General features: G+C 47.5%; 3 protein-coding genes across 7 annotated transcripts; 2 read left to right on the top strand and 1 right to left on the bottom strand.

The window, feature by feature from the left end:
- The first annotated feature begins 19,555 nt into the window (after positions 1–19,555).
- FAM210B (family with sequence similarity 210 member B) lies at positions 19,556–29,128 on the top strand. 2 transcript variants are annotated; one of them, XM_019458103.2, is made up of 3 exons: positions 19,556–19,809; positions 26,074–26,330; positions 26,787–29,128. In XM_019458103.2, exons 1-3 carry the CDS (start codon positions 19,624–19,626, stop codon positions 27,001–27,003), a joined length of 660 nt encoding a protein of 219 aa, XP_019313648.2. In that variant the 5' UTR covers positions 19,556–19,623; the 3' UTR covers positions 27,004–29,128. The 2 variants fall into 2 exon arrangements, with proteins under 2 accessions (XP_019313648.2, XP_019313649.1); XM_019458104.2 differs by having other exon boundaries at positions 19,560–19,809; positions 26,155–26,330.
- A 1,794-nt stretch (positions 29,129–30,922) lies between these two features.
- On the bottom strand, positions 30,923–51,702 carry AURKA (aurora kinase A). 3 transcript variants are annotated; one of them, XM_019458101.2, is made up of 9 exons: positions 51,484–51,702; positions 47,491–47,537; positions 44,198–44,477; positions 42,615–42,669; positions 41,136–41,327; positions 39,866–40,004; positions 35,327–35,475; positions 31,978–32,152; positions 30,923–31,845 (listed from the first exon to the last, which is right to left on the bottom strand). In XM_019458101.2, exons 2-9 carry the CDS (start codon positions 47,530–47,532, stop codon positions 31,660–31,662), a joined length of 1,218 nt encoding a protein of 405 aa, XP_019313646.1. In that variant the 5' UTR covers positions 47,533–47,537; positions 51,484–51,702; the 3' UTR covers positions 30,923–31,659. The 3 variants fall into 3 exon arrangements, with proteins under 3 accessions (XP_019313646.1, XP_019313645.1, XP_053746091.1); XM_019458100.2 differs by having other exon boundaries at positions 51,575–51,702; XM_053890116.1 differs by having other exon boundaries at positions 41,136–41,324; positions 51,575–51,702.
- A 154-nt stretch (positions 51,703–51,856) lies between these two features.
- On the top strand, positions 51,857–64,934 carry CSTF1 (cleavage stimulation factor subunit 1). Of its 2 annotated transcripts, none has more exons than XM_019458099.2 (6): positions 51,857–51,962; positions 55,355–55,555; positions 57,489–57,766; positions 57,918–58,115; positions 59,173–59,563; positions 62,741–64,934. In XM_019458099.2, exons 2-6 carry the CDS (start codon positions 55,387–55,389, stop codon positions 62,998–63,000), a joined length of 1,296 nt encoding a protein of 431 aa, XP_019313644.1. In that variant the 5' UTR covers positions 51,857–51,962; positions 55,355–55,386; the 3' UTR covers positions 63,001–64,934. The 2 variants fall into 2 exon arrangements, with proteins under 2 accessions (XP_019313644.1, XP_019313643.1); XM_019458098.2 differs by lacking the exon at positions 51,857–51,962 and adding an exon at positions 52,037–52,137.
- The last annotated feature ends 4,999 nt before the right edge of the window (positions 64,935–69,933 follow it).

Below are 69,933 nucleotides of genomic sequence, written 5' to 3'. Positions count from 1 at the left end.
TAGCACAGGAACCTAGGTACCACTTGGGGTGTAGGAACAAAGTGGCCTGGGTCCCCCATTTGAGATGATGCCAGTCACTTCTTTAAGTAGGCACAACACATCACGGTGCTTTAGAGCTTAGCTGCACTGGGCAGAAGGGTGTTCTCTGCAGAAGGAAGCTAAGAGGTCAGGGTAATTGAAGTTATCACAGGTGTGCTCACTCCATCACCAGCACCTTTGGAGAAATCATGAACAGAAACCTTGGCAACTCAGAAAAATGAAGCACGCTGACCAAAAAGGATCAAAGTAGAAAAGGCAAGAAAGAGTACTTCTTTCATTAAATGGACGTAATTTACATACCATAAAATCCTACCCTTTTATAAAGTGTACAGTTCAGTAGGTTCTAGAGTAGTCACCAAGCTGTGCAAGCATCAGCACTAGTTCCAGAACATTCTCAACACCCCAAAAGGAAACGCCATGCCCATTAGCAGTCACTCCTCACTGTCACTGTCCCCCAGCTCCCGGTGACCACTAATCAACCTACTTTCTGTCTCTGCAGAGTTGCACATTCTGGACATTTCATAAAAATGGAATCATACAATGTTTGGCCTTTTGAGTCTGGCTACTTTTCACCTACCACAGTGTTTTCAAGACCCATCTAAGTTGTAACATGTGTCAATACTTAATTTCTTTTTTTGGCTGAATAACTGTACGTATATAGTGGGGTGTTTTTTTTTAAGATTTTATTTTTAAGTAATCTGCACACCCAACATGCGGCTCGAACCCACAACTCCCAGATCAAGAGTCACATGCTCTATCCACATGCTGTACTGACTGACCCTGCCAGGCACCTCTGTATAGCACATTTTTTATCCAGTCATTAGCAGATGGACATTTGGCTCATTTCCATCACTTACTATGATGAGTAATGCTGGCAGAAGCATTCATGTACAAGGTATCGTGTGGATGTATTTTTTCAATTCTCTTGGGCGTATACCTAGGTGTGGAATTGCCCGATCATAGGATAATGCCATGTTGAACTTTTTGAGAAAGGGCCAAACTCTTTTCCACAGGGACTGTACCATTTGACCTTCCCCCCAACAATGCACGGGGGTTCCAATTTCTCTACAACCTTGCCAACTCTAGTTACTGTTCATCTTTCTTATTGTAGCTACCTGAGCGGATGTGAAGTGGTAACGAGTTGTCATTTGGATTTGCATTCTCCTGAAGACTCATGGTGTTAAGCATCTTTTTGTGTGCTTCCTGGCCATGAGTACATCTTCTTTGGATCCGTCTAATTCAAATCTTTGCCTGTTTTCAAAATTAGGCTGTCTTCTTGTTGTTGGGTACTTTACACAGTCTGGACACAAGTCCTGTATCAGAGGATTTGTAGATATTTTCTCCCATTTTTGTGGATTACCTTATTTTCTTGATGGTGTCCTTTGGAACACAGGGGGTTTTAATTTTGATAATAAAGTCTACTGAAGAACTGTAGAATGTGCCTCAGAATTTTCCTCCTGAAAGAGAATGAAGTCGGGCTGCTCCTGGGCCATGACATTCCTGGCACTCGTAGGCCACACTGGCGCCCCCTCCTGGGACTCTGTAGAAAGACCCACAGCAGCAAAGCAGAGACAGGCTTAGCAAGCCTTCTAGGGCAGGGAACTGTCCACCAGTGCGGTGCTGAAGCCAGCTGGACCCAGAGGTGGTGGGGCACCATAAAGCATTTCCAGAGGAGGACCTCAGACCTCTGCCATTAAGCATGCCCAGAGGAGGGCCTCAAGCAAGTCTTAAAAATAAGGAAAGAACTTACCAAGTGGACAAAGGAGAAAGAGCATTCCCGACACTGCAAACAGCATCTGCAAAAACGTAGCAGCAGAACACAAAATAGCGCATCTGACGCACTGCAATTAGCTGAACTGAGAAGAAAAGTGGTGGTGGCTTGTATTAAAGTGGTAGTAGCACTGATGGAAAGAAGTGAACACTCACTTTGAGGATGTCTGGAGAGAACAGTCAGCAAGACTTGAAAAAGGATTGGATGTTAGGGGTGAGGAGAAGGGAGGTGTCAAAGGAACCTCAAAGTCTGACTTGAGAAACCAGGTAGTTGAAGGTGGCATTTCAAGAGATGGAGAATGGGGCACCTGGGTGGCTCAGTCAGTTAAGCATCTCACTTCAGCTCAGGTCATGATCTCACGGTTTGTGGGTTCGAGCCCCACGTCGGGCTCTGTGCTGACAGCTCAGAGCCTGGAGCCGGCTTCAGATTCTGTGTCTCCCTCTCTCTCTGCCCCTCCCCTGCTCAGGTTCTGTCTCTTTCTGTCTAAAATGAATAAACGTTAAAAAATGTTCTTTTAAAGAGATGGAGAAAAGTACAGGAAAGCTGGTTTAAAACTTTAATGTAAAACAGGTCTGTAACAAAAATCAAGGATGAGAAGAGGGATAGCAAAACACAGTGGTTGTTTTAGAAGCTTGTTTTCTTATTTGCTGACCAGTGTTGCTTCTGATCATTTTGAATCTCCTCCCCCTGTGATGTGTAATAAACACCTTCACTCGTTATCAGTAAGTTACTTTTTATCGGGGCAGGGGGGAGGATAATGGTTAAGGTCATTGCCTCCAAGACTAGATGACTTGGATTTGAACCCAAATTCCAGCTCCTATGAACCCCAAGCTCAGTTCCTCCTCGGGGAGAGATGGGTAATTACAGTCTCTAACTTAGAGAGCTGCAATGAATCTTAAATGAGTAGATATTTTGCACATCTGGGGAACGACTGTTAACAGGTATGAGGTTTCTTTTCAGGGTGATGAAAATGTTCTGAAAGTAGATAGCCATGATGGTTGCACAATTTCCTGATATACTAAAACCACTCAATTGTGGGCTTTAAAAGGGTGAATTTTATGTGGCATATGACTTGTATCTCAAAAACATATTTTGAACAGCACTTAAAACCGTATTTGGCTAAGTGCTAAGGAAGTGTTCAGCAAATAAACTAAAATAAATTGAAAAAACATTAAGTTATTATTTCAGATTTAAAAGTCTTTGTTCTTCCATTCCTCCAGTCTCCCACCGCAGGGGATTGTTCAGAGTCTGCTTCACTCCTGCAGAGCCTTCATCTATACCCGTCCCCTCCCAGGTGGCTCCCTTCCAACTCCAAATGTCCCTCTTTGTGTCGCATAAATACCGCTCCCCTGAGGCCCTGTGCCCCAATTCAGCACCACACTCATTTTTGTGTATCCGGATCAAGAAACAAAATGCCTTCTATTTAACAAGATTCCACCCTAATTAAAAAGCAATTGTGGTTGGGACTCCTGGGTGGCTCAGTTGGTTAAGCATCAGTCCCTTGATTTCAGCTCAGGTCATGATCTCACAGTTCATGGGGTCGGGCTCTGCACTGACAGTGTGAAGCCTGCTTGGGATTCTCTCTTCCTCTCCCTCTCTCTCTCTGTCCCTCCCCTGCTGGTTCTCTCTCTCTCAAAATAAAAATAAATGAAAATCGTTTTTAAAAAAGCAATTGTGGTTTATGTTTTCCTTTTACTTACAAAAGTTATTGTGATAGAAATTATATATTTTTTAATTTCTTAACGTTTATTTATTTTTAAGAGACAGAGAGAGACAGAGCATGAGCAGGGGAGGGGAAGAGCAACAGGCAGACACAGAATCCGAAGCAGGCTCCAGATTCTGAGCTGTCCGCACAGAGCCCAACGCGGGGCTCGAACTCACCAACCGCGAGATCATGACCTGAGCTGAAGTCAGATGCTTAACCGACTGAGCCACCCAGGCGCCCCAGAAATTATACAATTTTAATGGAAAGAACTCAGAAGATAAAGTGGAAAGGAAAAACTGGATTGATTAGCTAAAGATTGAGAAAGCACAGATGGCTCTGAAAACCAGGATCTTTTACCTTCTCATCCACCTTTATAAAAAAAAAAAAACAACATAATTTTGGCCCCAGACCTTTGTATTTACTGTTCTCTCGACACAGAATGCTTTTCCAACAAGTTGCCACATGGCTCACTCCCACACTCCACTCAGGTCTCTGGTCAAATGTCACCAATCCACAGCAGCTCAGGATTCCCGGACTACCCACGCTCCCTCGTGCTGTCTTTCCTCTCTACAGCTAGTCTTCCGATCGTGTATCCCACATACTGTAGTATCTACTTATTTACTGTCCCACTTCTTCCCACTAGAACATCAGCTCCCTCAGAGCAGTATTTTGTCTTCTGTCACTCTCTGTGGTGGCCCTAGCACCAAGAACGGTGCTTGATACATACAAGACACCCAGTAAATATTCACTAGACGAATGAATGAACAAATAAATGGATGATGCAAGAAGCCAACATCCAACATGTATTCCAGACAAGGGGTAATATTTTGCAGAGATGCTGTCACTGTACAATGGGTGGCACTTGGGCTCATCTGTATCATTTCCCCGGGTACCATGGAGACTTCTAAGAAGCCATTGTTCTGGAATAAAATTACAGGGGGAAATTAGTCAATTCAAAAGTATTCATGCTTCCATATATCAACAGAAAAGGGGGGGAGATACCAGTCCCACAGTTGGCATTCTTCTAAGTCTTAAAAAAAACAACTGTATGTTGTCTCTGCTTCTCTTGCCATTTTCTTCATCAGGTTGAGAGCTCCCCAGGGGAAGAGGCTAGGGTGGCAGGGGGATTTAAGACATGACCATGTCTGGGACAGGGTGGTTGTGTTTCCCAAAGTTCTATGAGCTGTCTAGCAAATTACTGAACCCAAGGCAGGGGGGTAATGAGAACCCCAATGTATAGCCAGCTGGTTAGAGCACAGGTGGCAACCTTTTACTTGTGACTGGCATCTGAAGAGGGTGAGTCTTGTGGAAATGAGCCCTGAACCTGTGGGGTCTGACATTAACTCCAAGCTGATGGTGTCAGAACTCAACTGAATTGTAGGACATCCAGCAGGCGTCAGGAGAATTGGTCCATATGAGAAAAAAACCCACCCATCTGGTCACAGAAGCGCTCTGTGTCAGTGGCAGAGAAACATGAGTTTTTTCTCTTACACAACCCCAGGAAAGCTGAAGCAGAAACCCTGGGCATGGGGCCCAGCAGTCTGTGTGCTAACGATCAACAGGTGACACTGGTGGAAATTCAAGTCTGAGACCGTCGCTTGCTCCCCCTGGGAAGTCCCGGAAATGTCTCCCCCTCCTCCACACCTTCCCCTCGGCAGAATCCTTCCATCTGGGCACACGGCACCAATTTCCAACTAACACACCTCACTGCTCACCTCTATAGCTCTAAATAGTATGCTTATGCCATTGTTTTATGTTTCGAAACAGTTCTGATTTTCAATTCCTGCTGACCTCTGAACACAAAAGCTAAGTCTTTCATGCTTGGCCTGGGAATCAATTCGAAATGTTGAAAACCAATAAATAGCATGCATACTATTACAGGACTGTGTGTAAAGAGCACGTACAATGTTTAGCACACAGGAAGCCCTCCACCAATAGCAGTTGTCACTTTTATGACAAGGTGAATGCTGTTCATGTGGCAGCCAGCCTCCAGTGTGGTCCCCAGTGATCCTCACCTCCCAGTATTCACATTTTTTTTAAGTTATTTATTTTGAGAGAGAGTGTGTGTGATGGTGCACAAGTGGGGGAGGGGCAGAGAAAGAAAGAAAGAAAGAGAGAGAGAGAGAGAGAGAGAGAGAGACCGACCCAAGCAGGCTCCTTACTGTTCAGCACAAAGCTCAACATGGGGCTCGATCCCACAAACTGTGGGATCATGACCTGAGCTGGAATCAAGAGTCGGACGCTCAAGTGACTGAGCCACCTGGGCGCCCATGGTATTCACGTCTGTGTGACTCCAAAATGTATCACAGTGAACAGGGTTGACCTATTAGACCAATAGAATATCACAGAAATTACACTGTATGATTACCAAAGCTAGGTTATAAAGAACATTGTGACTTCTGCCTTGTTCTCTTGGGATTACTTGACCTAGGGAAAGCCATCCCCAACTGGCCCACCATGTTAGGGAGCCACTTTGGAAGCGGATCCTCCAGCCCCAATCAAGCCTTCAGATGACAGTGGTCCTGGCCCACATGTTAACTGCAACCTCATGAAAAATCGCGAGCCAGAACCACGCAGCCAAGTTGGTGCTAAATTCCTGACCCACAGAAACTGTAAGCAATAATAAATGTCAATTGTTGTCTAATCCACTGAGTGTCAGGGTAACGTATCTTGCAGCAGTAGATAACTCCTGTAGCTTATCGCAGAGTCAGCCATCCTGTTGAAGAACCATATTTCACAGTACTAGGCTAGCTCTGAATGGCAGTATTTCAGGCAACATAAAGACACGCAACCAGAGGCTGAGACTTTTAGCCTGAGCAAAAACATGGTGTAAATTTTCTGCAAAACTGTCTCCTGATCCTAGCGGCAAACCCAAAGCCAACTCCCCGCGCATTCTAGGCTCCACGTCGGCAGCTCACTGAGACCTTTAAGCGTAGACATTTTAACAAAGAGACAAAAGGGAAGGCTTTCCAGAGCTCACCCTTTACCACGCTGCTGCTCCCCCTCCCCACGTCTTCTGCACTGCAAAAAATTACCTGAATGGTTTGTTAAAACTACAGGTCCCAGGTCCCCATCCACAGGGATTCTGAATCAGTGGCTTTAGTCGAGACTCAAGAATCTGCTTTTTAAAGGAGCCATCCTCCAGGAGATAGCAAATGTTGGTGAGGATGTGGAGAAAAGGGAACACTTCTACACTACTGGTGGGAATGTCAATTGGTACAGCCATTATGGAAAGCAGTATGTCAGTTCCTCAAGAAATTAAAAAAATGAACTACCACGTGATCCAGCAATCCCACTGGTGGGCACAAAGGAACTGAAATCAGTGTCCCAAAGAGATATCTGCATATCAGGTAATGTTCACTGTAGATCTTGGTTGCACAGCCAAGATGTGCAAACCACTTAAGCATCCATAAATGGATGAATCAATAAAGAAGATGTGGCCTTACACAGTGGAATACCATTCAGCCATGAGAAAGAAGGAAAGCTGCCATCTGTGGCATGAATGGATTGTTGGAGGCATTATGCTAAGTGAGGTAAATCAGACAGAGAAAGATGAATACTGTAGGACATCATTTATATGTGAAATCTAAAAAAAATGAGCTTGCAAAAACAGGAATAGAATGGTGGTCACCAGGGGCTGGGGCAGGGCGGGGGAGGGGAGCAGGTATGGGAATTGGCAAGATGTTCTTTAAGGGGACAAGCGTACAACTAGCAGATAAATAAGGTCTGGAGATCTAACGCACAACACAGTGATTACAGTCAACAATACTGTATTATAAACTTCAAGGTTGCTGACAAACTAAATCTTGGGGCACCTGGGTGTCTCAGTCAGTTAAGCAACTGACTTCAGCTCAGGTCATGATCTCAAGGTTCATGAGTTCAAGCCCCGTGTCAGGCTCTGTGCTGATGGCTCAGAGCCTGAAGCCTGCTTTGGATTCTCTCTCTCTCTCTCTCTCTCTCTCTCTCTCTCTGTGTCCCTCCCTTGCTCTCACTCTCTCTCAAAAATAAGCACTTAAAAAAAATTTTTTTTAAAAGAACTTAGACAACACTTTAAAAAGTTGCTGACAAGCTAAATCTTCACCACTCTCAACACACACACACACACACACACTGATAAATATGTAACATGATCAAGGTGTTACCTACCACTACTATAGTCATCATACTGCAGTACATGAGCCCGTCAAACCAACGCATCACAGACTTATACAATGTTGTATGTCAATTACATCACAATTGTTTTTTAAGCCATCTCCTTACCCCCACTCAGGTGATCCTGATGCGGACAGTCCCTCTCCACACTCAGAGAAAAGATGCTCTATGGAACGGTGTCTCTCCTCCCCCCCTCCCCCATCCATTAGCTGACCTGAACGCGGCTCGTGAAATGGGAGTAAATCAAAAGTATTTGAGCACAAATGAGCCAGGCCTTCTCCAAGTCTGAAGGCAGAGGACAGCAAGCTGAGCTCCATTATGTAAACTACGTACAATCACAATCCTTTCTCAGCCTCATAAAAGATCCACCAGTGAATATAACTCGGAGATAAATTCCCCTGAAAGAATCAGAGGCTACTCCTACCCCTTGGGTTTTTTTCTTTTCTTTCCCAGTTCTGCAAATCGGAGGGAATTACATCTGTCTCATTATATCAGTTGTTTAGGACCAAGACTGTTTTTAATGGCTCTTGAATGTCTCCCAGACAATGCGGGGACAACAACTTGGAAACCTTGGAAATCTTAAGTGTGAAACAAGAGTCTGGTTTCTTCCCGCTTCCTCGCCTGGTTCTGCTCAGGGACGCCGATTCAAAATACTCATTTCCTCAGCCAAGTCAATACCCTTGATTATTTACCACAGAAGTTATTAAAGCAGATTGATGTGCAGAAGCTTAAACTCTGCTGGTGTCCAGGCTCACTGCGGTAGGTAACGAGATCAGGACTTTGTACCTCACTGAAGCATAAAGATTCTATTTTTAAACGAGACCAAGAGATCACCTCAAACAAAGAAACCCATAGATACAAAAGTTGAAACTCCATATCCCAAGAGGAGAGCCCACCCTGATGAGTGCCCTTTTGAGGGGCAGCACAATAAATCATTTTCCACACTAACATTCGGTTAGTATTTATAAATTCACTACAATTTACATGTGCAAGATTGCTGGAAGCAGGAAACCAAGATCTGTTTCTATTCCATAGGCTTTATGGCAGTGTTTGCCAACTGGTGATTCCTGGGGCCCCATCCAGAACTCAGAAATATTTGGTTCAACCTCTAAAGACTTGAGAGGACTGGTCTCCTTGTTTGTTTCTAAGTCATTGCCAACATTTAAAAATCAGATTTTTACATCCTTTTTTTTTTTTCCCCAAATGTTTATTTATTTTGGGAGAGAGAGCAAGCATGAGCAGGGGAGAGGCAGAGAGAGAGAGAGAGAGAGAGAGAGAGAGAGAGGAGAGAGAATCCCAAGAGAATCTGGGCTCCACACAGTCAGCACAGAGCCCGATTCAAGGCTCGATCCCATGAAACATGAGATCACAACGAGAGCCAAAACCAAGATTCGGACACTTAACCAACTGAGGCCACCCAGGCACCCCATGAGATTTTACATTCTTTAAATGCAGACAGCAGGCTTGGGTCAGTCAGCATTTTCTGTGCAGCATTCTGTGCAGGGTCTTGTGACCCTGGGGTTCAGGAATTCTGACCGGGCTCGGCCAGATGGCTCTGCTGGTCTGGGCTGGCTTGGCTGTCTTGCTGGGCTTGTTCAGGTGTTTGCAGTCCTCTGGAGCTCAGATGGGGGCGGGACGTCTACGACAGCTTCAGCTGGGATGACTCACTCTGTTCTCCCTGGTCTCCTCTTCCAGAAAGGCCAGCCGGGTTTGTTCCCACGGTGACCATTTTTAGGAGCAACAGTAGAGTGTACAAGACCCTTTGAGGCTCCGGCTCAAAATGCACACACACACCACCACCCCTGCTGCATTGCACTGGCCAAAGCAAGTCACGGGCCAGCCAGAATCAAGGGGTGGAAAACAGACCTCACCACGGAACGAGAGGGGGAGAATCTGCAACCACCTTTGCAATTTGCCACGCAGCTTATCTTAAGAATTCAGGAGACAGGACCACCTGGGGCACACGATGTGCCAGAACCAGAGGCAGCTGCCCCCTTAGATGGGTATGGTGGTTTACACAGGGTCTGTCCCTGTGGGGGAGGTAGGGTTTGCTATTCCTGATCCCAGGATGACCTCCCACCCCATATACCCCAAAGACCCGTCCCCAGCCACGAACACAGCTGCTGTGCAGTACCCCAGAGTCACTTTTCACTCCTCAGAAAACATCCCCTTTCTCTTTATCCTGTTTCTTCCAACACCCCCTCATTGCTGCCAATAAAGATCCCATTTTCTGCCGGGAGACTCAGTAGGGGGAGGGGGGGGACATGGAAAGTGGGAAGGAGGATAATTACCCAATAGCTGGGAGACTTAGGGAAAAAACGACCTTGGAGCCAGACCACTCGGGGTCCCCTCCTGGCTCTACCTCTCCGTTCACTTTGTCTGTCTGAGACTCAGGTCCTCTTCTGGAAAATCATACCTGCTGCGTTCACATACTTCTCCCTGAAGACATTATGTCAATTGATCTATTCATCTTGCCTAAGCGTGGACCCATGCTGGTGTAACAAAAAATTTAAACACAAAAGGACAACGACCCAAAAAAGCACTCAGAGGAATGAGTGGTAAGGTTATTTCCACGTTGAGCCCTGAATTTAAGACGGGCTTCCTACAAAAGGGAATTCGCGACTCGTCTGCTTTAGGGAATGCTGAACGGGCCAGAGATTCCATTGCCCAGGGAACTGAATTCAGCAGCCGCATCTGCAAACGGTAAGAAACTCGCCCCAAACCGAAGTCCTGGCAGGGGCCTCGCCTCTCCGCGCTCGGAGCCTCGGGAGGGCCTGCAGCGCCACCTGCTGGGCAAGGACGCTCAGAACAGGGTTAGGCGTGCGCCGGGCCACACTATAGAGGGTGAAAAAACTCGAGGGTCCCTCACTGGGAACCACCTGCACGTACCACTTGGCTGCAAAACAGCGGGACTCAGGTGCCCTGACGCCCGTCCTGAGGCCGAGCCACCTTCGAGTGCAGACTGCCCTCGTGCACGAGCACGCAGTCAGCCCCGGAGCGTGCCCCAGATGCTGCGGGTTAAGGCTTCAATGAACTTGCATAGCTTGGGAAGAAAGGAAGCCCCCCCCCCCGACCCCCAACGTCAGGGAGGGCCCTGCAGCCCCAGATATCCTTCCCCTAACCTCCCTAAGCCTTAACTGCCTCGTCTGCAAAATGGAAATGATGAGAATACCCACCCCAGGGGTTGCATTGAGGCGTAAACGTGACGATCCATAAAAAGCACCCAGAGCCTGGCAGCTATCAACGTCAGGCCGGAATCTCCTCTACGGAATAGTAATATAATAACAAGAATGAGGAGTAGTGGTCCTCCCATCCTCCGTCCTCCCGGAGTACAAGAGCAAATACCATGGATTTACTATGTGCTAGGCTCTCTTCCAAGAACCTTACCTCCACCGAACCTCAAGCATTCCCATAAAGTCGATAATATTATTATCTCCATTTCACAGAGAAGGAAATAAACTCGGAGAGGTTAAGTAACTTGGCCAAGGCCAGCTAACAAGGCACTAGCAGTACTAAAAGTCAAACGCCAGCAGCCCGCATCTGGAAGCGATAAAAACCGTCATTCCTGGAGACGTATTGGCAGGTCAAATGCCTCCCCACCTGCCACCCTTTTTCTTGGAAATCTATTAACAAAGGGGAAACTAAGCAAATCAAATGGCTTTGCCCCCCACCCACCCAAGACCCCTCCAGGATGCTTTCCGTGCCTGCTGAGTTCCTCGTTGGCGTGGTGGTCCTGGGTACTTGTCACCATCTTACAAAGAGAACATGGTGAGGATGTACCAGGCTAAAGGACTTCAAATCACTTGCTTGTCACTCCCACAAACCAGTCGGTGGCTAGAGCCCAGTGTTCTAGGACACACTGACCCAGGTCAAAACCGGACGGCGGAACGGTGCCCAAAGCTCGAGGCCAACCGCGGAAGGCTAACGAGCAACACTTCCAAATTGCTAGGAGACAAATGAGCGATTGGTGCGCGCGCACGCATTTCCGGGTCATCCAAGTACCAACATCACTTTAAAATGTCCCTGCGTGTGGAAGCCTGAGAACTGGCCCAGCGTGGCTGGCTTCCCGGACGAATGGGACTCCGTTCCCACTGATGTCTCTCGCAAACCCTGGAATATAACCTTTCCAAAGGGAGAATCTTGACTTACCCCACCAGGCGGCTCTTCTTTCGTCTTCCCCACTCAGTTGATGGCCCGCCGCCCCTCCGGAGCTGGGGGTGAAGTCCTGAGCCCTGCAGGTGCCAACGCCCGGGTCCCCCTGGCATCCGAAACCGGCCAGCGCACGGAGCGCACGCAGCACAGAGAGACACGGGAGACGGAGGCAGGCCACCCCAGGGGCAGTTTTAAGCAGCCAGGGAACCTGGGGAGGGGCACCTCTCCGCCCCCACCGCCAGAAGCTTGCAGTTTATACAGAGGCCTCAACCGAGCTCAGTCAGCGTCCGGACGGGCTCAACACCACCTGCCGCCCTCCAGGCCGCAACGGTGAAAATGGCTCCCTCCCCAGATCGGTGGGCGGGGCCAACTCCAGGGTCAGGGGCGGGGCCAGGGCTCTCCAATTGCCGGGTCGATCCGGGGTCACGAGCTATCGGCGACCTCGCGTCCTCGCCCCACCCCAAGTCTTCCCTCGTGCATCTGGTGTCCTCCCACGTGGCCCCCACGTCACCACCAGAGCCCAAGGCACGTTCTCTCTCTCTCTCTCTCTCTCTCTCTCTCTCTCTCTCTCTCTCCCCCCCTTAGGCCTGCAAAATCCTCCTCCGGGGGCTCTCTGCTTCAGTCTCCCCCAGCCCATCTGCACACCAGAAACATAGAGGGACCTGATTAACACGCTCGTAGGATTGTGGCGCTCGTGGGCTGAAAGCACTGCATCGAGAAGGAAATCGACTGCTCTGGCCCCTGGCAACTTTTTCTGGCCCGGTCATGCCCCTCACTCCTTGTTCCGGCCACTCAGGCTCCTCTGAGTTCCCTGCTCCTCCCCCCACCCCCCCTTCCCAGCACGCCAAGCTCACCTCTTTGGACAGGCCACCCTGCCACCTCCTGTGCTTGGCAGCCTCTTCCCACTGATCTTTGCACCCTTCAGATGGCCAATGCCTCTTCCTCAGGGAGGCCTTTCCGACCACCCAATGCCCACAATTCATGACGCTATCCTCGCTTGGCTATTGGTTTACCGTCCATCAACCCCACCCAAAATGGGAGCTCCGGACGAGCAAGGGCCGCGCCGAGCCCTCCATCCGGTAACAGGCGCAATACGGGGCAGATCACAGATGCTCAAGAAATATTTGAGGGAGGAGAGAAGGGAGGAGGGGAAGGAGGGAATGAGAAAACAGTTATAACCCAACAAGAGAACAACCATTAGTTATTGATATAATTTATAATAGCTAACAGCCACTCTTGAGCTACACAGTATTCTGAGCACTTTCCATGTGTTAATATGAATCCTCACAATTCTCCCATCATGTACCTGCTATCACTGTCCGCGTCACCTAGATGCAGAAACAGAGGCACAGGGTAAGGACCTGCCTCCTGCTTTACAGGAAGAAGGTGACGTAGCTTCAGCTTGAACCCCGGCTTCGCTCCAGAACTTGACTCTCACCGCCCCTGGGAAGGTCCTAAATGTCCATCGAATAGGAAAAGGGGTAAACCCCCTTCTGGCACGGCCACCACAGAGAATGCAATGCAGCCATTTAAAGAAAGATCAAGTCAGAGCACCTGGGTGGCTCAGTCGGTTAAGCATCTCACTTCAGCTCAGGTCGTGACCTCATGGTTTGTGGGTTTGAGCCCCACGTCGGGCTCTGTGTCAGCCTAGAGCCTGGAGCCTGCTTCGGATTCTGTGTCTCCCTCTGTCTGCCCCTCCACCGCTCATGCCGTCTCTGTCTCTCAAAAATGAATAAATGTTAAAAAAAAAAAAAAAAAAAGAACGATTAGGCTGCTCTGTATTTACCCACACGGACAGATGTCCTTGATAGGATAGTGGGTAAAAAAGCAAACGAAGGACACATTATAATCCCATTTTTGGAAGAAAAAAAAAAGACAAAACTAGATGGGACTATTCACATGTAGAAAGCTTCCTGGAAGGACACAAAGGCCCTAACCCTGTTGGCTCCTGGGAGGACCCTCCCTGGTTCTCTTGCTGCAGGCTCAGGGCACAAGAAACTTTTCCATGACATCTACCAGACCAGCCGATCTAAAATCACCCCGCCCACTACTCCCCAATCCCTTACCTCTCTTCCACATGGCACTTACTGCTGCCCGACATCAGAGTATACTTACTTAATGCCTGTCTAGATAAGGGTGAGATCAAGTTGGAAAAAAAGGATTTGGAATAACTGGGTGGCTCCGTTAAGCGACCGGCTTCAGCCCAGGTCATTTCACGGTTCATGAGTTCAATCCCAGCATCAGGCTCTCTGCTGTCAGCACAGAGTCCACTTCAGACCCTCTACCCACCACCACCCCCCCTTCTGCTCCTTCCCTGCTCACTTTCTCAAAACTAATTCTTAAAAAATGTTAATGAATTTTCCATGGTGCAAAAGGAGACCCCTCCTTTTCTTAGAGCATTTCCTTTAGAAAAGTTGAAAACTCCTTTTCTGCCCCTGCGAGATGCACGCAAAGCTTTTTAAAGGTGAGATCATCTCTTGCCAGTTTTACAACCCAGAAATGTGTTTCTTCAGAGTCTGAGAGCCATCTCTTTGACATGTGGACCTACTGAAAGATAGCAGTGGAGGGGAGGGGCTCACTTAGCTGACTAGCTCCCTGTTAGAATCTCAGGCTTGTCATAGAGACACGAGAAGTTTTTCTATCGCTTTGGAGAGAGACAATTAGCAATCACAGTGGCCGTCCCAATTACCGGTGGATTTGAGATGAACTGTGTGTGACACACGGTGCTTTCAAACCCTCTTCCTTGAGAGCGAGTTATCGTTTATCCTGAGAAGACGGGCGTAATGGGCTGCAAATGCTCAGTGGCACAAAAGGGTGAGATTTCTTTCAGTCTTGGGTGAATTGCCTGTGATACGTATCCCATCCTGGCTTAATGTTTATTCAATACTAAAACTGTTTTATTTCTCTTTCCCTTCTGTGAAAAGGTTTTCTGAATTGTCAGGAGCTTTTGTTTTAAATTATAGGTCCCCAACATCTCTTCCCCAGTAGAGCACAAGCTCCGCGGGACGTTGTGTCTTCCTAGGTCACGCGTGTGCCCCCAGCACCTGGAATGGTGCCCCGCACTGAGGTCAGGTGTTCAAAACGTGTTTGTTGAAGGAATAAACAAAGTTACCCGCCACCTCACTTGAATTTTATTTCTTACAGTGAGCAAGTATTATTTATTAGGGGCAAAACAAAAAAATCAATCGAGCTTTTAACATCACCACAATTGCCAACAGAACAGGTAGGCGCTGGTTTGCTTTATGGATATTGATTTTGTGTCCTGTTAGACCCCATGCTTTTCAGATGTGAGTCAGTAGTCACAGTGGTCAGTAAAGCCAGTAGTCAGTAAATCGTTACTAGGAACTACTTCAGACGTTCTCATTAGCAACCATTTCAGACATCACACACGAAAAAGAAAGAAATCTTCAGAGATCAGAGTCCCGATTAATCCAGATCCTTCCTAAGCACTAAACAGCGATCTGTTTCTGTCTCCAAAACAATCGCGGGGAGAGTCTCAGGTGCATCTCAGCACCTCCAGCCTCCAACAAGCTACCCTTTTTCTCAGGGGTGGTTTTATGAGTAGTGTCTCTCCCTGAGTGGCTTCACTGAACTGGACAGCTCAGGTCCCACGCCCCGAGCCCCCCACCTCCAAGCCTTTATTTGTGTCTCCCCCACATCAATCACCCTCTCCTCAGAATGAATGAATGGATGGATGGATGGAAGGATGGATGGATGGATGGATGAAGTACACACCATGTGCACTATGACTAGCTTTCTGGAGGGCATTGTGTGCTCCAGACCCCATTCCAAGTACCCTGTGTGCATAGTTCCTCGTAATGTTCACAGCAACCCTGTCAGGTGGGTATAGTCATCGTTCCCATTTCACAAAGAACTGAGGTTCAGAGACGTTGAGTGACTTCTTTAGTCACATAGTGCACAGTAAAGCAGGGGCACGCCCCCAGGAAATCTGACCCCAGAGCCCCAAGATCTTGGCCCCAAACGCCAAAGTGTCGTCAGTCCCCAGTCTTCTACTTACTAGTGGAAAAAAGAAGAGAGAACCCAACAAGGCAGGAAGTGGGGCGGGAGGGTTCAGAATCTCCTCACCACGCACGTTTTCTGAGCTCCCGCCACAGGCCAGGCAGTAGGCGAAGCACTTGAACGCTGGTGTCCAACTCAAGCCTCGCACCAGCACTGAGGTGCTTACCGTCATTGTCCACATTTCAGAGACAAGGACCCCCAAGGCATCGAGATGGGAATGATTTGCCAGGGTGCCACAGGTAGTAAGTGGCAGACTCAGAATCACACCCAGGTGCGTCTGCCCCCACGGCCCACGTTCTCAGCCCGGATTCTTCCCCAGAGAGATGGAGAAAAGCAGAGAACACGACCCAAAGTGAGTCCAAGTTCAAACAGGGGCAGGGCTCCCACGGGGTGAGCCAGAAGGAGAAAGGGGTCACTCTGAAGTGAGACGCTGCCGCTACCGCTGGTGACCCTTGTCAACACCGGCCTAAGGGGTGCGGGGGGAGCCCCACATCCTAGGAATGAAGGAGTCGAGGGCTGTCTCCGTGTGTGTCGCCTCAATGACTAGAACCGGACCTGTACTTCTCCACCTCCTTCATGCCTGGCACAACACTTAGCAGCACATGGATGCTGAATGCGTAGATGCTGAACAAATGAGCGAATGCACATCTCCCTCCGCACAGGGACAAGAATCAGTAAGTGCTGCCTGACGGAAGCAAAGCCCACACACATCATCAGTACCCCGTAAGGACACGCCAAACACGCCAGTACATGAAGGGATGAGATTATTCCACGGAGAGGGTTACTAATACCATCTGTTGCTGCAAGACATCACACATAATCGGTATTGAAAAAAGGGCTGGGAGACTTGGTCATTAAGTCCACGTTATAAGAGCAAAAAGAAAAAAAAAAAAAGGAAATCGCCTATATATATCCATTATAATCTGTATGAGTCCACTTGGGCTCCCTTAACAAAATACCACAGACTGGGGACTTGAACACCTGAAGCTTCTGCCTCACAGTGCTGCAGGCTGGAAGTCTGAGATCAGGGTGCCACAGCCTGGTCCGGGGCCGGTGACAGCCATCTTCCTGGCTTGCTGGCCGCCTTCTCGCTGTGGCCTTACATGGCAGCCAGAGAGAGGGTGCAGGGTCTCTTCCACGCCTTATAAGGGCACTGATCTCATCACAAGAGCCCACGCTATGACCTAAGCTCACCCTATTTACCTCCTAAATTCCTCGTCTCCCAATACTATCATACCAAAAGTTAGTGCTTCGACATAGGAACTTGTGGGATGAGGGGACACAAACATTCAGTCCATAACATCCATTACTAGGAGACTGGATTAAGTAAATCATGGTGCACCAACACCATAGAATGCTCTGCAGCTTTTAACATGTTCTCATGTACACTTTTCACAGCACCCTTTGAGATGGATGCTATGACTCCCACCTCCTACAAGGAAAGAAGCAAAGACTTATTTGGAGCCCCGGCTCAGGGCTGAGCCAGGTTCTAAGCCAGGCCTGTACCACAGCACAGCCATGAATCTAACCACCAGATCTTGAAACAACAAGGCCTTCCTTTCACACAGCACGGTACCTGGCCCACAGCAAGTGTTCAGAATAATAAATGCTGATTGGAAAGGAACAGACGGGATGCAAGAAGTGATGGATGGGTGGGGGCACTTGGGTTTGCCTTGGGAAAAGGGGCAGAAACAGAAGGAGGTGGGGAATGGCCTGGAGGGATACAGGGAGGTGGCCGGGGCAATGAGTCAAGACTCAAGCTTCCCCTCTGGGCAGAAAACATTTGCGACAGTCACTGCATAATCTAACAAAGAAAGAGAAGGAGAAGAAAAATGCTCTTGTCCACAGGAAGACTCAGGTATGGCCAGAGAATATGCACTGGGAAAAAACGCAGCAGTTGGTCCCCAACACTGCCCACTTTCCATCCTAACACAGTCCCTCTGCCTGTGTGGGGGCATATGGAGCCCCCACATTCCTATAGACACAAGTCACGGTGAGTAATCACAGGCCCTGGACCCCAGAGCGGATTAATAACGTGTTCCCTTGGAAACTGGGAAAAGGGGCTTCTCTGCTGGAAGGGAGGAATCTTTGTCCTTCAGCACCTCACCCCCTTCCATCTCAACCCTTCACACGCGTGCGCGCGCGCACACACACACACACAGTCAACGTCTGCCGCTTCCCACTTGCACACATTCTCACGTTACCCACTCCCTCCCACACGTGCACACAGTCCTGTGGCATCATCTGTGAGTTACCCCCCACCCCCCACCCTCCACCACCTCTTTGCCAACAGAACCTCAACTGTATTCGGGGAGACAACGTGCCTGCAACAAAGCCAGCTCGGCTTGTGGTTGCCAGATCCTCAGGTTCCAGACTCCCTTGCAGCTAAGAGCGATCATGTGACACAGTTCTAGCCAATGGGACAGAAGGGGCTTTTCATGGTGGGTGGAAGCGTGAGGGTTCCGGGAAGAGTTTTCATTCGCTGCCCAACTGAATCTAGGCACATCCATTCCCAGCTCCTTCCAGAACCTTCCAGGCAGAAAGGCTAAGGTTTCCAAGACTCCTTTGCAGTTGAGTTTCTGGATGTGAATTTGTCTCTGCCAATTGGTTGCACTCACAATATTCTGAAGGCGGACACGGGGCAAAGGCGTCGTCCTGCGGCTTGGGCTCTTTGGTGCTGGGAAACAAGTTTGCGGAGACGCGGAGGCCTTCTGCAGCAGAATTCAGGTGTCCGGTCGCCAGGCCGTGGGTATGGGCGGGTATTTGTGGCAGAGACACAACTCCCCCTTTCCAGAGTCCAGTAACCTGTTTTGCGGGAGCTGGAAAGCAGGTGCGGTGGCAGCAGTTTCCTGACCCCCCGGATCACAGCTCTGGCAGTGCGTTCTAGAATTCATTCATTCCACCGGCCAACTCCTGACGCCCACCTTCCCAGTTGTGGCTGAGAGGGCTGCTTCTCTGGCCGGCCGCTCAATAGTGTGTCCAGAGAGTCTCCTGGGGGCTCAGCCTGCTGCCCACTTCTCTAGCTTTTCTGATGAGTTTCCAAGCACTAATTCCCCGTGCTAAACTCTTTTTTGCCTAAATTAGCAAAGATTTAGAAACATTTAGAATCCTCTAATTTCAACCAAAAAATTCTAAAGATGTCAAGCCTGAGAAGTGTACGAAGTAAGAGGCCTCAGGGAAGGCTCTATTTCTTTGAGCCTCAGTTTCTTCTTCTGTAGGATGGAGATCAAAGATGATTATTATCACTATCATCAATTAATAGTTATTAAAAACTGTGGCCGACTGTATTTCTCAAAGATGGTCACAACAATATTTCCCATCCCATAAGCCTTCCTCACGTGACCTCGCCACTTTCCATCACGTCGGAGGAGTCTAACCCCCTTACTCTCGAATCTGGGCTGCCCCCCTGACTCTTGTAACCTACAGAACACGGCAGAAATCCACGCCGCATAAACTCCAAAAGTGGGGAACACGCGCGAATCTCCCGCCCCGCGAACTCCGCCGGGGCCTCCGGGGCCGGCCCCGCCCACTCCGCGTTCGGCTCCCGCCCCTCCCACCCCGCGTGCCGCTCGAGTTCCGGAGGGGCGGGTCTGGTGGGCGGGGCCTGGAGGGATCGGGCGGCTCGGGAGCCGGAGGGGCCGGGCGGGTGGGCGGGGCCTGGAAGGGTTCGCGCGGCTCCGGTCCCGCCCACGTCGCTCTGGGCTCTGGCCCCGGCGGGCCCCGCCCACCGGCGCTCGTTCCCACTCGGGTCCGCTGCGCCCGCCGCAGCGCTTCGCCGCGCGCCATGGCCGGGCTGCTGGCGCTGCTGGGCCCAGCGGGCCGGGTGGGCGCCCGGGTCCGGCCTCGCGCTACCTGGTTCCTGGGTGCCGCTGCCCCCTGCGCGCCGCCGCCCCTGTTGCTGCCGCTGCTCCGGCCCGGGCCCGAAGCCCCGCTGCTGCGTGCGGCCCGTGGGCACAGCCAAGGCCACCAGGTAAGCCTCCCCACCCCCACCCTGCTCCTGGGGCGCCCGGATCCCGGCCGACCTCCGCGCAAGGACAGCTTGGCTCGCCCAGCTGTGCGAGGCCGAGCCCCTCCAGGGTTCCCAAGGCCCCAATCCCTACGAGCCGAGGGAGCGAGGCTCCCAGTTGACAGGCGGAGAAACTGAGGCTCAGGGAGGTCTGGTGATCTGCCCAAGGTCACACGGTCTCTGGCAGAGCCCCAGGTTCCCAGAGCGTCGACCGGCACAGTGGTGGTAGCCCAGAGTATTATAGCTGGGGCTTGAACTTGGTATTAAGGCCTTCACTTGGCTGTCAGAGTTGTTCCCTCTGCAAGTGGCTCTGGAACGTCCTCCGCACTGGGCGGGGGAGAACGGCTCCGGGAGTGCTGCCGGGGTGCTGCCGCCCTGAACACCTCCCAGCACTTGCAGCTGCTCCTTTTTATCTAACCAAAAGACCAGGCCTCCCTGCCAGACTTCAGGCAAGACTCGGGCAAGAAACACACTGTTTTTCATCCTGACTCATTTCAGTTGCCTTCTATGGGTGGTAAGTGAAAACTCTTTCCCTTCGAGTGGTAATACGGGACTTCCTTTAAAAAAAAAAAAGTTACAGTTTTTTTGTTTTTTGTTTTTTTTTTTAAGTTCATCTTCTTAAAGAAAAACAGTAGTAAAGTAGGGCGGTCTGGAGACACAGGACCTAACAAGCTGGGACTTGAAGAACCCGGCCTCCTGCAGAGGAGTGCCTCAGGCCTTGCCTGCTTCCGTCCCTTCACCGGGGGATGGGATTCAGCCCCTCCACTCCCCAGCTGTGTGAGCGACCTCACCCCAAGGAAGCTGAAGGCTCTGAGCCTGCTTGCTGACCTTTCAAAGGGCTAAAAGTCGGACCTTCCCCAGAAGAGCTGGGAAGCAGGCCTGAGCACAGTGCCAGTGGAGCTTCCTGAATGATGGTTCCCTGGGGACTCACACCCTGACTCTGCCTCCTGTTCCACCGCCTGGTAGCCAGTAGATCCTGTCTCTAAGTCTTGAGCCCTCTACACATATCTGGCTGCCTCCTAGTGATTCTTTGTGGATCAGCCCACCTGTCCCTTCCTCCAGGAAGCCTTCCCTGACCACCAGTGATACCTTGGGTACCTCCACTGCCCTCCCCCTGCCCCCATCGGTCCTGCACTTACCACCTGGAATGGTCTCCTGACTTGCTTGTGTGTCCCGTCAGCCAGCATTAGCTTTGTCCCCAGCCCAGGCCCAGGCACTGGCAGGTTTGTGTATGTGAGCACGTGCGAACGTGTGTATGTATGTGCATGATGTGTATATACAGTGGTGACGAGTGTGGTCGCAGAGTCCCTGCATTCCTGTCTCTACTCACTAGTTCTGTGGCCTTGATCAGATTCCTTCACTTCTCTATTTCTCAGTTTCTTCGCCCGTGAAATGGGATGTTAATAATTCACATTTCATGGAGCTTGAGTGTGAAACAAGGTAATGTGCGTACCTGGCATCGGGTACGTTCTAAATTAACGTTAGCTATTGTTGTCATTGTCACGGTAAATGTGTAAATCACAGGGCCCCATGAGCTACTGGTAGATGGGCAGGATCCAAGTGGGATCGAACCTAACAGGATGCTAGGACAGAACATACTCATCACTCAAAGTGTCACCTCCCTGAGAAGACACTTCCCCGGGGGGGCCTGAGAGCAGGTGGAGGGGTGCCCCTGTCAACTGCCCCTGGTTACTCACAGGCACCTTGGCTTTGGCCGCTGGGAGTAGGGAGTGCGGCTGGGGTCTCCAAATGTGCCAGGAATTTAAGTACCTGAGAGTCGCACCCGCGTCTGCCTTCAGCGGGGAGTCTCCACTGTAACTGGGAGAATCCTGCCCTTTTCACTTAACCCAATTCCGTGGCCTGCGTGTCACCTAACAGCTGCCTAGCCTGCCTGCACTCACACTACGGGAGGGAAATCTCGGGCAGATGACTGGCTCGCTTTGAGCCCCAGTGTCTTCATTTCTGTCGGTTCTGCTCACGTGCCATCTTTTCAGGGAGCCCCTTCCTGATGACCTTATTTAAACCGGCAGCGTCCCTGCCCACAGCCCGACCCGTCTGCCTCCCCTCCTTGGTGTTTCTCCACAGCACGTGGCACATCTGGCTGCCCTGATGCTTTGCTTCTGTTTATTGCCCCTACCCTCCCACTAGACCCTAGGCCCCCTGAGGGTAGAGTTTTGTCTACCTCGTTCGTTGCTGTCCCCTACATTTGCAGCAGTGCCTCGCGTAGAGCTGTTATCCGGGCGTAAGTGAGGCGCAGAGCCTAGTTATTAAGAGCGGAAGCCTCGGAACCAGACTGGGCAGGTTCAGATTCCAGCTCTGACAGATAATTCCTGCGTGACCTTCTGGAAGTTAACTCAACCTCTCCGGGCTTCCCGGATCCTCTTCCGTTAGGTGAGGATGACAGTAGGGCCTGTGTCACGGGGTCGTTGTGAGCATGATCTGCATCGATATTTCCAGGGTACTCGGAGCCATGCTTGGTACAAAGTAAATACAACGTAGTGGTTGGTATTATCGTTACCTAGCGACCCGGTGAAAACAGGTGTCACTCCAAACAATGTGAGCAACTCTTGAACAAAATCTTTGGCTCATTCCTCAAACCCTCCTGCCCCTTCTCAAATAGCCTTTTGTATTTTAATAACTATTAGGATTGAGGGGAGGAGGGAGTCTCTCTCTCTCTCTCTCTCTCTCTCTCTCTCTCTCTCTCTCACACACACACACACACACACACACACACACACACACACACTCACACACAAGGATGTAAAAGCACTTTGGCTAAGCACAGATGCTAGGGGATGTATACTGATGTATGCACCCTGGGCAGTGCCTAACACATCATATCACAGGTACCTGAAGCGTTATTTCACAAAGAAATGAATGCCTGAGAAACTCCCACTCTTACAAGTCACCCCCCCCCCCAAATTCCTTTATTTTAGCCTCTTAATCTCCCTCAGGGTTAGGAAGAAAACCGAATGGCTCACAGTGCTTAAAGATACTTCCCTTTACCACGATGAAAGGAAGAAAACCGTCCAAGATTCAAACTCTAGAAAGTTAGCACTGAACCTTGCTGCTGCCTAACAGGAGATTGTCCATCGTGTCTGAATAGTTTATCCCTCCCGTTGTTTTGCAGTAGATGTTGCTTATTCTGTAGCTGGAAGTTTGGCTGCCTCTGTATTTTTCTTTTTTGGCCAAAAGGCATTTTGCCAAAATAGAGGTTGCAAAGAAAAGAGCCCTCAACAGAGACAGCTCCGCTCAGTTCTGGTGAATGGACTGACAGGGCATGATTAAGTTCGGTCGGGCCAAGTGTCAAGGGTGGAAAATGAAAGGGGCTTTCTCCCTCCTCAGCCTCAGAACGTTGTCTGGCACTTGGTCGGTAGATTGTAGATTACTGTCCTATCAGCGCCTGCCATCTGGCAGCTCCCGTCCCAGGGCTTCCTCAGCAGCTACAAGGCGGGTGGGGCCTTGTTTATCGGAAAGAACTTGAGCTCTGAGCAGCTTTCCTGGCCGGTGGGTGGCAGAGCCAGACAGAAGCTCGGAGGGAAGGGACAATCACACGTGCTGGCCAGCCCGAAGGCACTGACTGGTTTCCCTTCTCCCCACCAAAGCCTTGAAGTCCTGGAAAAGTGTTCCAGAACTTTAGCAATGTTCAGCCTTTAAAGGACAAGAAGGCGAGTCTGACTGCAGAAGTCATGTGGCCTCATGGTGGCCCGTGCAGTGACCCAGCCAGGCACCCACAGCCAGTTTGCCGCTTCCCCAGAACCTCAGTCTCCCCATCTGTCTAAGTGGGAGCCACAGAGGTGCCTACTCATGCATGGGTTTACTATGAGGGGTTTTATGAAATGACACCTTTAAAGTGCTAAGCCTGGGGCCTGGCTCAGTAGAAGGGGCCTATCCTGAGGACACAGATGGTTTTCCTAAAACCTCTCATAAGTGACGCATTACTGCCCATCAGAATGCACTCTCGGGGGCGGGGGGGGGGGGGGGCTGCGGTGCCTGGCTGGCTCGGTCGGCGGAGTGCCACTCTTGATCTCAGGGTTGCCAGTTCGAGCCCCACGTTGGGTGTAGAGGTTACTTAATTAATTAAAAAAAAAAAAATGCACCCTCTGAGACCCATGACCCAGTACTGGATCTCAACCGCCCCTCCCCTTTGGTTAAGTCTTTGTTTTCGTAACTCTGCAAGTGGCCTGCACATTTGATTCCCAGGAATGCGAACATTTAATGAAATTGAGATTAATTCCAAGAGCGAGGCTTATGGGTAGGAGCCCCCAGTGAGCTGCATAGCAGGTGCATCTGAGGACAAGGGAAGACCCTCCTGGAGAACATGCTGAGGGCAGGAAAGAGCAGAGAGAGGTGAAGCAGGATTGGGAAGCAGGGGCTTTACCTGGCAACCCCGGGCAACTGATAACTAATCCCAATGCCCAGGCCTCACCCCAAAGCACAGAATCAGACGCTGCACCCCTGGACAGAGGTACAAACGGACCAGCAGCATCTGGGTCACCTGGGAACTCATACGAAGGCTCCCGCCCTGCTTGCTGAGTCAGAGCTTAAGCCCGCAGGGCTGGGACTCCTGCAGCAGGGTAGGAGCGGGCTGGGAGGTCCCCTGCGGCCCAGAGGAACCTTGTAGGGTTTGGAGGTGCTGCTCTGGGTCCCTGTGTTGTTTTATTTTCCCTCAGGGAGTCCTGTTCCTACCTCCTGGGGACTCGGGGTTGTCACCCTCCTCCCTCTTGCCTTTGAAGTGTGGCTCATATGCTGCACACTCTAAAAATACGAGGCAAAAGCCATCCTGCTACAAGCCAAGAACTGGAGCTAACTGACCCAGATACTTTCTCCCAGGAAGAGCTGTGAGACAGGTCATTAGGATTCAAGAAATCCTTTCATAAACAAGGCACTCTCCATGTTGAGAAGGAGCTTTTTACATTTTTTTTTTTTTAATGTTTATTTACTTAGAGCATAAGCTGGGGAGGGGCAGAGAGAGAGGGAGACACAGAATCAGGGTCCAGGCTCTGAGCTGTCAGCACAGAGCCTGACGCGGGGCTCGAACCCGTAAACCGTAAGATCATGACCTGAGCAGAAGTCAGACGCTTAACTGACTGAGCCACCGGGAGCCCTGGAGGTTTCTTTTTTTAAAGAAATCCAGTGTTCCTGGGTTGTTTCTCCGAAACAATCCAGGCCCTGTAGGTGCTCAATAAATGTTAATAGACGCGTCCTTTCTATGCAAACCCCAGGCAGGGCATTTATGGCCCAGGAATCATCCCTCCCTCTGTCCAGAGCTCAGGGGTAAACCTCGATTCTGGTGGTAAATACACCATAGCTTCCGCTCTATGTGAGCAGTGTGTGCCGCTCAAAGGCACACACCGCCCTTGTTTTGTGGAGTCGAGGATGGGTGTCATGTGCTCCGGCTGTGGACCCAGATTACCTGGCTTCTAGTTTTGGTGACTTGGGGCCAATTCTTTGGCCTCTGGAAACCCGTGTTGCTCCTGTGTGATTTAGGAAGAAAGTCAGGATCTACCTAGAAGGCGGTTGTGAGGACGAAAGTCTACAGCAGGTGGAGAGAAGCATCTGAGCCTTGCCTGGCTCAGAGAAGGTGCTTAATAAAGCATCATCCCCGTCCCCAAGTGTGTGAACCCAAGGTTTTAGTTACTGTTGATGCTCTAACAGCTCACCAGAAATCCAGGGACTTAAAACGACACACATTTATTACCTCACAGGTGTGGAGGCCAGAAGTCCAAAATGGGTCTCAGCTGGGCTAAAGTCAAGGCGTTAGCAGAGCTGGTTCCTTCTGGAGGCTCTGAGGGGGAATCCACTTCCTGACCTCTCCAGTTTCTACAGGCCACATGCACTCACTGGCCTGGGGCCCCTTCCTCCGGCTTCCAAAGCCGCAGGGCCGCCCCTGCGCTTATGACTCTGTTTCTGTCTTCACACCTTCCCTGACCCTCCTGCCTCCCTCTCTTCACTTATAAGGACCCTTGTGATTCCATTGGTCCCACTCGGGAAATCAGTGATGATCTACCCATCTCAAGACCCTTAACGTAGTCACATCTGCAAAATCTTACCTTTTACCACGTAAGGTAACATTCACAGGTTCCGGAGACCAGGACCTGGACATCTTGGGGGCCCATCATTCTGTTGATCATACCCGATACCCAGCCTTTCGGCACGCTTAGTGTTGACATGGGCAGGAGCCTCGGCTGACTGAGGAAGGACAGCAGCTGGTCTCTCACTGGGTAGGAAGGAGAGCGGAACCCTGCGCGACACGAAAGCCGCCGATTCCTGCCCCAGCACATCTCCCCTTCTGTGGTCTGTGCACAGGACCCCGGCAAAATCACTGCGACGACAGGCAGGGACGGCGGCAGCACAGAGGAGAAAAAGCCAAGCAAGTCACAGCAGCTGAGAAAGATTTTTCAAGAGTATGGTGCTGTTGGAGTGTCGCTGCACATTGGAATCTCCTTGATCTCCTTGGGCGTATTTTACACGGTCATTTCAAGGTAAGGTCTCTGACAGTAACAGACTATCATGTAGGATTCTTGGTGAATGAGAACACTTTTCCTATGAATTTTTTATACATCTGCAACTTTCAGCACATTTAAATTTTTAATTTTTTTTTAACGTTTGTTTATTTTTGAGAGAGAGAGAGAGCGACAGAGGCGTGAGCAGGGGAGGGGCAGAGAGAGAGAGAGAGCGAGACACAGAATCCGAAGCAGGCTCCAGGCTCTTCGCTGTCAGCACAGAGCTTGACGCAGGACTCGAACTCACGGACTGCGAGATCATGACCTGAGCCGAAGTCGGCCGCTTAACCGACTGAGCCACCCAGGCGCCCCCAATTTTTTAAATGCCATAAATCTTAGAGGCAAATTGATTGTCTAATCCCTTGCAGTAATAATCTCTCTCTCTCTCTCTCTCTCTCTCTCTCTCTCTCTCTCGTTTTTTGCCTCTTCCCCCAGCGGTGTGGACATGTCTGCAGTCCTGCTTAAACTCGGATTTAAGGAGTCACTGGTGCAGTCAAAAATGGCGGCGGGCACAAGTACCTTCGTGGTGGCCTACGCCATCCACAAGCTGTTTGCACCCGTGAGAATCAGCATTACCTTGGTTTCCGTGCCCTTCATCGTCAGATATTTTCGCAAAGTGGGATTTTTTAAGCCTCCAGCTGCAAAGCCTTGATGAACTCTTCAGTTGTGGGCCTGCAAACCTAGTTCTTTTAGATAGAAATTTGGGGTTAGTCTTAGGATATAGCTTTTTGGGGGTAGGGTGGGGACAGGAAGCTAATTGCTATGTTCTCACGAATAAGTTTTACCTTTCCCAGCAAAACCCAGGGTTTCTGTTAATAATTGTAATCATTTTGCTCCACACATGTTGTAAATGCTGTTTATCACAGGGCTTGTATACCTAATCTAAAATGTCAGCAAAACATCACAAATCGAGTTGTCACCTCCACAAAACATTCCTTCTGGAAGATCGGTGGTGAGGTTCTAGTCTGGAGAAGCCCCAGGGATTCATCTCTGCTCCACTTCGCAAAGGGCAGTGATTCATTAAGCTGGTTTCAAAAATTCCCCTTTCTCCAATATCTGCTGTCAGGCTGCCTGCGGTTTAATAAGCAATATTCTGCAAAACAGCTGCCGGGGCCACAATTAATGAAGCAGGATTTAAGATTTCCCAGTAGGTCATCAGGATCTAAATTAGCATCAACACTTTGACACTGGTTATACTTGTTTCGGGGGGAAGAAAACCCACAACTATTTCTGGTGTGTTTCCTTGATCCTCAACAACCTTCACATCTGGACAGGGTGGACGCCTACCTCAGGCAGGTTTTCTCTCATTTCGTGAAACTAGGCCATTTGTCCCTGTTTAGGTAAAATGCAGAAACTTTGTCCAATCCTAATGGCATCACTCGGCTTCGGCCGGGGCTGGTCCACGGGTGAATTCGGACACTGCGCATGGAGAAAGCTCAGACAATCTTTGCTCAATCTAGATCTCCAGCTTCAGACATTCCAGACCTACGGTCACAATGTTTACATTGTGTTGCTATTCCCATTTTTAATTGAGTTGAAATTATGTTCTATAGGAAAAGATTTTGTATCACTGTCTAGAAAGGAAACTTAGTAGCACGTGCTGTAAATGGGAGGCAACTGCGGAAATAATGCAAAATAATACAACCCGGGTGGGGGAGGGGATGTGTAATTACTTTCCGTTGAGCCAGTTTTACCCGGTAAAGGGTGTTTGACCTGACCTGAGGTCTTCCCTTTTGCTGTTAAGGACATTAGTTAAGAACAGAAACTCAGGCACACAGGTCCAAATGGAGATTTTTGTCCTTGAAGCAGATAGGAGCAGGCAAACCAGAGAGAATTGCTTTCTGTGGGATCCACGTTATGTACCCTCCAGGCCCTACCCACACAAAGCACTGTCCACACTAGGAACCCAATTCAACAAATTCTGCCCTGCCACCATGGTCGAGGGAGTTCCAGGTTTTGTTTGTTTGCCTGATTACGTGTGTGACAGAGAACTCAAGATACCATAAACTGACCATCCTTTTACCACCTGGCTGCTGATGGTTCCCTGGTTAAGCCTTAGCAACCTATGTCCGTAATTTCAGTTCTCTTCCAAGAAGCTCTGTGGGACAAATTCTCCACTTGCGACATCTTTAAAGTGGTTTTTTTTTTCTCCCCTTTTAAAGCAATGAGCCCCTTGCCAAAAGGTTTTACCCATTTAACGTTGGAACTGCCTTTCTGGGATCTAATTCCAAGGACATCTACACGGCTCAGTGAGAGGCCTCATGGAATGTGGGCAATTCCTCCTGTGGCCTGGTCCGTCTACACAGTTGGCTTCGTGCTCCCAACCACCTTCTCTACCGGTCTGCATACCTTTCAGATCCCCAGCAATGCCTATGCAAGAAAAGCTGACAGTCCCTCAGGTTTAAGAGCTGAAATCTGAAACTCTGATTCCATGGAGGAAGTGGAAAGACAGGGCAAGCAATAAAACCAATCATCAAACCAAATAGCCATGGCCTTCTCTCCTAAGTGAGCCCCACCTCCACTCCACTCCACTCCACTCCAGCCGGTGGTCCCAACAGAACAGAGACGCTGGAGACGATGAAGTCAGAGGGTCAGGGACTATGTGAATTCACCAGCAAGATGTACAGATTGCTCGTACTTAACACTGTTTTTATGGAACTAGGGGAATGAAACATGATCTATTTTAAAAATGTAAGCCATTGCTCAGCCCTAATTTTTTATCTGACAAAAGGAGCCGCTTAAGTTCCGTGAAAACGAATAAACATCTTTGTAGCCTACAGAGAACTTTGCATTCCTCTTCCGGGGGAGCCGGAACCGTTGCCGGTTATGAAGCGGCGCGGCGTGTGACTCGTGTGTTAATGTTGTGCTAACACAATGAGCTATTTTCTTTGCTCGTGTGGGTTTGGGGAAATGGCAGTTTAGCTGGTGTCACTGGTGAAGTTAGTCATGTCGTATGAACGACGCTTGGGTGGATGGTGTGTGAAATATCCCGGGGACGGAGAGGTTGGTTTAGGTCAAGACTGAGGAGCAAAGCCTCCTTTGTCCCTCGGGGATTAACTGGATGGACCACTGAAGCTCTACTATGTTTTGAATTTTTTTTCAATATTTGTTTTTGAGACAGGACGAGTGGGGGAGGGGCAGAGAGAGAGGGAGACACAGAATCAGGCTCCAGGCTCAGCTGTCAGCACCCGACTGAGCCACCCAGGCGCCCCTGCTCAGTTGTGCTTTGAAGCTTCTGTGACTGCATCAGCACAGCGGACAAGTTTCTCTGTGCTGGCCTCTTCCTTACAATTAGACGTCTCTGGCATCTAGTTCCTTATGTCAAAAGTTGGCCATGAAAGCACAGGTCAGGAACTTCAGCCCTTCCACTGTCAAGTTCACCACCTTTGGTTGAGGAGAGGATGTTGGCAGCTAGAAACAAACACGTAGCTTGATGCACTAGGAGCACACAGTACAAGAAATCAAAGGGATACACCTGCATGGCACCTGCTCACGTCTAGGCCAATAGCAAACAAGTGGTGGAAAGAATTACCCACGTAGCCTCGCTGTATTCGTGCACTCACGTTTAACGTTTACATACATGGCAAAACTCCAAAGTAATAAAAATATTAAAAATAACCTGCCAAGTATCCCTTGGGATACTGGCTCCCTTGGGAGACGGATAACAAGGAGAGCAAAGGAAGCCTCCACCAGCTGTGCTGAAGGGGCAGGAGGCTTGAACACAGGTTGTGCTCAGATCCCCACGCGGCTGGGAAGGAGGGATTCCAGCCAAGCAAACATTCCTTCAGAGAATTAAGGGCCACACTTGGAAAACCAGTTTGCAAAGAACTAGTTCACCCCACATGTAGAACTCTTTGCATCTTCTCGAAAACGTGGTCAGAGCCCAGAGGTGGGCAGGTGTGGGCGTAGATGACCAACTCCTTCAGCCCTTGGTCCATCCTGATCTCCTGTAGCTCTAGAGAACCCCCAGAGGTGACCAGGCCATGCCAGGCACACCCACTTCTGTACTACTGACTCATCAGGTGGTCCCCCAGGATGAGGACCCACCAAGGGTTCCGGCTCCCCGAGCTGGGCTGTTGCACGGAATGTTCCTACTGCAGGAACTACCACTTACTGGGCACAGCGGAAAGAGTGGAGGCTGGAGAGAGGGCGCTGGCAGCCCCCACAGCCCAACTCCTGGTGCCCCTGCCCTGCCACTCAGTCACATGCTTGTCCCCGTGGTGCCAGGTTTCCTGCCACCCCCTCCCGGGGCCACAGGGCTGTCTCACCATTCCTGCCCCCAGCCTTTAAGTCCTCCCTGCCCTTCAAGCCTAGTTCAGATGTCACTTTCCCTGGACGCCTCTCCTACCTAATTACCCATCACAGTTCGCCAGCTCCCTGACTTGCCCCCGCTACTGTCAGGGGCACCCCTACTGCTTTGTCCCCAGTCATTGCAGGGCAGGTGCGTTCACAGGCCAGCCCGGCTCCAGAGCCCTGACAGCACCACTGGGGGGCCTTCCCGCCTTCCCAGCGGGCCCACACTTAGCCCAGCATTTCCCAAAGGGTAGAATGAACTGGGAAATGCATTATAATTTCAAGGTTAGACACGTGACAACTTTAATCATTTTATATGTGACATACTGTGCTTCACCAAAACTGTATAAATAAAGCATCAAAACCCCGGAAAGATCAGCCCTTTGACATTTAGAAACAGCAGAGACAGGTCTCATCCAGCCAGCCCCAAGACACAGGTGGAGCACGCGTTCGAGTTTACAGTCACCGAGGGCTTAAGCCTGATCTGGTCCTTAACCACGTCCACTTGGCGCAAGTGTGGGACAGACACCGAACGGTCCTGAAGGGATGCCAGGGAAATGACATAGCAGTCTATACAGAAATCTTTATTTTGACATTTAAAAGAAAGAATCACATGTTCATCCTGACAGCCTTCCCAGAGTCGGCCACCGAGGAAGGCAGATGCACACGTAGGGACTGGATGGTCATTGCACACCTCTTTCACCGATGGAGTCGGGGCGGAGTGGCCACTCTCCCCGCAGTCGGGCCCCGAGCTGCCTTCCACAAGGACACCCTACTTGAGACAGGCCGTGGGGAGGCTGCAGGTGAACTTCGCCTCCGGACTGTGAAGTGGCCACAAGTCCTGTGGCTACTTTCACTCCAGAGTGCACTGTTCGCGGAAGCGGACTGACCGGGGAGGGTGAGGCACCGCCTGCTCGGTGGGCCCTTGTCTGCAGTGCCCTCGGTCATGGGTCACGGCCAGGCCGTCAACAGTGTCGCCAGCTGGGCCTCGTGGATTTCTCCCCCTGCAGGATTCTTAAGATTGTTTGCTGGTTGATTCTTTGCTTTTTTGGCTACCTGATGGTTTGGATGAATTTGCCGTGACCCAAGGGTGTTCAAGTACTTCTTTGAGAGTCGGTCTTTGGCTGGGATTATGTTTCAACAGTCTTGAGATGAGGTCCCTGGCTCCCTCCGGTACAAAGTCAGGGAACGTGAATTCAACCTGGAGTACGACAAGTGACAGTCACAAAACGCGGCTTAAGACAGAACAGTATGAATATTCAGCTCAGGGCCAAGGTGAAGGCTGATAAGAATTCGACAAGAAGCAACGGATCAGTTCTCGTTAAGGTCTTACCCGCGATATTCTTTTGTAGGTCTCTTGGTATGTGCTCGCCTCAAATGGAGGCTTCCCAACTAGAAATTCATAGCAGAGTACCCCAAGGCTCCAGAGATCCACCTTCTCGTCGTGCATTCGGCCTTCAATCATCTCTGGAGGCAAGTAGTCCAAGGTGCCACAGAGGGTGGTTCTCCTAAAAATGGAGGCAGGCTCGGGTCGATGCACCTGTTTTTATTACCCTAATTGCTGCTAAACGTCATTAACGATTACACTAACATTGACGGAGTGCCCTTCCTAGGCCAGATCCTAGGCTATGAAGCAGAAACTATTTAAATCCCCAGTTTCAGACAAGAAACAGATTGAGGGAGATGTGCAAGATCACGCAGCTAGCAGCCAAGCCACGCCCCAAGTTTGTCCCCCTCCAGAACCTCCGTAAATGATGAAAAGTATCACTACTATATCAAAGTAGCTGGAAAAGGAAAGCTCTCTCTAAATACAATTTGGAGTTCCATAGTTGTTTTTATATTATAGAGATGCTAAAAAGCTTAACAGCCCTGTGACATTAGTGACAAAAACACTAAAAAACTGTCCCAGTGTGAAAACACTAGCTTTGGCGTGACAGATCCATGCTGCCTTCTGACACATCAGTGGTACAAGAGAGACACTGACACGTGAGGGTGGCCTAGGAAGTATTCTTGCCAAAAGTACTGGTCAGGTCCTTAGACCTACTTCCAGTTCTCAGCAACCACAGAAGATAAAGGACCAAGGTAAGGGACACCACAATCAAAAAAACCCATTTTAGAGGCGCATGGGTGGGTAAGCATCTGACTCTTGCCATCAGCTCATGTCATGATCTCACCTTCGTGGGATCCGAGTCCCGTGTCAGACTCCACACTAAGTGTGGAGCCTGCCTGGGGTTCTCTCTCTTCCTCTCTGCCCCTCCCCCCCTTCTCAAAATAAACAAACATAAAAAAAAAAAAGAGGGGCATCTGGGTGGCTCAGGTCATGATCTCGCGGTTCCTGAGTTCAAGCCCCACATCAGGCTCTGTGCTGACAGCTCAGAGCCTGGAGTCTGCTTTGGATTCTGTGTCTCCCTCCCTCCCTCCCTCTCTGCCCCTCCCCTGCTCATATTCTGTCTGTCTCTCTCTCAAAAATAACAAACATTAGGGGTGCCTGGGTGGCTCAGTCGGTTAAGCGTCCGACTTCAGCTCAGGTCACGATCTCACGGACCGTGAGTTCGAGCCCCACGTTGGGCTCTGGGCTGATGGCTCAGAGTCTGGAGCCTGCTTCCGGTTCTGTGTCTCCCTCTCTCTCTGCCCCTCCCCCGTTCATGCTCCGTCTTGGTCTCAAAAATAAACGTTAAAAAAAAAAAATTAAAAAAAATAATAATAAACATTAAAAAATTTTTTTAAATAAAAAAATATGGGCACCTGGGTGGCTAGCTCAGTAGGCTAAATATCTGACTTTGACTCAGGTCATGATCTCACGGTTCATGAGTTCAAGCCCCACATCGGGCTCTGTGCTGACAGCTAAGAGCCTGGAGCCTGCTTCAGATTCTGTGTCTCCCTTTCTCTCTGCCCTCTCCCCACTCATACTCTGTCTCTCTCAAAAATAAACATTTAAAAAATTTTTTTAAATTAAAAAGGAAAAAAGGGATAAAAAAGAAAAATCCATTTTAAATTGTGAGGCAACTGCTTTAAATTTAGACAAAAGAAACACAATCAAATATAATGCATGGACAGACCTTAGTTGGATTGTGACTTAAAGAGCAGCTCTAAATTTTGTGGACAACTGCAGAAATGTGAACATGGACTAAATAGCTATTGACAAGGCTGTTAATTTTCTGAGGAGTGATAACGGTCGTGATTATAGGGACAATGTCCTTATTTTTAGGAGATTCATCCCAAAGTGGCCAGAGAACGAAGCATAACGTCTGCAATACAATTTTGAAAATTTACTTATTTTGGTCTATTCACCAAAAAATCGACACGGCCAATATGGCAAAATGTTGGCACTTGTTGTATGTAGGCCCTAGATGGGAGCAATGAAGCCGCCGATTCGGCACTTCTGTGCGTGTTTCTACCAAAGGCCAGAAATACGCTGGGGGTGGCAAACATCGACTAGGCGCGAACACGCGTAGGTCTTCGTTGCTTCCTATCAGTTATTCTTTGCCACTGGCTCTCCTAGGGGGTCACGCGGGCCCTATGCTCAGCACGCCCGGCACCCAGAGAGCACGCGTGAAACCCTCATCACCACGGAGATGCTGAAAAGGGACCGAGTCAGCAGGTTCCTCCAACGACAGCACTCCCGGGAGCTCTTATGGTTACTCGTGTTGGGGAGGCGGGGCGACATGGCTGGTGTATCCTTTCTGAAAAGGACGTTTATCTTTCCTATCACATGACACCACCGGACAGGTTAAGGTCCAGTTTAGCCCTGCGATTTTACAAAACCTACACTTCTTCATCATCATTTGCCTCACTAGGTGCCAACAGCTCCCACTAGTGACAGACAACCAGCTTTAAAAAAAAAAAAAAAAAGGAGACACTGCAACAGCAGATTCAATGCATTGCTGCGAACAATCACAAGTGATCTGGCAAAAATAAAGCTCCCCACCTCCACCACGTCATCTATTTTAGGTTAAAAGATATAGGTGGTTTAAAAAAATGTATAAAGTATTATGGCTCTGATTTTGTAAGTCCTTTGCCAAAGTTGACAAACTTACCAGTAGATGAGGGTTTTTAATGCCCTACCACCTCACGAGGCTTCAAAATCTCAATTAGACCCAAATTAAATTAAAACAGTACAGAAGATTTTAGTTCTTGTTTGCATAATTAAGATCTCTCTATTAAGAGGGGACAAGAAAGGACTATGCTACTGACAAAAGCACACCACACAGAATCCAACCACCACCTGGAAAATCCAAACCAATTTGGATAAAATCTGTTTTGTTTTTTTTTTAATTCCCCAAAGCTCTGTGCCCTCAGCTCTAGATCTCTGTGTGCGGCCCTCTGAAACCGGTCTCCTGTCCAGGGAGCAGCAGAGTTTCCACTTCACCACTGCCCCAGGCATCACCACCCAACACATCCTGCACTTCCTCTGTCCTTCACTTGTCCCGTATGTCCCCTCCATTAGCCTCTGAGGACATGAAGCATCTTTAACCCAGGCCTATGACACAATAACCCCACAACAGTAGGAGAATCAAATATTCTCAAAGACACTTAACGGGCCTAGGTTTCTCCCAAGTATGTGTAACTGTGACCAGCCCCAATTCCACATTTCTATCCTTAAGTATTTGACTATTTCATTCCTGAAAGCCCCGAAGGCTTTTGCTAAACACTAAGTAAGTTCCACCTCTAAGATTACATACCTGGAGGATGGGGCGTGTACCGACCATCCAAAATCTGCAATCTTAAGCTCTCCAGCTGAACCGAGGAGCAGGTTCTCTGGCTTAATGTCTCTATGAATGACTCTCTTTGAGTGACAATAAGACAGGGCATCTGCCAACTCCGTGATATACTACGGAAACAAAAAGTATGGAGAGTCTGCGTCATACATTTTAAAAATAAAATGTGTTATATAAAGTTTTTATTTATTTTTGACAGGGAGAGAAAGAAAGAGAGAATACCAGCAGGGGAGGGGGAGAAAGAGAGGAAGACACAGAATCGGAAGCAGGCTCCAGGCTCAGAGCTGTCAACACAGAGCCCGACTCAGGGCTCCAACTGCAAGATCATGACCTGAGCCAAAGTCAGATGCTTAACCGACGAAGGCACCTAGGCGCCCCTATATAACACAATTTTAGACATCTCTTCTGAAAGGAAAGCCAACATCGATTTTAATATGTTTTATAGGTTTTAAGGCTAGAAACAACAGAGGACTCTAAAAAGAAATTTTTTTTCGAGCCAAATTCATGTTTAGCATAAAATACGAGTATTCCATACTAAGTTATTTATTTGCTAATATAGCAGATAGGACATTGAAGGACAGGGGGGAAAACTGATGAGCTAGAAATACTAGTAGCAATGAATGATGATAACAACTGAAAAACTGGCACAAATTAGCGAGTCAGACATGTAAACAATTAAAATTTTTTTTTAATTTTCAAGTACAGTCCATTCCCATTTAATTCCCATTTTTAAAACTAAGATCAATTTATAACACAAGCATTTGTTTGAAACTCAAAATTTAAGGGGAAAAAACAATCTTGAAAAAAATTAAAAGCAGGTACATTTGCGTGTTACATAGTGTTAAACTTGGGGGTATACGTATTCATTAGTCAGCTTAAAAAGCACACACAGCATGTCAGTCCTTTTGTTAGTTTTCTTTTCATCTCAGCCAAAGAGAGCTCTAGCAAGTCCAGAATCTGTTTTAGCATAAAGATAAGAATTGTTATCAGCGTATTGAAAGAATATGTTTAGTTCTGGCTGAAGGTTTTTTTTTCTTTTTAATGTTTATTTATTTTTGAGAAAGAGAGAGAGAGAGAGAGAGAGAGAGAGAGAGCGCGCGCGCGTGAGCCAGGGAGGGGCAGAGAGAGGGAGACACAGAATCTGAAGCAGGCTCCAAGATGTTAGCAGAGCCTGGTGTGGGGCTCGAACCCATGAACTGTGAGATTATGATCTGAGCCGAAATCGGATGTTTAAACCGACTGCGCCACCCACTCTGGCTGAAGAAAGGTTTTCCAAAGCAACCACTAGACAGAACTGAACACATTATTTTACACCAAAAAGTTCTACTCGACAAATTGCTGTAAAAAGCAAATATCATGGTCAGAAGAAACGTTTTCATTTTTTTCGGGCAAAAGCCAGAGACCAAAATCTAGACAATAATAAACTGAAAGTGGAGGCAAAGAGAGCTCTTCTACACCAAACTGAGCTACTGACATAAAGATCATATACTAGATTCTTGAGGGCAAGGCATTTTCTCCGCTCAAATCAAGGCCAAGGAGCTAGTTCAACCAGGGCTCTCCAGCAGCCGCCTCCTTCAAACCTCCCACATCACACTGTGAATATGTATAAAGGGCCCCAACATTTCTCTACAATTACTTTTATTTGAATTAATCAGAAAAGGGAAACTGTGCATACATATTCATTCTAACTACTATGGAATCTAGAAAGAACCAAGTTTTTCTTCCAAATAACTACTGCTTACACCAACATAAACTCCATCTGGATTGAACAAAACGTAGTAGTAGAAATATTAACTGCCAATTAAATAAGACAACTAATTTGGTTAGCTAATATTTTGAAAGTAATAAGATGAATCTATTTTTTTTTATTTTTTTTTTAACGTTTATTTATTTTTGAGACAGAGAGAGACAGAGCATGAACAGGGGAGGAGCAGAGAGAGAGGGAGACACAGAATCTGAAACAGGCTCCAGGCTCTGAGCTGTCAGCACAGAGCCCGACGCGGGGCTTGAACTCACAAACTGTGAGATCATGACCTGAGCCGAAGTCGGATGCTTAACCGACCAAGCCACCCAGGTGCCCCAAGATGAATCTATTTCTACTTATCCACAAAGCAAACATTTAACATTAAGTTTAAAATAGTATGTCCATTTTCCTGAGACCACACCAAAGGGTCATTCACCACTCGTGCTGTGAATTCACAAGTACAACCACCTGAAAGTAACACCATTTCCATCAATGCCAAAAAGAATGAGTGTAATCAAAGTAACCACCCATCATCTGCTGATTCAACAAAAAAAAACTGCCCAAAGACTCTCTACTTCTTCAAACAAGTGATTTCATCCAAAATAAAGAAGCAGCACAATCCATAGGGTAAAAAACCAAAACACCCAAACCAAAAACCCAATTATGTTGGATGTTAAGATTAGATGCAAGTAAGAAAATGAAAAGACAAGCCACCAGCTGGGAGAAAACGTTTGTAAAACACGTGGGATAAAGGACCTGTATCCAAAATATACAAGAACTCTTCCAACTCAAGATGACCAAAAGCCTGATTAAAAATGGGCAAAAAATCTGAACAGGCACTGGAAAGATGACAATACACATGGCAAATAAACACATGAAAAGATACCTGTCATAGATCACTAGAGAACTACAAATTAAAACAATGAGTTACCACATACACCGAGAAGAAGGGCTAACCTCCAAAACACAGTACCAATCGCTGGTGAGGAGGAGGAACTTTGCACACTCACTGGTGGAAATGCAAAGATGGTGCAGCTACTCTGGAAGACGGTTTAACAGTTTCTTATAAAGTTACACATAACTCACCACACAAGCTAGTTTTCAAATCTGTTAAAAACGTATGACCCACAAAAACATGCATGCAGATGTTTATAGCAGCTTTATTCATAATCACCAGTAACTGAAGCAACCAAGATACCCTTCAATCGATGAAGCGAGAAACTGTACTGTAGCCATGCTGCAAAATATCATTCAGCAATAAAAAATGAGCTACCGCACCCTGAAGACACAGGTGAATCTTAAATGCATCTAGTTGTTTCTCCACTGGGGTAACTGGTTAATCATTCGGATACCACTGCACATGGACACTGGAACTGAATAATCAAACTGTTGGTGGACAGAATTCAGGTTTCTCAAGGCTGCAATGGGAGGTTACAGATAAACAAGGGGAGGAGGGTAGAATGAATCCTGTGGTAATGGACTCATGTTTTGCTTAATATAGATGCAAATGGATAAAAATACAGATACACGTGTATACATAGATTAGTCCCTGTTCTGTCAGCTGAGATCACCCAGAAGACACGACACCCCACTAGCAATGAGCACATCTTACACCCAGGTCTTGGTTTCTAATACCATTTTCCCATAAAAGGAACCAGGGCTCCTTGGACAAATGGCTGATTCTAGGACTGAGATAGGAAATCTACAAAATGAGGTGCAGCATCCTACAGGGCCAGATGCAGGGAAGTGCTCAAACACCACACCCACAATGATGGGAGTAGGTAAAAAAAAACCAACCAAACAAAAAAACAAACAAACAACAACAACAACAACAACAAAACACCTAAAACAGGAGCCATGTGAAAGGGATCCCAAGGGCCAAAGTAGTATTGGACTATACTCAAAGTATAAAATATCCATGAGTCCACATTAGTAAATGACTGAATAAATAAGGGAGAACACACAAATCTCTGATGCAGAAGAATTCGAAACATTTATGTAGATTAGGGTGGGGGTGGCACATAATCCCTGCTCCTTAAGTGTGGGCTGTGCATAGTGACACGCTTTAGAAGAACCCAGTATACAAAGAGAAAAAGAGTAACTTCACAGCAAAGACACCTAATGAACGTGACCTCAGCCAGGGGACCAAGGCCAACACCCGCAGTGATAAGCCAGGTGAATAGTAGGTACCCCACACTAATGTAAGATAAACAGGAGAAAATAAGTCTGCACGATCTTCACATTCCGTAAATCTAAAACTATTGTAAACTTTTTAAAAAGAGGATAACTATAAAGGGGCACCTGGGTGGCTCAGTCGGCTGGCTGTTCAACTTTGGTCATGATCTAATAGTTTGTGGGTTCCAGCCCCGCATCGGGCTTTGTGCTGACAGCTGGGAACCTGGAGCCTGCTTCAGATTGTGTCTCCCTCTCTCTCTGCCCCTCCCCTGCTCAAATTCCGTTTCTCTCTCAAAAATAAACATTAAAAAATAAAAATACAATAAAAAAAAGAGGCAACTATTCACATATACATTTCTCTAGGAAACCGCTGTGGAAACACACCATCCACAATATTCCACCTGGTACTTGATTTTATGTGCATGGATGGTACAACTAAGGCATTCTGATTCTTTCATTCAAACACTTGATCCTATTAAGCAATCTTTCTTTAGATGAAACCCACTGGACTGTAATGAAAGGGCGCGTTGCTATGTGGGGTGGAACAGAGGGAACAAGAGTTAGGACAGTAAATGAAAACTCACAGTAGCAGTTCTCTGCTCATCAAACTTGGACAGTTTCTGAAGTTCTCGGTAGACAGCTCCAAGAGGTGCATATTCTAGAATTAGGTAAACTCTGGTGGCGTCGTGGAAATAACCATACAGTCTGAGAATATTCGGATGCCTGCAACAAAGGATGAATAATCTTTAACACCTGCTTTCTGGAGAGGATACAAGAATATGTACTAAGTTCCAATCAAACCCCTCATGTAAAACCAGTGAAAATTAGTTCTGGTCACAGACCCCCTACCGCACCCCTCACCAAACTTGAGAATCTGAAACTACAGACCTGCTCTGAAGAAAAATACACACATCTGCCTATCAGTTTACAAGCAATGCAAGGTATTAATGGACCTCAGGTTTGGTTAAGACTATTTCCTTCCTTCAGGTCATCTTTATTATTAGGGGGGGAAATTCAGCTAAATATTAATTTTCTGCCTATTAGAGAGAAGGAGGGAGAGGCACGGCACTCCCACAGCAGTTTGATTCCCAAGCACTAGGAGACACAACTTAAAAGCAGGGTTCAACAGCAGCAGATGTTTGCTGCTGAGGACTACGGGCAGCTGAGAACACGGCCCAGGACAGTGGCCCTTCAGCTCCAGCTAGTTGTTGCCAGGGAGGGTTACAGGCCTGATTGGACAGGTTTTTAAGTATTAACAAGTGATTCAAGTCTGAAAAAAAAATACTAAGAGGAAAAAAAGAAAGGAAAAAGACCCATTGGCCAAAGTCAACCTGCAGGCTGCCAGTTTGCAACCTCTGCTTAGAACTCAGAAATATCGAGGCACTGGGTTGAGCATCCGACTTCAGCTCAGGTTATGATCTCACGGCTCGTGAGTTCAAGACCCTTGTCGGGTTCTGTGCTAACAGCTCAGAGCCTGGAGCCTGCTTCGAATTCTGCGTCTCCCTCTTTCTCTCTGACCTTCCTTGTGCTCACTCTCTCTCTTTCTCAAAAATAAACATTTTAAAAAAAAGAAAAAAAAGAACTCAGAAGTATCATTTCCCTTAATATCTCTCTCTCTCTCTCTCTCACACACACACACACACACACACAAATTTGACTCATATAAACTACTTCATTAACACAGCATAAACCTCCAAGTGATTTTTCAGGACCACAGCACTTCTCTAGACAAATCCTTGAAAAATGATGAATTAAACCACTCTTTGCAGTACTATGGAGAAGGCCTTCCACGGTTTAACTCTTAGTAACTAGGTTCTGTACCACATTCTCTCGAACATCAATCTGGAAACTTACCTAAGGTGGGACTGTATTTCTACTTCTCTTCTCAGCTGATGCTCGACTCCTGCTTTCTCCAGCTGAGCTTTAAATAATACTTTAAGAGCCAGGATAAACTTGCTTTGTTTTTCTCTCGCCAAATAAACATTACCAAACTTTCCTTTACCCAGCGGGCGACCGATTTCAAAATCTTCCAAAGCCCACTGCCTTCTAGGAAAAATTTTGAATATTTTAAAATATGAAGAAAACAAATCTTTTCTAACAATTTATTAACGGGTAGTAGGTAGACCTCTAAATAATTTTATATTTAATGTTGTATTCGGTAGGTAACCTCGGCAAGAACCAAGCCAATAACTACGCTACGTGAGTCTCCACAGGCATTAAATCCCCCGCTCCCTTATCTGCCAATGACTGTATGAGTCAGACAAAGAACAATCTGGGCTTTTAGAGCTGAAGCATTAACGCAAAGTGTCCCAAGACGGTACTACACTCTGAAATGCACACTTGTTGCCACCACCGTTAAAGAGCACAGGAAAGGTTAGGTAAGTAAGTGGAGGGAGGAAGCCTTCAGAACGGTCTGTGGGCCTCTAGCAGGCTAACCACAGCCTCCTCCTCCAACCTAGAGATGCTGACTCTCTGGGGTGGACAAGCAGTCTGCCAAAGCAGGCGGGATGGATCCTACAAGGCAGTTGGGGCGAGAACTGCTGGGTTTCGATTCTCAGAAAGCCACTATTAGGCAGTCAGGCAAAAAAGCCTGTGGGTTCATTCCTGGCTCCTCCTCCTCCTCCATTATAGACACTACGTTCTACGTTGTAGAGTCTACACAGTTCAGAAGTTGGGAACAAGCTTTTGGAAAATATCTGGGGAAGATGGTATAAAGAACAATTCAATGAACACTGTTGAAATATTCATATAGTCATATACACGTGTGTATACAGTTTTGCAACAGGAGAATAGAAATAGTATAGAAACATACCTAAGCTATATGTAGTGGTTACTTCTGAGGGTAGAGAGGAACTTATTTTACACATTTCTGTAACTGATTCATACAAGTTTGTTCTAAATTTGGAAGGCAGTAAGAAAAGCTTGAGTCACGAGTAAACATCATTAAAATTCCCTTTTTCCAAAGGTTAGAATTTGGAAACATTTATATATCCTAAGTGAAAATATAAAGACCTTTTCTATTTTTTAACAAGTTCCCACAATTAAACTTGCAATTAGGGGCACCTGGGTGGCTCAGTAGGCTAAGTGTCTGACTCAGGCTCAGGTCATGATCTCATGGTCTGAGTTCGAGCCCCACGTCAGGCTCTGTGCTGACAGCTCGGAGCCTGGAGCCTATTTCAGATGGCAAGAGTCTCCCTCTCTCTCTGCCCCTCTCCTTCTCACACTGTCTCTCTCTCAAAAATAAATAAACATAAATAAATAAATAAATAAATAAATAAAAGTATATTCTAACAGCACAATAGCACAGGACTTTGTAAGTAAAATAAAACTTACTTTTTTGATTCTTCATTTTTCTGTTTTGTTGTCAGTTCCTTTTCAGAATTATTTCCTATATAGAATAAGTCAAAAACCTGCTTTTAGAATAATTATAATTACTTTAGAATAACTCTACAGAATAAATTAAAAACCTATGAACAGAAACGAATCAAAGAATGGTCACCAAAATATTAATGGTGTGTCCAGAATGGAAGATCTTCTTAGTTTTCTTTATAGAAAAAAGATTACCACACCCTAACCTGACTCCCACCTGGTGAAGCCTTTTCTAGATTTCTAAAGATGAGCAGATATACACCTATATAGAGATACATATACATACAGCTAGGCCCTCCAATAATTTAAAGCTCAAGACTATGCAGATTCTCCCAGAAGCCTCAGTTTCCAAATGAAGACCTTCTAAGGCAGAACTGCCAATCTCTCGACCCATGATAAGCACCCACTCATCACCTTCGCCCCCCCCCCAAGTGGGCCAGCGGACTCTCCATCAACTACATACAAATTAACAGCGTGCAACAAAACATAAATCAGCCACCTTCCTTCATTAGTTGCCAAGGGGAAATATAAAAATAGAAGCCCCCGATTCAGCAAAATGTACCATAAACCAATTGCACAACACGGTGCTAAAGTCATCGTTTCATCAGCCAGAGGCTGGACATTTCGACTTCAAACTCCAAAACGGCAGGGTGTGCTCTGCTCAGACACGTGACGGGAGCCCAGACCGGTTTTCTCCCTTCGCGCTTCACGATCTCAGTTAATGCCGGCAAGATAACCACCATCCCCACATCCAGCTTACTGCCCGGCTCCACCCAGTCTGCATCCGAGGTCAGCCCTTGGATCTGCCTGCACTCCTCCATCCTGCTGTGTCTGTGGGCAAGTTAATGCTTCAGAGGCTCCACTCCCGAAACACAGTTGGTCACCGACCACCTTCACAGAGTGGTTGCGAGAATTGAAGGAGACGACGTGGATGAAGGAAGCACTTCTCCTGAGTGTGGGCATGCCAGGCTGGTAAATAAGGACTATTAACATCCACCTGTCCCTGCCCACTTCAGGTCCCTGCCATCTCTGACCTAACCCCCGGCAGCCTGCCTCCTGTCTGCTGCCCCTGAGTGCAGTTCTGCTTCTCTCCGCTTCATTCCACATAGCCAATCTAGTAAGATTTCTGGAAGGCCAGTCCCTCCTCCGCTGGAAAACCTTTTGGCAATTTCCCCACGCCCAGGGGATGAAGCCCCACTCCTCAACAAGCCAACAGCTTCCACCGTGACCTCACCCAACCGGCCTCAGTCCATCCAAGTTCATCTGCTTCCCCAACTGCCCTCCACACTCCAGACTTTGGAAGTTTTCAGTTCCTCAATCACACCACGAGGGTGGGAATCAGGTTCTCCATCCTGAGCGCGGGGCTGGCCCACAGGAGACCCTACTACCTCAACCTGACATCAGATTTTTCTCCGTATCCTCAATAAAAATGACATCAAAGCTAGGGCTCCAAACAATAAACGCCAAGTCTATCCTCCACCCCCACCCCCCCTTTTTTAAGCAACTGGAAGGAATAACAATCTAATAGTCTCAAAACGTTGATTTACCAGTGGCCGATGGCAAGGGCTGCTCACTCTTTTGGGTGTTATTCAGCGGCCTAGAGACAGAACGAGGGACACTGGCTGCCTGCAGTTGCTTTTGCTTCAGATTCTGGACCGGTTTATGGCCGGAGACGAGCTTTTGTGTTTGTGAAGGAATTCGCTGGGAGGAATTTGAAGGACACAAGACCCGCTGAGCCTGGCCACTATTTGCACATAACAGATTCTGAGAAGGAAATTGCTGAGTCACTGGAACACGTTTTGGACCATCGCCAAGGGGAATCGTGGTCTAGATGGAGAGGGAAAAAATAAACGTCATGGTCTTCATGAACAAAAGCGGGGTATTTTGAGAATTCCACAAAGTCTCTTTTCTAATACAACAAAATAACAAAGGTCACTGATAGTACATGGAAGGGGAAAGCAATGTTCATCAGCGCTTCCAAAGGATGTGGTTAGTAGATGGCTGAAAGGAATACCAGAATGATCCTCTTACGCACCCAACACCCCACTCCCAAAAATCATGCTCCCATAAACAAATGTTCATTAACTAAATTCCCATCTAAAGAGGGAGACATTAAACACTTCCTAAGAATTCTCAATGGCTTGAGAATTATTACCCAGCAAAAAGCTACAATGCAGAAACTTTATACCAAAATCCCAATTCCACTGAAATTTCTTTGGTAATATCATACATATTTTTAGCAAAAAAGACGAAGAATTATGTCAAAATATTCAACAGTGGTTATCTTCTGGTATTTTTTTTTTTTTTTTTTTTTTTTGAGAAAGAAAGAGAAATAGAGAGCAAGTGGGGGAGGGACAGAGACAGAGAAGGGGGACAGAGTATCTAAATAACTGAAGTAGGCTCCATGGGGACAGCAGAGAGCCCAATGTGGGACTAGAAATCAAATTGCGAGATGATGATCCGAGCCGACGTTGGACACTTAATCAACTGAGCCACCCAGGCGCCCCTCAGTGAAGATGTTTTAGAAGATCATCTGGGGGTGCCCGGGTGACTCAGTCAGTTAAGTGTTCAACTCCTGGTTTCAGCTCAGGTCACAATGTCCAGCTTAGCAACGCCCACAACACAGTAGGCATTCAGGCAGTGACATTTTAAACAACAGTTTCCTAAAATGATCTTTATCGTAGGACTTGAGAATCAAATACAATGACTCAAGTTAGCCTTTTTCTAATTGATCATTTTAGACTTTCAGTCAGTAAATAAAGGAGAAGTATCCATTTATTTGAAAATGAAAACTTCTCAAATCTGTCAGAATGGCTAAAATCAAAAAGACCACAGCAAGTGTTGGTGAGCATGTAGAGAAAAAGAAACCCCTGTGCGATGCTGGTGGGAATGCAAACAGGTACAGACACTGTGGAAAAGAGGATGGGAGTTCCTCCAAATGTTAAAAATAGAACCACCCTCCGACCCAGTAATCACACTACTGGGTATTTACCCCAAAAATACAAAAACACTAATTCAAACGGATATATGCACCCCTATATTTATAGCAGCGTTATTTACAAGAGCCAAATTAAAGGGGCGCCTGGGTGGCTCAGTTGGTTAAGCATCCGACTTCAGTCATGATCTCGCCGTTCCCAAGTTCAAGTCCTGCATTGGGCTCTGTGCTGACAGCTCAGAGCCTGGAGTCTATTTCAGATTCTCTCTCTCTCTCTCTCTGTCTCTCTCTGTTCCCCTTGCCTGCTCACACTCTCCCTCCCTCTCTCTCAAAAATAAACATTAAAAAACTAAAAACAAAAACAAACCAAGAGCCAAATTATGGAAGCAGCCTAAGTGTCCACTGATAGGGGAATGGGTAAAGAAGATGCGGTATAGATATACAAGGGATCATTACTCAGCCATAAAAAATGAAATCTTGCCATCTGCAATGACATGGATGGAGCTAGAGAGTACAATGCTAAGCAAAATTAGTAAGAGAAAGACAAAATACCATATGATTTCACTCATATGTGGAATTTAAGAAACAAACCAGCAAAGGGGAAAAGAGAAAAGAAAAAAGAAAAGAGAAGAAAAAAGAAAGAAAGAAAGAAAGAAAGAAAGAAAGAAAGAAAGAAAGAAAGAAAGAAAAGAGACAAACTCTTAACTACAGAAAACAAACTGGTGGTTACCAGAGGTGAGGTAGGTGAGGTGGGGGGGGGGGGGGGTGGTGGTGAAACAGGATGGGGACAAAGGGGACCCTTATCCTTATGAGCACAGGGTAATGTACAGAAGAGCTGAATCCCTGTAACGTACCCCTCAAACTAATAAACCATACTGTGTTAATTACACTGGTATTAAAAGACTTGGGGCGCCTGGGTGGCTCAGTTGGTTGAGCATCCGACTCTCGACTTTAGCTCAGGTCATGACCTCAGGGTCATGGGATTGAGCCCCGAGTTGGACTCTGTGCTGAGCGTGGAGCCTGCTTAGGATTCTCTCTCCCCCTCACTGGTACTCTCTCTATAATACATTTTTAAAAACATTAAATTTAAAACTTAGTAAAAAAAGAAAATTAAAATTTCTAAAAATAAGACACCCCCCCCCCCCACACACACAAATCTTGCTTGATGTGCGTATGTATTTTTACACTGATTTCCTAGAAGGAAAAAACTCTGGGGCTTGCTTATATTAAAAGATCTTTGTATAAAAATTCGTTCCCCCAGCCGCTCCACAAATACTATAGGCTGAGGGTCCTCCCTGGGGAAGCCCTTCCTGGATTCCAGCCCATCCCAACCTGAGTGGAGCACCCACCCTCCACGGAATTACTCGGGTCATCTTACGCACACATATTTTGTGAAGGCGCAGTACTGGCTCCCATAACTCCCCAAAAGGGCTAAATTCTTTAGTCAAAGACCATGTGCTTTGCATCATTGTAATCCCTGCATCTGACACAGAACCTGGCTCAAAGTGGATTCCCAGGAAATATTCACGAAAACACAGCCCAACATTCCTAGGAGCTTACCATGTCCTGCAGCGTGACCAGAACAAGCTGTGGCGAAGCAATTTAATTTCTGGCAAGCAAGCAAATACAGGCAAGTATCGAGCACCTATTGTATACATTATTGTCCTGCACACAATGGAGGAACAGATACTTACAGAGCTAGCTAGAAGACAAAGCAGAACAAAATATCAGGTGCCCATCAACAACATGGTATGAAATGCCGAGAAAGGGGACTAACTCCTCCAGGAATGTAGCAGACGCCTCTAAAGTTACAATCCAAAGTGACGGTGGAAAGAACTCCAGATCTAAAACCAACCTCCATTTGGGTTTTCTAAATGTGGCAGAGATTACGATTATTCGATTTACCTTAACAGGCCCTGCAACGCAGTTTTCTTTAGATTTGTCCATGATGCCTGGAAAGAAAAAGAACGACTTTTAATTTACACAAATCCTCATGCTTCAAAGTGTTGTTATGCGAGGTCAGGGATATGGCTCCTGATGAAAAAGCCTCCACAACACAAAAATTTTACATTTTTTTTCTTTGTCCCAGTGAAGCTGACAAGGGTGTCTTATTTTCTCAAGTGACAAGAGGGACAGATGTGGGGCCTCCACCCAACTTCACTCCCAGAGTCCTCCTGCTCCATCAATGCAGGAGCCTGCTTCAATACCTGCTGCCTTTTATTATTATTTTTCAACGTTTATTTATTTTTGACAGAGAGAGAGAGAGAGCGAGCGAGAGCGAGAGAGCGCGCACACGAGCGGGGGAGGGGCAGAGAGAGCGGGAGACACAGAATTGGAAGCAGGCTCCAGGTTCTGAGCCATCAGCCCAGAGCCCGACGCGGGGCTTGAACCCACGAACCGCGAGATCCTGACCTGAGCCAAAGTCGGATGCTCTACCGAAGGAGCCACCCAGACGCCCCTCCCCCGCCACTGCCTTTTACAAACAGGTCCCCACTTCCCCATAACTGACTCCAGCTACGACAGCATCTCGCCCTCCACACTCACCGCACCCACGTGTCTCTCACCCTCTGGCCCTCCCCCATCAGGATTTCATCCCACAGACTGGCCTGCTCGGGTGGCCAGCTCATGACTGACCTCTACTGTTAGCAAATTCAAAAGTCCATTCCGCGCCCTCAGCTCACTTGCGACCCCAGCGGCGTCTGACAAGGTCACTTTTACTCCACTCCCAGCCTCCACTAGCTTGTAGGCTTGTCTCTCCCCCCCCCCCCCCCCCCCCACCAGCTGTCCTGCCACAACATCCTTTGCTCGATCAGCCTCACTTTTGCCAACCTGAGAGTCTGGGCAGACTGGACCCAGAATGAGTCCTTGGACCCCACTTCTCATCCATACCCGTCCTAGGGCCCCTCATCCAGCACCAGAGCTCTAAACATCTTTAAGATGATCTGAATTTACATCTTCTACCCTAACCTCTCCTCTGACTGCCAGACTCCTACCTACCTACCTGCTCAGTATCCCCCCCAGGAAGGTCTGCCAAGCATCTCCACCCCAACACATCCAGACACACCCTCTTCTCTCCTCGCGGCTACTCCTCCCCTCTGCTCTCAGGAGAAGCCTGAGCTCAGGCCCAGAAACACCTTTCCTTTTGCAGCTGTGCTCACTCCCTCATCCAGTCTCCTGGCTCCCACCACCATTCACAGGCTGAGACCTCCAAACCTCCATCTCCAGACCTCTCCCCTGACCCTTGCCACCTGCGAAACATCTCGACCCGGAATCTGTCATCGGAGAGGCATCTCAATTTAAAAAAGTTCCAAACTGAATTCCTGCTCCCTCCCCGTCCCCATCTCCCCAGCCCTATTCTCATAGATGACCCCACCTCAGTTGCTGCCAAACCCATCCTGCCCGTCGCTCGGGTCCCCTCATCTTTTACACGGTTCTCCCTCAAAGCCCGTATCTAATCCATCAGCACACCTTGGAGGCTCTACCTTCAAAACCACTGCCCACAACCTTTAATACCACCACCTGGTCAAACCAAGGCTCTCTCCCCCCAATTATTTGCCACGGGCTCCCAATGGTCACCCTGCTTTCACCTTTGCCCCGTGATGGCCCATTCGCAACACGGCGCCCTGTGGTCCCATTAACAAGTCAGCCATGTTGGCCCTTGGTTCAGAAGCCCCTCGCGGTCCCTCAAAATCCTCCTTGCCTACAGTCTCCTAGAGTGTGGACCCTGACCGCCTTCTTGGCCTTATTTCCTCTTCTTATCTATTGCATGCTGGTCATACAGAACTTCTTTCTTTCCTCAAGGCAGCGCCCGGCCACAGGGCCTTTGTACTTCCTGTTCTCTCTTCACCATTTGGCTCTTCGCTCAAATGGAAGTGTGGCTTGCTCCTTCGTTACAGTCAGGTCTCTGCTCAGACGTCTCCTTTCTGACCATCTCTATTTTTCTGCTTAGCCCTTAACATCTTACAGAACCTCACTGTGCTTGTTTATTTCTGCCTCCCCAGGCGATATCCCACCCCCTGCCAGTATCTCCAAGGAAGACCAAGGCCTTAGTCCCACTGTCTTCACTGCGGCCTCCCCGGAACATGCCTGGCACACAGTCGGTACACCCACCAGTGTCTGCGGAATGACTTAATCCACTAAGGAAGCGAAATCAGCAATGAAAACGGTTCATCACACTAGGCCCATGCTGTGAGGCAGGTACAACACCCCATCAAGTAAGTAGAACATAAACCCCAAGAAAACGGAAACCTTTCTGTGCTTTTCTTACCCAGATACTCTCTGAATTCCAGAACCCAGCCAGCAAGCACCCCCGCACCCCCACCCTTCCACGTCCATTCCACAAGTAGGCAAGTAACTCCACGCTGAAGACGGAACCACGGCCAGGAGTCCTTATATCAAACGGCGGTTAGTAGAAACGACAGAAAGGGAAAAGGAGTTCCGGGGCGCCTGGGTGACTCGGTCGGTTGAGCGTCCGACTTCGGCTCAGGTCACGATCTCGCGGTCCGTGAGTTCGAGCCCCGCGTCGGGCTCTGTGCTGACAGCTCAGAGCCTGGAGCCCGTTTCAGATTCTGTGCCTCCCTCTCTCTCTGCCCCTGCCCCGCTCATGCTCTGTCTCTCTCTGTCTCAAAAATAAATAAACGTTAAAAAAAAAAAAATTAAAAAAAAAAAAAAAAAAAAAGGAGTTCCAAGCTCGGGCTGTACACACACTCTAACGCTCTCTTCGCTTTCCCTAACAATTACGAGCAGCGGATTGATGAGATCACGCAGGCCTAAGGACATCCATTCGACAGAAGCCAGAGCTTTGCTCCAACGGAACATACTTCGCCTTCCCAGGCAGAGGAATAATCATCAACACAATGGAATAGGAGGGTTCTGCTCCAGGAACGCCGGAGAGAGCCCCCAAGAAGACTGCGTCCCCAGCGGTTCCAGTCTACAGCCAGGTCCCGGAGCCACATAACCCGATGACCTTCACAAGACCCTGCAGTTCAAACCACACATCCTACTATTCCAAACAGGAAACCTGTTGACATTTCACATCACCGTGCATTTAGAAGACTTCGCCTTCTTCAAACCTGCTAGTGTCTGCACACACTTACTTGGGGGAGTGGAAGTGAACGTGCAGCTGAAAAGTGCTTCGTTCAAAGAACAAGGAAGGTTAATTAAGGAGGAGGAGGACCCGTTAAAAGTCCGCGACAGTATCTCCATCTGGACGGCACTGGTGAGACGTGGAGGCCGTCAGGCCGAACCACAGACCTAACAAATCACATCCAGCATTCTGCCATCCCCACATGACTATGTGCGCTCGCTGGTCTACACCACCGGTTCTCCCTGAAACATCAAGAATCAGCTGGGAAGCCTGACCAACTACAGACACCTGAATCCTATGCCGAGCACTTCTGATTCACGAGGTGGGTCTACATTTTCAACAAAGGCTCTCAGAAATCCCGACAAAGGTGGGCCAAGGTCTGTGGTTTCAGCAGCACGCACCAAGGAAGACATCTTCGAGGAAGTTTTCATTTACTCCTCCAAAGTAGCCCCAGGTCAACCAACTACTGTTTTCTATTGAAAGCTATCGCGCCAGTGCGTCGTCTGGCCCCCACCCCCCTCTAGAACGTGAACTTCCCGACGGCAAAAGCCCTATTTTTTCTTACCCAGGTGCTGGCCGATAGGAGAACCCCCTCAGAAGGCACCCCCACCCCAATGCCACTCAACAACCCCATGCACTCCAGGAGTGTAACAAACCCCCAAGCGGCATTTCACAGGGCGCCCCAGTACCCAGGCGCAGACGGGAGGGCGCTGCGAAAGCACCGGGCACAGAGGAGAGGAGCTGGGAGGATGCAGGGGGACAGGAAGAGGAGGACAAGGGAGGACGAAGGTGGAGACCCAGGGACGCCTGACCTCGACTCTTCCTCCGCCGCCCGCTCAAAGGCCACCCGGGCCCGCCGCCCTCGCCCGTCCGCCTCACGGAGCAGTCCCAGGGTCTACAAACCCGTTGGCTCCCGTCTCCGACCCAAAGGCCGCCGACTCCTGCCGAGAGCTCAGCCGTTACGATTCAAAGTCCTTATTTTAAATAGGAGTTAAACCCTCTAATCCGAAAGCTCATTGGCCCGGGCTAGAGAGGCACTGCCTTTTGATTGGTTCACAGCCCCTCACGGCTTGAGGCACGTCCAAGGCGGTGACAGCACGCAGGCGCACTTGCCCCGTAAGGCCCCGGAAGTGGTGGAGCCAACGGCCCGCCAGACTGTGGCCGTTCTAGCGCCTGCGGTGCCCTCCGGGACCCGACATTTGTCAGCGAGACAGCATTTCCTTGGCGTCAGTCAGCGTTGTCGCGCAAGAGATAAAGTCGGAGGAGGTTAACGAACCCCTCGAACGCGCCAGTAAGTAAGATGGCGAGAAGGGCAGGCGAGAGTGGGGCCGATCGATAGCGCAGCGCTCGGCGCCTCACCCTGTGCGCGTGCGCAGTGAACGTGCGCTCGGAGCGATCGATCGGACAGATTTCGTGCCTCCATTTTTCCGGGAGAGAGCGGGAGACCGAGAGAGCCGGACTAGCGGGTACTGGGGGGCTGGGATGCATGGAGAGCGGCTGGTGCGGTCCGCTGGGGTCTTCACGGGACCCCCGGAAAGACGAGCGCGGCGGGAAGGCCCGATAGTGAGCGGGGTGGCATGCCCCCTGAGTTGCCGGGCTCGGCCTGCACACCCCTTCCTCTTCCTCCAAGGCCTCGCTCCCGCCCCCTCTCCATCCTTGGTGCGCTTCTGTGGCGGGACGGTGGCGGAGCCTAGTGAGGGGGCGTCTGTGTTCTCGCCCTGGTCCCCCCTTCCAGTTCCCGGGTGTAAACAGTTTCTAGGTCCTGTTCTTCCTGATCTCGGGCCTCGCCTGCAAACTGGGGATGGTAATTAGGCACCTACTAGCGCAGGGAGCGAACGTTCTGTGAGAGTTGAGAAGCGGGGCTCGGCCTTTTCTTTTTGAATCTTTGTACACGCCGTGATGCTCCTGGCATGAGTGCAGAGACGGGATAGAATAGTGGTTAAGTTCTGGGCTCTGGTCTGGGCAGTCCTGGCGGCCACTTGACGAGTTACTCGGCCACGTTTTATTTTCAGTTTCCTAACTTCTTTGTGCCGATTTCATCATCTCTATCGTGCCCTAGTGCTGTCTGCACAAGCATAGATTTATATACATTTGCTTCTACATGTGCTTGAATACTTTGAAGGATTTCATTCAATGACCTAATGCTTGTAAAGTGCTTAGCACAGTGTCTGGCAAGTGCTTACAAACGTTAGCTGTTGTTAGTAACACCCATCAGTGCAGCACGGAGAGGACTCAAGCTCTGGGGTCAAATACCCGGAGTAAAGATCCAGGCTTTGCTATTTACAAGCTCTTTGATCCCATGTAAGTTAACCTCTCTGGCCCTCCTGTTACCTATCTCTAAAATAGGATTAGATGAGTATTCAGTGAGGTAATGCGTATTAGTTGCTTATGTGATGGGTGTCATACACTACCCTGAATGTCTAATTTTAGCTAGTTTGTCATTAAGCTTTTAAGGAGCACTAAAGGTCGTCGTGAGGAACCACACAGTCTCTAGAGTCAAACCACCTGCATTCTAGTCCAGGTTTCTGCAAGCACTAGTCGTGGGACCTTGGACAAGTTATTTTCCCTCCTCATCGTTAACACGATCACAGGGCTTCTCTTACAGGATGGTGTTGAGGATTAAGTGAGATAAAGCATAATGAACGCTCAGTAAATGTTAGCTATTCTCATTATCAGTAGCTCCAGTTATTCTCCGGAGGGAGTTAGAAAACATGGTTTCCCACTTCTTTCCTATAACACACCCCTCCTTCCAGAATCAGTCCCTGTAAAGTACAGCAGTACCAGGCAGTGCTGGTGTTACTGCTTACTCCTCTCCTTTCTTGTATTCATCCCCCCACCCTGTCTCTCTCTCTCTCTCTGCCTTATACTCTGACTTCCAATTTCTTGTCTGCCTTCGACTTCTGTTCTTTATTGCTGTTCCCAGGCTCCCGTGCCCTTCTGATAGCTGTCCAGACACACATACACATACGAATATTGATTTTTGAAAGTCAAAGTTATCTACTGTCCACCAGTTGCAGGTTTTTGTTTTTGTTTTTGTTTTTGTTTTTTTGCATAAACCAGAAACCATCCTCTACAGTTTTCATTTTACTTTATAAGAGAGAGCTTAAAAACTTGGAAACCAATCCAAGTGCACAGTCCTTTAGGTTTTTGCCCTTTTTTTCCTTTTTTTTTTTTAAAGTTTATTTATTTTGAGAGAGAGTGAGCAGGGAGAGGCAGAGAGAGGGAGGAGAGAGAATCCCAAGCAGGCTCTGCAGTGTCAGCGCAGAGCCTGATGTTTGTGATGATTCACAAACCCTGAAACCATGCCCTGAGCTGAAATCGAGAGTCAGATGCTTAACTGACTGAGCTACCCAGGCACCCCTTTCCGTTTTTTATACTCGTTTTGGCCATACCCTATTTGCCAATATTTTATTAAGCAATTTGTTTTTGAATCTTTCCAAGCATTCAACTTGATTTAGTTTTCATAGCGTGGTGGCTTGTTTGCCCTCATGTTTTTATTACTATATAATTAAGTTATATAATTTAACAAAGTCGGTTACCTTAAAACATGTTTTAAGAATGAACATAACTCAGGGCGTCTGGGTGGCTCAGTCGGTTGAGCGGCCGACTTCACTCAGGTCGTGATCTCATAGTTCATGGGTTGAAGCCCTGCGTTAGGCTCTGTGCTGACCTTTCGGAGCCTGAAGCCTGCTTTGGATTCTGTGTCTCCCTCTCTCTCTGCCCCTCCCCCACTCACTCTCTGTCTCTCTCAAAAATAAATAAACATTAAAAAAAGAAAACTTAAAATTTTTTTTTTTAACATTTATTTATTTTTGAGACAGAGAGAGAGCATGAACAGGGGAGGGTCAGAGAAAGAGGGAGACACAGAATCTGAAACAGGCTCCAGGCTCTGAGCCATCAGCACAGAGCCCGATGCGGGGCTTGAACCCACGGACCGCGAGATCATGACCTGAGCCAAAGTCGGCCGCTTAACTGACTGAGCCACCCAGGCGCCCCCCCAAAAAAAAACTTTAAAAAACAAAAAAAGAATGAACATAACTCAGAGTGCCTGGATAGCTCAGTCTGTTAATTGTCCGACTCTTGATCTCAGCTCGAGTCATGATCTCACAGTTGCAAGATTGAGCACTGCATCTTGGGTCCTGCTTGGGATTCTCTCTCCCTGCCCCTCCCCTGCTTCTGCTCTCTCAAATAAATAAACTTAAAAAAAAAAAAACAAAAAAAAACATAGCTGACATTAGTAAACATACAGCTTACCTGGTGGAAACAGTAATGTCTAGGCATTCAACAATAGTAGCCATCTTCCCTACTGCAAAAACCAGTCGGTGTTTTCTTAACAGAAGAAACAGAAGACTCTGGGATAGCAGAATAGAATAAAAGTGGCAGGTGGGTAGTATGACAGAGAATAGTTGATGAAAAGAAGTTCTGTAAATAGTTGCTGGTGCGATTTGAGTAATTTCTGTGTGCTACTGTGCTCAATGCTCCGCACGTGCCATCTGTTTTTACCTTTGCTAACGTGCTTGACAGCTGAGGAACCTGACCTCGGAGGAACGAGGTCACTGACCGAAGATGATGCAACCAGCAGGGCCGGGACGGAAGCCCCGCCGGTCTGCCCGGACTGCTGCGTGGCTTCCGTGATTTACCGGTGCCTCTGCCCTTCACCATCCCTGTTTTCTCCCCTTGCAGCTGCCACGGAGATTGTCTTCGTCTTCTCCAAGATGTACAGAACCAAAGTGGGCTTGAAGGACCGCCAGCAGCTGTACAAGCTGATCATCAGCCAGCTGCTCTACGATGGCTATATTAGCATCGCTAATGGCCTCATCAACGAAATCAAGCCGCAGTCCGTCTGTGCGCCCTCGGAGCAGCTCCTGCATCTCATCAAACTAGGTAGCTTGGGGACGCGTGGACTCCTTGACAAGGTTCCAGAGGTCTTCGCGATCAGAATTTTTCCCGATGGTTTTTGTTCAGTCTTAGTGCCCAGTATCTGTCAGGTACAGTGGTAGGTACTGAAAGGGTAAGCAAACCCCAGATTATGAAGATTTCAAACCAGCTGTAGCCCCAGGATCTCTATGAGAATTATCTGGAACATTCTGTCATTGTTTTATTGACTGCAGATTTCAACTCACATGTCATCTCAGAGTCCTTTTCACTTTTTTGAAAATAACCCGCTATCTTCCCCAGACCTCCCCAGTTATTCTACAACAACAACCCCATTTCCTTCGTGACAGAATCACTCTCCGAAATGTACTTCATTGTTTCAGGTTGTTTCCCACACGTCTGCACCTTCCCCAAGAAAGGACAGCACGTGCAATAAACATCAGGATCTCTGTCTCGTTCAACAGTACATCCTGGTGCTTGCCTGGGCTGTAGAAAGCACTCTGTAAAATATAGACATCCCAATATGTTTATACCCTTTGACTTAGCGATGCCAGTTTTTATGTGTTTTTTTTTTTTTTAATTTTTTTTAATGTTTATTTTTGAGAGAAAGAGACAGTGTTTTTGAGAGAAAGAGACAGAGTTGGGGGGGGGGGGTGGGGCACAGAGAGCAAGGGACACACAGAATCTGAAATAGGTTCCAGGCTCTGAGCTGTCAGCACAGAGCTTGAGGCGGGGCTCGAACTTGTGAACGTTGAGATCATGACCTAGGCCAAAGTCAGACACAACCGACTGAGCCACCCAGGCGCCCCATGGTATTTTGTTTTGTTTTGTTTTAATTTAAAAAAGCAATGTTTTCTCATGTTTGTTTTTGAGAGAGACAGAGCACAAGCGGGGAAGGGGCAGAGAGAGAGGCTCCAAAGAGTGGAAGAATCCAAAGCAGGCTCCAGGCCCTGAGCTGTCAGCACAGAGCCCGATGTGGGACTCAAACTCACAAGCTGTGAGATCATGACCTGAGCTAAAGTCAGACACTTAACCAACTGAGCCACCCAGGTGCCCCTAGCAATGCCAGTTTTGAGAATTTGTTCCGAGGAAATAAAACAAAAACAACTGAAATATCCAACGATAAGAAATTCGTTGTGAATGTTCTTGTATCCTCAAATTGGGTCCAACCACACGATGTAGATAAAAATTACACTGGCCAGATTTTTATTCTGTTTGAGTAAATGAACAAGTGAGTTACAACATGTCATATGGTTTGGTTCTATTTTTGTTGCAAGAATTGTAACAACTGTGCATGGAGAAAGGTCCAGAAGAATTCATCCCACCATTTTAACAGTAATTATCTCTGAGTAATCTAATACAAGGTCATTTTTGTGTTCATCTCTATTCCTAATTTTTCTTATACTAATAAACATACTCATACTGTTTATACGGTACATGAAGTTATTTTTCAATTTAAAATGCATTTTCTTGAAAAACTTGTTTATTTAAATATCAACAGTCTTTCGACTACATTTCACTAATGTTAGTGCTAACAGTGTATCTGTCTTAATGAGCCCCAGAGCTGCTACTAACAGATCTCAGCACTAAAAATATTAAAATTCAGAACGAGAAAAAATGGGCAGCTTAACTATAGAACTGCTTTTTTTGAGTTTCTGTAGTCGTAGTTACAGTAGAAAATTTTGGAAGCAAAAAAACAGGGGGAGGTGACGTGACCTATTGAGCCTGACCTTCCGCAGTCAATGTTCTATTGCCTACAGTGTTGTCACTGAACATACACCCGGGTTGACATATACATAATTTTGTGAAGGGTTAAGTGTCAGGCCACTCCAAGACAGAGTAAGTTGATCTTGGCCAACATCTTTCCCAGTTTGGATCCAGAATTTTGTCTTGGCTTTTTAAAATGACATTTTTGCACACACTTAATTTTGGTTCATTTCAGGAATGGAAAACGACGATACTGCAGTTCAGTATGCAATTGGTCGTTCAGATACAGTGGCCCCTGGCACGGGGATTGACCTGGAATTTGATGCTGACGTCCAAACTATGTCCCCAGAGGCTTCAGAGTACGAAACGTGCTATGTCACATCCCACAAAGGCCCCTGCCGCGTAGCCACCTACAGCAGAGACGGGCAGTTAATAGCCACCGGATCTGCCGATGCTTCCATCAAGATACTTGACACGGAAAGAATGTTGGCCAAGAGTGCCATGCCAATAGAGGTAAAAATCCCAGCAACGTACGTACTGTCTGTCTGTCGCTCGCTGCTCGTCGGGAGAGTGAGAGACTAGTTTAGACCAGCTTTAACTTAGCATAATCGGGGGCTTTGAGTCCGATTTTGCCCTTTGAGCATCTCTTTTCTCGTTGGTCTAGGTCATGATGAATGAGACTGCACAACAGAACATGGAAAACCACCCAGTGATCCGAACGCTTTATGACCACGTAGATGAAGTCACATGTCTCGCTTTCCACCCAACAGAACAGATCCTTGCCTCTGGTTCCAGGGATTATACTCTGAAGTTATTTGATTATTCCAAACCATCTGCAAAAAGAGCCTTCAAGTACATTCAGGTTAGGAATGTTTAGAAAGGAGCTATCCAGTTTCTTCTTAAAAGCAAAGAGCACTTGGGGCGCCTGGGTGGCGCAGTCGGCTAAGCGTCAGACTTCAGCCAGGTCACGATCTCGCGGTCCGTGAGTTCGAGCCCCGCGTCAGGCTCTGGGCTGATGGCTCAGAGCCTGGAGCCTGTTTCCGATTCTGTGTCTCCCTCTCTCTCTGCCCCTCCCCCGTTCATGCTCTGTCTCTCTCTGTGCCAAAAATAAATAAAAAACGTTGAAAAAAAAAAAATTTAAAAAAAAAAAGCAAAGAGCACTTATTGTATGACTGTTCCTGTTCTTAAAGTAGCCTCAGGGATCATCTTACAAAACGAAGCAGCTGCAAGGACGCGTGCTGCAGGTGGCACGGGAATCAGTGCGTTGGCCCGTGGTTCCCACGCTGTCACGCACCCACTTTCTCTGGTCACAGTTTATGCAACAGGGGTTCAGAACCTGTGTCACTCTTTCAAAGTCGCAGATCCCTGTTTAAAGGTGAAACAGTCACTTCACCGAAGTGTAACTCAACGGGAATCAAAAAATTATTCAGTTGAAACTCTCAGACGTTTACTGGAAAAGCGATACTGCAAAAGTGATATTTTGAGTGTGCAGTAAAGAAATACTAATGTTTTAGTAGTGGCTTCCACCTTTTAGTAATTGAACTGAGTTTTTTACTCAGTATTTGGAGCCGTAGGACAGATTAAAGAAGCTGTCCACACGTACAAGTTGTGTTTATCCTCATTCGTTAACGTGTGAAACTATCCTAGCTTGATGATGCTCCATTCTGAGTTCTCCCGGTGCTCGTTTGCAAATGACGAAGCTCACTTCCACGGTTCTGGGAATATAATCCCACCAGTAGCTGGTTTTTAAAATCTCTGTTCAAATGATACCTTCACGTATTTTACAAAGTTCGTCGTTCCTTCTTCTGCCTTGTAACATCTGATCGTTGTTTTATGTATTCTGTCCGTCAACCAGATATTTTCCACATTTTCTCTGCATTTAATTATTCACCAGCCGCTTAATGTGTCTGTCCTAACAGGAAGCTGAAATGCTACGCTCGATCTCTTTTCATCCTTCCGGAGACTTTATACTCGTTGGGACTCAGCATCCTACTCTTCGGCTTTATGATATCAACACGTTTCAGTGTTTTGTCTCTTGCAATCCTCAAGATCAACACACCGATGCTATATGCTCCGTTAATTACAATCCCAGCGCCAACATGTATGTAACCGGTAGCAAGGACGGCTGCATCAAGCTGTGGGATGGTGTCTCGAATCGATGCATCACAACCTTTGAGAAGGCGCATGACGGTGCTGAAGTTTGTTCTGCCATTTTCTCCAAAAATTCCAAGTACATTCTCTCCAGTGGAAAAGACTCCGTAGCTAAACTTTGGGAGATATCAACAGGACGGACACTGGTCAGATACACAGGTACGTGAAAAGTTGCTATTACCTCTTCTGTAGCATTTTCTGGCTTCCAGAAGAGAGCCACACGATAAATGTATGCGTTGAGCAAGGCAGATGTTACACCTCTTTTAGGTAAGAAGGCAAAGCCTAGAGGTTAAGTAGTTTAGCCAAGGCTACAGTTGGTAAGAGCTGGAAATAGAACCTTAGTTTCTGAACTGTGTTCTTCTCAGTACGTCGCAGCTTCAACTAGATGTGAGTCTGTGCCAGTAAGATTGAGACTCTGGTGGTCCGTTTGTAGACCAGTGGTCTGCCCTTTTCCCTCAGAAACATGAAAGCAGTCCAGAGAAAAGGCGGAGTCAGTGGATGTCAGTGAGTGTACACATTAGGGAAGGAAGGCGGAGAGGGACCATCTAGGCCTGTTCGTAAGAGAGCACAGCTACCCTGACAGTTACTTGGTAATGAATGTTGTCAAAATATTGTCTAATTCTTCTGTTCCTCGGGGCAGCAAAGGCTGTTGTTTGGTAGCAAACCTCCAGGAAAGTTCAACTAGTTTCCTCTGTTGTGAGATGTTTGTGTCCCACACTAAAATCACCATAACCAGAACTTTAAAACTCTACAAGAAAACACCACCAGGACCGCCTGGGTGGCTCAGTCGGTTAAGCATCTGACTTCACCTCGGGTCATGATCTCACAGTTCGTGGATTTGAGATTCGAGCCCCGCGTCGGGCTCTGTGCTGACAGCTCAGAGCCTGGAGCCTGCTTCATATTCTGTGTCTCCCTCTCTCTCTGTCTCTGTCTCTCAAAAATAAACATCAAAAAAATTTTTAAAGAAAGAAAGCCACGCCGTCGTAAGGGCTCAGCTGTTACGGCAGTCGCTTCTCCTTTTAGAGAAGATTGAAGAGGCGGGGACGTCGGAGCCACCAGGGTGCAGCATCATCCACCTCACATCCGTCTCCTGGGGACACTTTGCTTCCTGCCGTCCCTCTCTGGCTCTGACACAGACCGTACGGCTAGCAGGTCTTAGGAAGCGTCAGTTTCGTCCTCATTCTTGGTCCTTTGTAGAAACGCTTCTGTAGGCAGCTATTTTGGAAACCTTCCGCTAATTATTACTGTTAAAGGGCTGCGTGCTTGTTGCAAAAAGAAGATGCAAAAGTGGTCAAAGTAAAAGTGGGCGGGCCGTCTCCATCTTCAGCAGTAACAGCCGCCGTCCGGGTGTGATGTGTGCGCAGGGCACGCGCCAGATTCTCACAGCATTTCTTACGTTTGCTTTGTCCTGTGAACGGCAGAATGTTTTATGCTTCTGTGGGGCTGCCTGGTTTGCTTTGGCAGAGAATTGGGGTTTGATTTTAAAGTGAGATTATAGTGAATCGATACGCAAATTCCTTGTTTTCTAACTCACAGGCTAAGAGCCCATCATGCCAGCATGTTTAGGTCTGTGTTTCCAGTTTTAATGTTTAGTTAGAATTCAGTGGGTTTTTGAAATACTGAAGGAAAAAGAAAAGCTATCGAGCATTAGAAATTTCAGTGTGAGAAATTAATTCAGAAGACTAAATAAAATGCTGAGCTAGGGACACCGTGTAGCACGTGTAACAGACACCTGCCAGACACTGGGCAGTGAGCTCAAGGAGAGAGAGATGACCATCAGTTCTGCAGACCTAAGAAATGCACGTCAGAGTATCTTTTTGTATTCCCCAGATGGTAGGAATTTAAAAGGTTGATACTCTCTCGTATTGAACAACATTTGGGGAAGTTACATACTTCGTTGTTAAGGAGTGCTGATTGGAAACCTTCTAAAGGGGGGTTGGTGTCATGAATCATATTTTTCAGCATACGTATATATTTTGGACTCTTAGCAATTCAGCCTAAAAAGATCGCTGGCAGGTATGCCCACGCACACGTAGAAAGATGTCCGTCCCAACATAGTCTCGAAGAGGGGAGCGTTAGAGACAGCAGAAGTGTCCACCAGAAAGCACCGAGGGCACTCTTGTCACGCGTCCTTTTCACAGCGTGCGGCCCTTAAAAACAAACACAGGAACATTTGTGAGCACGTATGCCACTGGATGTGCCCTCACGCCAGTCCTCGCGACATCGTGTGGGTTGGTGCTGTAACTGTCCCCCAGAGAACGGAAGAGAAAGGTAAGACTTAAAGGTGCTACGTAATGTGTCCGTGTTCACGTCACTAGTAAGTGTTGAGCCCAGATGTGATGCCAGCGCCTCTCTCCTTATCCATTAAGCCGTATTCCATCTTTATAGATCTCTGCTGCACGGCTGTATCAAAATAGCATGTGATGTGAGCTCCGATTACAGAATACAGAGGTATTTACAGAGATATTTAGAAAGGATTCATCGAAATACTGACTCTGGGTGTAGAATTATCAGGCAGTTGTTCTTTTTAGACTTTATATGATATTTTAAACATAAAGTCTGTATTTTCACGGTCATAAAAAAGCCTAGAGCTTCTTTCTGGAGAGCGGGCGTTCAGACATCCCAGCAATTCTGTTCTAGGAATTTAATCCTGAGGAAATAGTATGTTCGGCATAAAGAATTTGTCAGCATAACTTGCAACCAGACGCCTCTAGCAGGAAAAGAATTACTAAATAGTAAGGGTGCTTCCAGATGGTGGTGTATTTTGCGGCCAGTAAAAAACACAGAAAAATGTACCTAATGAAAAGTTGGTTTAAACTATGACAGAAATGACCTATATGACACGGCACCAATTTTCTATTTTTTATTATTTTTTTAATGTTTTATTTCTTTTTGAGAGAGAGCGAACACAAGCGGGGGAGGGACTGAGGGGGAGGAGACACAGGATCCAAAGCGGGCTCTGTGCTGAGAGCAGCGAGCCCAGTGTGGTGCTCGAACTCCCGAACCACGAGCGAAGTTGGCCGCTCGACCAACTGAGCCGCCCCCACCCCCCGGGCGCCCCTGTATTTTTTTTTCTTAAGACGTCCCTGTGCCTGGAAGTACGTCGGGACGTTGACGGAGTCGGCTGCCTCAGGTGGTAGGTCGGTGGCGATTTATTTCTGCATGCTTCCTTGGAGGCTCCAAAATTATACGATAAATGCGTATTACTTCTGTTTTAAGACGCCGTTTTTACATCGACAGGGTAACGAACAGAAGGACGGCAGTGTGAGGGTCTAAAGTGTAGCCCTGGGGAGCTAGCCCTGCCACTCTGACCCTTAACCTCTCGTGTCCGCGCAGGGGCCGGCCTGAGCGGGCGGCAGGTGCACCGGACGCAGGCCGTGTTCAACCACACCGAGGACTACGTGCTGCTGCCGGACGAGCGGACCATCAGTCTGTGCTGCTGGGACTCCCGTACCGCCGAGCGTCGGAACCTGCTCTCCCTGGGCCACAACAACATCGTGCGCTGCATAGTGCACTCGCCCACCAACCCCGGCTTCATGACGTGCAGCGACGACTTCCGAGCCCGGTTCTGGTACCGGCGATCCACCACGGACTAGCCCGCCTTCCTTGCCCGGGGTTCTTTTCTCGAGGACTGTGCCCCTGCCCCCACCGGGTCCCGTCACCAGCTTCGGTAGTAAGTCACCGCGCCATCTGGCGGTTGTGCCGCCACCCCTCCGTCCTTGGATTTGTACGAAAGAATCTTTTTTTACCTTGATGCGGAATCATGGTGGGAAAAGTGGGAAACGCAGATCCGTGCGGTTGCTCTGCATTCACTGATTATCACAGTGTGATTTTCATCGGTTTTGTAAATACAGGACTTGCCACTTCTCTTGAATCTCTTGATCATTTGAGGAAAGGTAGAGTTTTCAAGTGCTTTCTCGATCTCCAGTGGATCTGTCGTGAGGGATTTTCATCCGGTGGTTCTGTCGACTTCTGTGCCTCTTCTACACACACCCTCTTTGTGTCTTTCTTTTCAGGACACATTTTGGCAGGTAGGTAGGCCTGCAGCTCTGAGAATCCAGAGCGTCGTGCCGTGTTAAAACCAGTTGAGAGAATCCATCAGTCCTCTCCTGAAATGATACCATTCTGATAATAAAGCTCAGATCTGCAACTTTAGTGTTCTACCTTTTTCACGTCAATAAAATTAATGGCCAGTTTTTCCCGAAGATTTCTAGGAAACGTATCTTTCGTCGTACCTCCCGCATTCTCCTTTCATTGCCCGCAATGCTTCTCTTCAGCAAATATTTCTGGTAAGGTTATTACCAGCGGATGGAAAACGTAATTGAAGATAAAGCCAATCTAATCAAAATTCGGTGAGCCCGCTGCTGCTCTCCGACCGTAGCTTATTTCACAGATGATTACTATTGATTGACTTTGTTCTTACATAATTTCAAATCTTATTTTTCAGTTCTCTTCAGCATGAATCATTCACTACTCGTCGCGGATGCACGTGGCAGCTATGTGCTTGTAAGATTTTTGCAATTAAATCTTGATCGAGGTTTTTCTTGAAACTTTCTAATTTAGAAAGTGACAGTATTTGTCTGGATTCAGCTCAAGCTAGGTGAGGGGACCCTAACCTCCCCTCTGCCAGATAGACTTTGGTTTATATTTATCCCCAAGTGCAAATACCTCATGCTCTGGGTAGGAATACCTAGAAATATAATCTAGGGTCAGTTGATAAAAATACTAAATAGATTGATTGTTTCATTTTACAGGAACTTTCAAATCTTCTGAAGTTTATTGCCTAAAAATTCTGTGTTAGTCATCCTCCTTAAGGATCATTTCACCTCTTTGGCCTGTGAAACCTTTTTAAGCATTCTTAATGTGTTAAATCTGTTTTCAGGTTTCCAAAGCTGTATTTTTCGGTCTGTAGTGAGTTTAGATTTATTTCTGTTTTGTGTCCTGATTCTCCAGTATTTGCACGTGACTGTGGGTGCTCCTTTATAGGATGAGAAGAAACCTGCTGAGTAGGAACAGGAATAACCAGTTCCATAAGGAAATTACAGACCAAAAGTCCTCACTTCTTTTTCTGGCTTTTCTTTTGCTTTCAACGTACGAAATTACAGCAGAGGCTGAACATGTTCCGCATTCCTCTGCTCTAGCACACGTGCTAGAATGACCACATGGCATTCCTGATTGAAGCTCCACTGGGTCTTTTTAACTGTTCGTGAATTTAAATAATGATGCCTACTTTTTCCAGTTTCTGGAATAGTCTCAGCCATGGATCTGAAGTTTCAGGACTTCTGTCTACAAGATCAAGATACTTTTCTGTGCTTCCAAAATAGACACATTTTTTCTTCTAAAAATCACATCAATATTTTGAACCGGTAAGAATGCCGGGAATATTACATGGACTCGGCCTCAGCATGTCATTAACTGTCCCACGTGACACCTGGTTTTCAAAAACGGTGAATGATAGGAACTTAGAACTTCTATGTTATTTTTTAAAGATATGTGATTTCTAAAATAAACTTTTTGTATATAATGATAATTTAAAGCTAGTCCTTTTTTTTTTTTTTTTTTTTTTTTTTTTTTTTTTTTTTTTTTGGACCTTGCTTTGAATGTTTAAATATTTGAACATGTGTTCTCCAACAGCAATCATGACTTTGGACTGGAAACCTTCATGCTCTTCTTTTAGTGTTTCATTCTAGAAGTACGATTTTTATAGCAGATCTCCTTTAGCTGTGTATCTCTTTTACTCTACAAATTTAAAATCTAAAAACTTTATAATTCCATTTCTTATGATGATTCAAAGAAACCAATCTTTTACCTTAAACTTTGGTTTCCCTTCGGAAGGGCAATGATGGGAATAGCCTCAGCTGTATTAGCGACATGTTAGGTAGTAAGGCAAGTCATTTCAATGTCACAGCTTCCTTTTCTGTGATTAAAGTGCTTAATCAAAATCATCCCCAACATGCACTCAATCAATGAAGTGATTTTTTTTTTTTTTTTTTTTTTTTTAAACACAGCAAGATACAAACAGATTTGGGGGAAGACTTCTGTTTCTGAAAATACAGTGGACCAGATACTCTAGAGAGCCCTTTCAATACATACCTGTTTAGAATTTATTTTTAATCTCTAAATAGATGGCTGAGCTAGCAAGAATTTCTCAGGCAGTTCCTGAGAGGCAGAAACAACCAAAACCCACAAATCTAGACCATCAGGACCGATGGGGCATCCAGCTGAACCAAGGGCATTTGTCACTCCCCTAGAGCCTAATGATTCCTGAGCTCTGACCACAAGGTGGGAGCTTTGATCAAGACCTAGAAAGAAAGGTACCCAGAACCCAGAACCCAAAAGGTACCCCCTACCCTCCAAAGGGTGAACTTGCCAAAAGCCCTGCCTCCAGGAAAGAGGACACCTGCCTGCCTGGATGCTGGCTCGGGTTTGTGGGGCAGATCTTAACGAGAATCCCATCTATAAACTATTTGTCCAAGTAAGGTGGGAACGACTCACACTACCTATGTGGCTTGGAGAAAAGCAAGCTGAGAATTTAAAGCAACTCCCATTGACGGTGGCCAAAGACACCTGACAGAAAGAAGCCAGCACAATTTAAGGAGGAACACCTCTTTCCCCCAGGCCTCCGTTCTCTCAGATACAGATCTAAGAATCAGGGGTTCATAATCCAGTATGTGAGGAAACAGCCGCCGTGATGAGAAGCAGTAGAAACTAGAGTCGCACTTGGAGACTTGGAATTCTCAGACGCACGGTACGTGAGTGTGTCCGATGTGAAGATCTCAAACGGGACCGAGGACAGAGACTAGGAAGTGACCCGGTGGATTGAAACAACAAAACCTTCGGGAAAATGGTCATTTCTATAGCGTTCATTCTTCATGCCCTTGGCCTTTTTTGGGCGCTTTTCTCCGCCTTCCAACACACTTGGCGGGCATTCTAATCTGTGAAGCCTCTTTCCCACTCACCCTTTGGTGAATTTACTCTTCGCATTCTGGCTGCTCACCCCACCATGAGGCCTTATCCTGGGGCACCATTTTCTGCCCTGGGTTTTCCGGTGCTCCCTGTTAGCACCCGGCCTTCCCCCCAGCGGCACCTCGACACCTGCAGCATTTCCTTTGCATCCTGTTTCTCAAGTCTTGCTCTGGTTCCTTTTCCCTCTCAACCTAGGGGTCAAAATTTAGGTTTTTTGGGTTTTTTAAATTTTTTTTAATGTTTGTTTATTATTGAGAGAGAGAGAGCATGAACATGGGAGGTGCAGAGAGAGGAAGAGACACAGAATCCGAAGCAGGCTCCAGGCTCTGAGCTGTCAGCACAGAGCCCGACGTGGGGCTCGAACTCACGGACCGCGAGATCATGACCTGAGCCGAAGTCGGACGCCCAACAGACTGAGCCACCCAGGTGCCCCTCAAGATTTAGGTTATTAAACTGAGTCAGCACTGACAATTACTGGAGCTGTAGAATCCCAGCCTTCCCTGTTTTATCTGTACGTTAGGGAATTTAGCTGAATTTGGTGACAATTGATGAAATTCTACTTTGACGAAAAGAGCTGTATTAGAGGTATCTTCATGAGGTTACAACTTACTGGATTATCAGATGATTTTAAAGCCGTGCAGTCTGACATTTCCTGCCAAGCCTTTAATGATCTGGATGTTGTTCACCTGGTGTCCAGCTGCACTTTAAAAAGTAAGGTATTGGGGTGCCTGGGTGGCTCGGTTAAGCATCAGACTCTTGATTTGGGTTCAGGTCATGATCTCGCAGTTCATGGGATCAAGCTCCGTGTCGGGCTCCACGCTGACAGTGCAGAGCCTGCTTGGGATTCTCCCTCTCCGTCTCTCTCTGTCCCTCCCCCACCCTCAAAATAGATAAACATTAAAAAAAAAAAAAAAAGTCAGGTACTGAGTGCCTAGCATTCAAAGACTACCGTCAAGGAGCTTGATAGCTAAAGGTTCGTGTGAAAACAGTATAAGGCATACCAAACAACAGTCCGTGTACAAAAGCAGTCTTCCTTCCTGCACATTTATTAGGAGCTCTAGGAGTGAAGTGATCAGACGCCCTACGTTTTGAGGAGAAAATTCATCCAAAATACTGTTCTCAGTAGCATTTTTTAAGGGGGAAAAATTACCTCATTAGAGTCTCTCATACTTGGTTCCCTTGAACTCTCTAGTTGTTTCAACCTGCAGTCAGTGGGATATTACGAAAGCCACCCAATTTCCCAGAATAGTGAAATCTTGCAACGTTTGTGCACAGAAGGATGCATTTGCCTTAAGTAAATACGAACGTCTAAGGGCTTTCATTCAGAAAAATGACAGGACAAAACACCAAACTGAGAAGCCAGGCCCTCATTCACAAAATACTACACTAGGTATCCAGGTAGGAGTGAGTCTGTTTCATTTCAGGATCAAATCTATGGCTTTTGTGTCTTCCTTCTTTTTGTTTGTTTGTTTGTTTTGTTAGAGCAGTGGGGAGGGAGAAAGAGAATCTTTTTTTTTTTTTTTTTTTTAGCATTTATTTATTTTCGAGAGACAGAGAGCAAGCAGGGGAGGGGCAAAGAGGGAGGGAGACAGACTCCAAAGCAGGCTCCAGGCTCTGAGCTGTCAGCACAGAGACCCATGCGGGGCTCAAACTCACGAACCCGGAGATCATGACCTGATCCAAAGGCGGATGCTTGACCGACTGAGCCATCCAGACGCCCCAGAGAGACAGAGAATTTTAAGCAAGCTCCACACCCAGTGTGGAACCCAACACAGGCTCAGTCTTATGGCCGTGAGATCATGACCTGAGCCAAAACCAAGAGTGGGACGCTCAACCGACTGAGCCACCTGGGTGCCCCTACATTCTGTTTTTTTAATTTAGGTTTTTCCAAAAAGAAGAAGAGGAGGAGGAGGAGGAGGAGGAAATGCAAATCACAGCATTCCAATCTGCATTGGGAACTCCAGGTCAGCCCTTCAGTATTGAGAAGAACCACCGTCAGAAGTTTGCCAAGGTGGTGGGAACAGTTCAAACTGGACCAGGTGTGAAGTCTACCTTTTTTCTAAGAGACTTGAGTCTGGATTCTGCCTCAGTCACATCACTGCATGACCTTAAACAAGTTTGTCCATCCTTTCTTGCTTTCTTTCAAATATATGCAAGAATCAATCATCCAGTAAAACAATGGTTGCCAGGTCCCCAGGGTACAGGGGACTGAGGAGTGACCACCAATGGGTATGGGTTTTCTTTCTAGGGCAATGAAATATTCTCAAATTAGAGAATGGTGATGATTGCACAACATGAATATACTAAAAGACGCTGAATTGTACTCTTTAGAAGGATGAATTTTGTGGTATGTGAATTATATCTTAATAAAGCTTTAATTTTTTAATTCAATGTCAGCAGCACAGTACAATGAATTTGCATGTAGCCATCACCCAGATTCCCCAATTTGCTACTCATAGCCAATCTTATTTTATCTATACCTCTATCCACTTTCCCCTCTCTTGAGTTATTCTGAAGCAGATCTTGGATTTTTATCCATAAATATCTCTGTATATATCTGTGAAGGATAAGGACTTAAAAAAAAATTTTTTTAACATTTATTTATTTTTGAGAGAGAGAGAGAGAGAGAGAGACAGAGCACGAGCGGGGGAGGGGCAGAGAGAGAGGGAGACACAGAATCAGAAGCAGGCTCCAGGCTCCGAGCTGTCAGCACAGAGCCCGACGCGGGGCTGGAACCCACAAACCGCGAGATCATGATCTGAGCCAAAGTCGGACGCTCAACCGACTGAGCCACCCAGGCGCCCCTGGGACTTTTTGAAACAGAATCATAACATAATAACATCTAAATATACATGGAAGCACCAAGTTTAGGTTAATAGATTCCCACCCTGGAGACACGAACCTCAGCCTTAGCTCAGTAGTGCCTCCATGTTCCTTACTCGAGATGCTGCCCGGCCCGTGCCCACCAGCACAGAGGCGCAGGTAGGGCCAGAAGAAAGCAGGGGCGAAGAGGCATACCCAAGAAAAATGCCCAGATTCACATTCAACCACATGGAAATCATCTGCCATTTTTTTTTTTTTTTTTTTTTTTTTTGGGACAGAGAGAGACAGAGCATGAATGGGGGAGGGGCAGACAGAGAGGGAGACACAGAATCGGAAACAGGCTCCAGGCTCCGGCCGTCAGCCCAGAGCCTGACGCGGGGCTCGAACTCACGAACTGTGAGATTGTGACCTGGCTGAAGTCGGACGCTTAACCAACCGCGCCACCCAGGCGCCCCAATCATCTGCCATTTTGTAGACCTTTGCCTGACAAATATGACTAGCTATATGCATTGCGAGAGTACTGTGTTAACGATTTCTTTGTCTTACCTACAAATAATAAGATAAAGTCCTTCTGCTAGTCCAGGCTGTCTGTCATTCATAACTTCAGCCCTTATGACTCATTACTCTTTCCTCTGAATCTGCTTGCTTTCCTTAAATGGAACTTGCTAATTCCATCTCTCTCTCTCTCTCTTTTTTTTTTTTTTTTTGCATATTCATGGTGTTACAGCTAGGAACACTCT

Source organism: Panthera pardus, unplaced genomic scaffold, assembly GCF_024362965.1.
Source record: "Panthera pardus isolate Hobbes unplaced genomic scaffold, ASM2436296v1 HiC_scaffold_25, whole genome shotgun sequence".
In the NCBI taxonomy this organism is placed as follows: Eukaryota; Metazoa; Chordata; class Mammalia; order Carnivora; family Felidae; genus Panthera; species Panthera pardus.
This window is presented reverse-complemented; position numbering and strand designations above follow the sequence as displayed.

Excerpts from the sequence above, each read along its gene's own strand:
- FAM210B (XM_019458103.2), top strand. The coding sequence starts at position 19,624 with ATGGCCGGGCTGCTGGCGCTGCTGGGCCCAGCGGGCCGGGTGGGCGCC. Across the intron at positions 19,810-26,073 it reads GGCACAGCCAAGGCCACCAG|GAAGGAGAGCGGAACCCTGC; the intron begins GTAAGCCTCCCC and ends CTCACTGGGTAG. Across the intron at positions 26,331-26,786 it reads TTTTACACGGTCATTTCAAG|CGGTGTGGACATGTCTGCAG; the intron begins GTAAGGTCTCTG and ends CTCTTCCCCCAG.
- AURKA (XM_019458101.2), bottom strand. The coding sequence starts at position 47,532 with ATGGACAAATCTAAAGAAAACTGCGTTGCAGGGCCTGTTAAG. Across the intron at positions 44,478-47,490 it reads GCGTTGCAGGGCCTGTTAAG|ACCACGATTCCCCTTGGCGA; the intron begins GTAAATCGAATA and ends CTCTCCATCTAG. Across the intron at positions 41,328-42,614 it reads AAAAATGAAGAATCAAAAAA|AAGGCAGTGGGCTTTGGAAG; the intron begins GTAAGTTTTATT and ends AATTTTTCCTAG.
- CSTF1 (XM_019458099.2), top strand. The coding sequence starts at position 55,387 with ATGTACAGAACCAAAGTGGGCTTGAAGGACCGCCAGCAGCTGTACAAG. Across the intron at positions 55,556-57,488 it reads CCTGCATCTCATCAAACTAG|GAATGGAAAACGACGATACT; the intron begins GTAGCTTGGGGA and ends GGTTCATTTCAG. Across the intron at positions 57,767-57,917 it reads AGAGTGCCATGCCAATAGAG|GTCATGATGAATGAGACTGC; the intron begins GTAAAAATCCCA and ends TCGTTGGTCTAG.